At 42.9% G+C, this 72,089-nt stretch overlaps 1 protein-coding gene and 3 pseudogenes across 1 annotated transcript; 2 read left to right on the top strand and 2 right to left on the bottom strand.

Annotated features, from left to right (window-relative positions):
- Window positions 1-6,952: 6,952 nt before the first annotated feature.
- LOC147005050 (chromatin remodeling regulator CECR2-like) lies at window positions 6,953-14,695 on the bottom strand (annotated as a pseudogene).
- A 3,094-nt stretch (window positions 14,696-17,789) lies between these two features.
- Window positions 17,790-45,684, top strand: LOC147005049 (disks large homolog 5-like; annotated as a pseudogene).
- Window positions 45,685-56,409: 10,725 nt separating this feature from the next.
- Window positions 56,410-60,778, bottom strand: LOC147005048 (chromatin remodeling regulator CECR2-like; annotated as a pseudogene).
- Window positions 60,779-63,822: 3,044 nt separating this feature from the next.
- LOC147005047 (disks large homolog 5-like) lies at window positions 63,823-67,987 on the top strand. The gene is made up of 5 exons (XM_085836184.1): window positions 63,823-63,986; window positions 64,976-65,135; window positions 66,354-66,497; window positions 67,130-67,313; window positions 67,811-67,987. Exons 1-5 carry the CDS (start codon window positions 63,848-63,850, stop codon window positions 67,985-67,987), a joined length of 804 nt encoding a protein of 267 aa, XP_085692310.1. The 5' UTR covers window positions 63,823-63,847.
- Window positions 67,988-72,089: the final 4,102 nt, after the last annotated feature.

Genomic DNA, 72,089 nt, shown 5'->3' with positions numbered 1-72,089 from the left:
GAGACCTCTGCAAACAGAAACCTCAGCACAAAAGCGAGCAGTGGGTGAATGAATGGTCCAGGGTGACTGAGGCCTGCACCTACCTCAACACCCACATGTCTGCCCTAACACCTTCAACTGTGTTTCTAGCAAGGCTCTCCCATAAGAATGGCAGCCAACAATACCATGGTTTGGGGCTAGAGAGATGCCCAGTGTTTCAGAGTACATACCAGTCTTACAGAGGATTTGAATTTGTCTCTCAGCACCCATCTCAGGTGGCACAGAACTGCCTATAAATCCAGTTCCAAGGGACTTGATATCCTCTTCTGACAAAGAAAGGAGTTTGAAGGGATCAAGAACAGGCATGCTGCTAATGATGTCCAGGTGACAATCACCTCCCATAGCAATGCTCAGAGTAAGCATCCCTTCCCAGGAAGTGGGTGATGGTCTACAAGAAGACACTAAAACCATTACAACACCTCATACACAGAACTGGGCTGCTTTCAAAGCTGAGGAACACAAGCCTTGAGAACCCAAGGGAGAGCTTTACTTACATGACGGGATAATGAACTGTGGTTCAGTGTTGTCTGCTGTCTTGATCCCTTCAAACTCCTTTCTTTGTCATTGGCTTTCTAGTTTCACATCTGGAGGCTACCAGGGGGCTTTTCATTATTTTCTAAGTGTTCTAACTGCCTGGATCTGTCTCTCTAGTTCCTTAAGGCTGATCTGTAAACTTAAGGAAACACAGTTTCATGGCCTGGCTGAGTGTCAATCCCATGGCATCAGTCACTGTTGAAACATTTTTTGTTTATTTGTTTGTTTGATTGATTGTTTGTGGCAATGAAAGAGGCCTATGATTACCCTTTCCATACCATTTAGCCAAGCTTGGTGTACCTAAAAGCACAAAGTCATCAACACAGGTTTAGAAGGCAACGCTCCAAACCACACCCCACTCATGCTGTCATTATAAGCTCACCAAGTCTAGAATATTCCCTTGAAGTTAAACACACACACACACACACACACACACACACACACACACACAGAGAGAGAGAGAGAGAGAGAGAGAGAGAGAGAGAGAGAGAGAGAGAGAGAGAGAGAGAGACTGTGCTACCTGAGAATTATTTGAAAGTAGTTGCAAAGTTTACAGTATTAGCTTGTTGGTCCAGAATAGAAGCATAAATAATATTCCTGTCTTTAGCTCCGACCCTTGACTCTCAGCAAGCTTTCATATTTTTCTGACCTTCACAAGAACACAAAGAAGATACAGTTGTCCCAGTTTTGCAGACCAAAGAACTGGGGCACTGAAAAGCTAAGCTACCCAAACTAAAGAGCTGGTGAAATGCAGAAAAGAACCTATGCCTGAGCTGCAGCTACCTCAGCACGGGCTCTGTGCCAAGGCCTTACTTCCTCACTCCCTAAATTTTGGACTGACTACGGAATCTTCTTAAACTGCCATGGCATATGTGTAGACACAGCCCCTGCCATCTCCTGAGGATGCGACAGGAGCATCTCTTTCCCATCTCCATTCAGGAGAAAGAAGCCCACTTTCTGTCAAGATACTCTGATAGATTCCAAAAGCCTGTACGAAAACAACTGCCAAAATACTACTTTCTGTTCCAAAAGCATTCGATAATCTCCTAACTATAAAGGGGAGGAGGGTAAAACATCACTCGGACCAACTGCTGGAAGGGTACACAGAAAAGCAGTCTCAGGAGCTTGAGGAGTCTGAGGGCCCCAACTCAGCTGATCCCAGCTGATCCCAGCTCTCATTGCAGACAGCCTTTGCTTAGAGTGGACAAAACCCTCCCTGGGACTACAAAGAAATAATGAATTTGTTCTCATTTACAGATTATTTCAAGATGTTTGATATTAAATGCTTCCACTTGACATTTCTAAATCTTCTTAATTTTATGATTTTTTTAAAAAATATACTTTTCCCTATGCTGACTTTGGTATTTTAAAAAAACATATCAAGTAATACACACAAGCTGGCTACCCTTGTACCATACCTATTGTCCATCCTCCATGGAGTGTGAGTGCTTCAGACTACAGGAGAGGGAAAGGCCAGACCCCTACCACACTAGACCACAAACCCAGGAGTGTATAACCAGGGATCTATAACTGCAGATACATTGTAGCAGAGAATGGCCTAGCTGAAAGCAATGGGAGGAGAGGCCCTTGGTCCTGTGGATGTTTGATGATCCAGTGTAGTGTGTTTCTCAATCAGTAGGGCAAGAAAGGGAGGGGGTGTGAAGGAGAATCCTCATCCAGGCAGAGTGGAGGCTGAGAGTGCAGATTGTAGTTTGAGGGGTTAGTGGAGAGTAACCAGGAAGTGGCATATTATGTGAGATATAATCCAATGGAATAATTAATAAATACATTTTTAAAACACACACATATTCCAGGCATTTAATTTTTACCAGTGAAGACTCAGTACCCAGCTCATAGTGTCAGGGAAAGCACCTAGCTGACCCTCCTACCCTGATGAACTCCCAGTAGGAAAGCATTCTTTATCCCTGTCCACACTGTCTTAAATATCCTTCAACTTAAAGTACTTCTTTCTGAGGCCAGACAGTAGTGGTACATGCCTTTAATCCCAGCACATGGGAGGCAGATTTCAGAGTTTGAGGCCAGCCTGGCCTACAGAACAAGTTCCAGGACAGCTAGGGCTATACAGAGAAACCCTGTCTCAACCCCCCTGCACGCCACCCCCAAAAAAGGCCATTCTTCTGTTTAGTTATATTCATTCCCTATCAACTGGTAGGTTGCTCTACTTCTGGAAGTGGTGTTGACTTTATTTTGCTTTGCAATAAATGTGTGAGATAGGGATGAGCCATAGGACAAAAATGTACACTGAACAGAAAGCTCTTGGATTACAGGTCTGTGCTAAGGCTGAGCTACACCATAAAAAGTTTTTTATTCTTTTTTTCTTTCAGAAATTAACACAATCTTGGGGTTTACAATGTGACCAAATATCCTGCAGTATAAATTAACCATATTCCCTCCCTTATAGAAATCAAGCTCTCTGACAAGTATCCTGGTAGTTTCCAGGCATGTCTGAGTGCATCATCATGGGAACACATGATTCCAAGGACATTAGAAATGGGTTCTTGAAGCTGTTTCACATGGCAAATAGAAACCTAAAAAACACCAAGCCATCCCTGATCCTTATCATAAGGGATAAATTCCCCTTCCCCCTTGTCACATAATTCATGGCAAGATATCACCATTCTTGACCTTGGCTCAGTGTACTATGTGCTGCTGAATGGAAGTGTTTCTGTCCAAGGGTCAACAAACAAACCACAGAAACACTGAATTCAGTTAAACAGGGAAGGTTTATTGAATGCACACCCCATGACAGAACAACCAGGGCAACAGCTGAAAACTGTATGCTAGATATTTCTTAGGGCCAGCTCCTTGAAAAAAAACCACAAAGAGCTCATGAACAGGGGCTAGAAATGCTGCCCTTACTCAAGCCTATTTAAACATAACAGTTCATATTGATCTTGAATTTGAAAGGTCTTATATGAAACATATAGATGTGGAAATTTATAAGGTTAACAACCGTCATAACATACAGAACATAACAGAGTACATGGCCGGCATAACCCTGCTCTGAGTTAAGATTTTGTTTCATTTTGTTTTACATAAATGACTGGTTTCTTAGTTAGGGTTTTACTGTTGTGAACAGACACCATGACCAAGGCAAGTCTTATAAAAACAACATTTCAATGGCGCTGGATTATAGGGTTAGAGGTTCAGTCCATTATCATCAAGGTGGGAGCATGGCACAAGCAGAGCTGAGAGTTCTACATCTTCATCCAAAGGCTGCAGGTGGAAGACTGACTTCCAGGCACCTAAGGTGAGAGAATTAAGCCCACATCCACAGTGACACACTTACTGAACCAGGTCACACCTATTCCAACAAGGCCACACCTCTAAATGGTGCCACTCCCTGGTGCAAGAATATACAAACCATTGATTTCCACTCCCTGTCCCCCATAGATTTGTTCAAACACATGAGTCTATGGGGGCCATACTTAAACATTACATAATGTAAAATGCATATAGTCCAACTTTTAAAACCCTCATAGTCTATAGCTGTCTCAACAATAGTAAAAGTCCAAAGTTCAAGGTCTCTTCTGAGATTCATCCAATCACTTCACTGTAATCCCCATGAAAGACATGAAACCAGCTGGGTAAACTCCAAACACTGCATCTCCAAGATGTCAAAGTGGTCTTCAGATCTCCACTACTTTTTCATCTTTGTTGACTGCAACAAACTGCTATATTCTCAGCTGGTTCAACTCCCTGTTTGCAGCTTTCCTTAGCATGTATCCCATGGCTCTGGCATCTTTAACATCTTTGAGTCTCCAAGGTAATTTCAATGATACAGCTTCTTTTTTTTTTTTTTTTTTTTAGATTTATTTATTTTATTTTATGTGAGTACACTGTAGCTGTCTTCAGACACTCCAGAAGAGGGCATCAGATCTTGTTAAGAATGGTTGTGAGCCACCATGTGGTTGCTGGGATTTGAACTCCTGACCTTCAGAAGAGCAGTCGGTGATCTTAACCACTGAGCCATCTCACCAGCCCGTGATACAGCTTCTTGTTTCAGCGTCTCAGATTCCACTTGATCTTTTTGGCTCCTCAGTTCTCCACCTCTGCCCTCTGTAGAACTCTAAGCTCAGGTTGATCCACTCCACTACAGCTGCTATTCTTGGTGATCATCCCATAGTACTGACAAATCCAATACACAAGGGTGTTCCACTCCAAATATGCTTCACCAATAGCCTCTCATAGGCTCTCTTCATGGTGCCAAGCCTTAAATTCTTTTCATGATACCCTCAGTCCTGGGCCTTCAACTACAGCAGAGGCTACACCTTCTCCAGTGGCCTTCCATGATCTCTCACAATGCCAAGCCTCAGCTGTTCTTCATGATACCTCATGCTTTCAAAGCCAGTACCACCTGGGTGACTCTTCCACATTACCAAGTCCAGAAGCTGCATGAAGTACAACCTTGGCTGTCTCTGGAACACAGCTTCTTTGTGCTCCCAGAAAACAATTCCCAGATTTCACCTCAGTGATGCTGGACTCTTCTTAATCATTGCTAATTTCTTAGCTCCAAATAACCAACATCAACTGTCCCAGTAGTTCCTTCCATTCCTAACTGTAGAGCCAGAGTCACATGGCTGAAGGTGCGGAGTTCTGCTGCTTACAGGAACTAGAACATGACTCCCTTTTTCTATCACATTATCACTAGCTTTATTTTCCAAATCCTTCCCTGCCTAAACTTGGCTAACAGGCCTGTCTGTCTCCTGGGATTTAAGGTGTGCACCACCATGCCTGTATCTAAATTTAGCTGGGTAGAGTCTTACCCGAAGATCCCACTCCCTTAATCTGTTGCCTCCTAGAACAGAGGATTTTGCTCCATTTCACTTCCTGTTAACCCTTTAATACTCAAACCATGTATTTTATATTTTTCCTTTCTAAGCTTGCTATGCTTGTTCAAACTTGTCTTCCTAAGACTTAAGCAGAGGACAAAGGCTCTGCTGGGCTTTTTTGAAACTTCCCTTGTCAATGCAATTAATCTGAGGCTCTTCCCCTTAGTCTCAGGCAGACTTTTCAGTCTAAGGCAAAAAGTAGCCACATTCTTCACCAAAATACCACAAAAACAGCCTTTCTGTCGCAGTCTGAAATCCTTCTCCTTTGAAATTCTTGGGTCAGGTCAACACAGTTCAAATTACTCCCAGCAACAAAGTCTTCCATATTCCAACTAGGATGACCCATTAAGCCAATTTTAAAGCATTCCACTGTGTTCCAAATCCAAAGTCTCAAAATCCACATTCTTTCAAATGAAAGCATGGTCAGGCCTATCCCAGCAATGCCCCATTCCCTGGTACCAACTTTTGTCTTTATTTTTCCAAACCTGTGCAATTCATTTCTTGAGACTAACATACATAACAAACCTGAGTAGTCACTTTCACAAAATGTGATTTGTGCTAGAAAGGGTTGTATGATGCCTTCTAGATCACAGGCCTGACAGGCCCATGAAAAAGCCACTTCATCTTCTAATAAGTAAAACACTCTAGATTCCAAATTCCTGTCTTACAACTCTCTGGTAGAGCTGGTGGAAAATCAGAAAGGAAAATGCTTTCCCAAGTCCAGAACTTAGCGCAACAGAGTGAGAACAGCCTGTCCTATGGCTGCAACACTCAGGAAAGCCCTATGACAGCACAGTCCAACCAACTGTGAAATGAATGCTGAGGAGGACATGTTGTCTCTGAGGTCTGCTGGAGAGGAAACAAGTTAAGTGTCATATATAAGCTGCAGTCTTCTGGTTCTCTTCTCCAAGTTCCTCAGGCATTCAGTGTGACCTGACTGTACAAAGACAGAGACTCTTCCAGTACAGTATTCTGGCCATATCGAGGAAGGACTCCCAACTCCTCCATGTGCCCATTGACTGTCCCACTATATATACAATACATTAACCCCCCAAAAAAATAATTTACAAAAGGCAACATGAAACTTCTATAAACTGGACCCAGCTCCAAAAACATTAATAGTACACATAGTCCCTTCCCCAAATATATACCAGAGATTAGCTGCTCATGAAAGTTTAAAAGCACCACTCCAGCTTTACATGTACCCTCCACCCAAGTTTAAAGTGATTTTTCCCGGAACAAGAGTCTTGGAATTTGGAGAAGCCAGCAAGAACTCCAGGTACATTGCTCAGGCTAAGTTTGTCAGCTGTGCAGATGATCCCAGCTACAGGCCAGCCTGTCATCTAAATAGTGTGCACCTAAGGTCTATGCTGTTCAGCTCTGAGGAAGGCTTGATTCACAGTGAAGAGGTGGAACAGGACAACAAAACAGACATGTACAGCATTCATTCCTCCAAATCGGCCAGGCCTGCCTTCCAGTCTCCACATTCAGCCGTCCACCTCATTGGGGCTTAGTTGCTCCCTGGACTAGCTCTGATCCAGAGGAAGTGTTGGGGTCTTATGCAGCTACAACTGTTCTGGTGAGGCCTCAGGCGCCCGGGTCTTTGGGAATAAGGACTGTGAATGGACTGGATGCATTTGCAATCCTGGTATTTTGTGTACTTCTTGAAATTAGCCTCTTAATCTGCTTCCAGTGACAGTCTGCTCCATCACTGAAGCCTGAAAGTGACCTAGGCCCTCTTCCTGACAGCAGTAGAGGGAACCCTCTAGGAGAGGCCATTGGGTTGGGTGGTTACAGGGTGGGGATGTGGATGGGCAGGCACAGAGGATGGGTATGCCCTGGGGTGAAAATGACTGGCTGATCGCTGAGGAGTGTATGGAGACCTTGTGTGCAGCATCACACTGTGGGGTGGGAAAGCAGATGAACCAAAAGTCATTCCTGAACTCAGGGATGGTGGTGGAGTTCCATAAAGATAGTCAGTGGTTGACAGTGAGTTCTGCTGCTTGGTAGATGCATTATGGTTGTTAGATCTAGATTTTCTTTGGGACTCTCTGGCCTCTCCACAGATTCATCCATCTTTTCTTCTTCTGGACCAGAATTGTGTCCATCAGGAGGAACAACTTTAGCAGTCACTGCATCCATTTGAGTTGGAGGAGTTAAGGCAGAATTTAGTGTCTCACAACCTTGCAGACTAGACAGGACATTCTTCTCTGGGTAGAGGGAGCATGGAAGGTGACTCTCTGGAGGTCCTCTTGGACTTCTAAGAGAAGAGAGAGATCTCTGCCAATCAGAAGAGCCCTGTGGACATGTATAATGAGGAGCCACTGATAGGGGTGGTAGGAAGGCTGAGAAGAAAGAAGGCTGGTAGGTATATCTCATTCCTTGCTGAGGATGGTACCTAGGAAAGAGTCCAGGTTGGGGACCATTATCCTGGAACCCCCTGGGAGGAAAGGACTGAGGCTGTGATCCTGAGGACTTTCCTCCCATCATAGAGCCCAAGCCTTGCAAACTTGGACTCATAGAGTACTGTGTAGCTGAGTTAGAGTATTCTATGCCAGGATGTATAAGGGAGAAAACTGGTTCACAGTGCCTACCATCAAACTGGGATCTGTGCAAGGAGGTGTAGTTGCATTCGGTCCTGTACATGGCACAGCTTTTTGTAATGTTTTATCCCTGGGGCAGAGTGGCTTTTCTGAACCACTACCATCAAGGCCTTTCCCTCTGACTTACTGGGAGATGCTTCACCAACGGCCCCATGTTCAGGTAGATTCCCCATCTCTGCCACTATGGAAAGGTCTCACAAACAGCCTTGCACAGCTGGGCTGCTGTAGCTATTGTCCAAAGGCCAGGTGTTCTTGTTCTTTGATGTGTTATAAGTGTCTGCAGAGTCTGAAGCATCACTTTTGAGTCGGGAGTCCTCTGTTTCCCTTTCTTGTGGTAAGCTTTGTCTGGTACAGCTGGCTTGCAAGGGAGGTGCTGGGTGAGGTAGTTGTTTGAGGTATACCCCCTCTGAAGAACAAATGCTTGCTGCTTTCTCTTCATGTCCAGGCAAAGGCTCTGGGTCTTCCTCAGGCTCTTGTGTTTCAGTCATCTCCTGTGTACTCCCAGGGTTGTCCAATGCAGGCTTGGGTGGTGAAACACATACTGATGATGAATAAGCTACCTGTGGAAAGGGACCAGGTAACTGGGGAAGAGTGGGCTGGAGGTGGTGGTAAGGCACACCTGGGGGACAGACTCGGGAGGAGAGCTTCTGCATGGCAATCGTTTCAGGGATGTCCATCATGGATTCCCCTTCTTGTGTCCCCCGGAGGACCAGGGAGGGTCCTCTGATTCGAGGACTTGGTGCTGGAGTTGGAGGTGTCTGCAAACCATGTCCGTCAGACTTACAGGGTGGCTGCATATACCCCGAGGAAGGAATTCCATGAGGTAGAAACCTTGATGTTTCGTCCACTGGTTGGGTGGGATAGGTTGTCTCATCACTCGGCCACCTATCAAATGATCAAGGGTATTAGGGTGGTGAGAGAATTCTGGCCCAAATTTGGGTTTTTCATCTGGACCCAAGCGTCTAGGGTTGGTAGTACCATGGTTCAGATTCCAAAATGCAGGGTGTACTCGATTTAGATCCTTGTATGAATGATAAATATGACCGGGAGGAATTGATCTTGTGGCCACTGCTTGGGTAGCTGGCAGGGGCAGCGCATTCGCCCTGTCCCTCTGTGGCAGTCCCAACCTCTGTCTTAGTTAGGGTGTTACTGCTGGGAAAAGACACTATGACCATGGCAAGTCTTATAAAAACAACATTTCATTGGGGCTGGTTTACAGGTTCAGAGGTTCAGTCCATTATCATCAAGCATGGCAGCATCCAGACAGGCATGGGACAAGCAGAGCTGAGAGTTTCACATCTTCATCCAAAGGCTGCTAGTGGAATACCCATTTCCGGGCACCTAGGGTGAGAGTATTAAGCGCACACCCACAGTGACACACATACTCCAACCAGGTCACACCTATTCCAACAATGCTACCCCTCCAAATGGTGCCACTCCCTGGTACAAGAGTATACAAACCATCACAACTTGGAAGCATATTACAGCAACAGCATGAAATAGACTGACCGCTGCCTTGTAACAAATTTCCTACAGGTATGGTAAGGGGGCAAGCCTCATCTGAGAGAACTTTGTATCATTAGGAAAGATGTCTGCATGATGTTAGCATGTTTATACAAGGTCCATGGCCTCAACAGGAGCTCTTTGGAGGGAGGACAGAGAATGTGTTTTTTACTTTAAATAAAGGGCCTCAGCACTGTTGCTCAGACTGGTAAGTGCCCATTTCATCTCACTCTATCGATGCAGAGGAACCCAAGTTGTCCTCCCACATTCCCTTTGAGTCAGGTATAGGCACAAAAAGACCAGGACGCAGAGCTGGTGTCCAAGTCCTCAGATATGCTCAATTATCAAGTAATGTTTAAACAAATACAGTGTGGTCACTTATTATTGATAGTCTTCACATCTTACTGAGGGCACCAACTGCTTGACAACAACCAACTCTCTAAACAGTCTGCGCCCTGGGACATATATCAAGATCAATCTGGCATGGAGGTGCATGCACACTTTCCTGTACTGAACATAGAAAGGTGGAGGTAGAAGTTTGATGTATGCTGAATTGGCCACCAAGTTCACATTGTGTTCCTGGATTTCATCTCAGGACAAGGATGTGGAGAGTCTCTGATGGCTTCTGTCTAGCCCCTTGAAAGGTTCTCTGAGCTTGGCTGCAGCTCTTAATACTTCCTGCTGGGTCAGCAACACTAAAGGAAGCTAAGATTTTCATTGGCACAGTATCATGCTAGCAGCAATGGATATTATCAGTTGTTCAGATGATGATACTCACTTTCATTTGTTCTTAATGTGAGCTTAGGGAAACAGAGAACATGGTCCTTAGAATGGAAAGATCATTTTTACTTCTCCATCTTCCCAGAAAGAAAGACTGGAAGGGATAAAATGGTAAGTGCTTTATAGTAGACAAGACTTGGTAAGTGAGGCCTTGGATGTAGCATGTGTTTCAGTGTTATTTTCTGAAACAAGGTCTCAAATACCCCATGTGGACCAGGTTAACCTTGAGTTCACACAATTGTGCTTCCAATTTCCTATATTTGGGCTTCCAAGTGTGGCCTCCACGTACTGTGAAAACAGAACTAGTCATTGTGAGAGATCTGGATAATCTAATGCTAAGGCATGTACATCACAGTATAGCAAAAGCCATTGTGTTCTGTCTGCCCCCTATTTTAGATCGTTGCTGTCATATGACAGCCAATCATCAACACAGAAAAACAAATTGACTCAGAGCAAAGTAATGGTGTCCAAATCCTGTTGTGTTCTGTATGAGGTTTGTTAATCTTATAATGGTCCATAAACCATTCCATGGGACCCCCCAAATTAAGGGTCAATATGCAGTTATATCTACAATGGCCTGATCTGAACACACCACTGGATACTTCACTAACTTTAAATGAACTAATTTCTTTTTTTCATTTGTTTTTGTTTGTTTGTTTATTTTGGTTTTGGGGTTTAGGGTTTTGTTTTCTTGTCTTTATAATTTAACTAAGATAGATTTTTGAGTCTATAGCTCAACCCCAAAACTTGAGCTATGGTTCTGATCAATCAACTTTAGGGTCTGCATTTAATGAATCATTCATGTTTGACTGAGATACAGGAGGTCAGGAAATCTAAAAAAATAAAAGGGGGGTGGAAGGATGAGGAACAGGGAATAGACCTTTGAGGCTCTCAGACATAAGGGAGATAGAACTTGTAGAGACCACCTCCAGTAGATAGGTATGTCTCCCCCACATCCCCCAAACCCCAACAAGACCACTGGCAATGCTCTCTGTCAAGGAATGTTGCCATCCACCCATCTCAAGGATTTTAACCAAGAAATGTTCCTGAGAAAAGGACTAACAGGGACAAGAAATGGAGCAGAGACTGAAGGAAGGGCCATCCAGGAACTTCCCTACCTGGGGATCCATCCTGTCTTCAGACACCAAACCAGACACTGTTCCTGTGGTCAAGAGGTGCTTGCAGACAAAAACCTGGAGTGAAGGTTCTTTGGGAGGTGTGGCCAGCAACTGACCATTGGAGCCAACTATTAGACTGAGCATTTCAGGAGCATGCAGAGAAGCTGGAGGTGAAGAGGGGAATGGAATCCTATTGAAAAACAACTTCTGCTGGCAGGACCACCCAGTGCTCCTAGACACTAGACCACAACCCAGGAGTGTATAAGCAGGGATCTATAACTCCAGATACATTGTAGCAGAGAATGGCCTAGCTGAAAGCAATGGGAGGGGAGGCCCTTGGTCCTGTGGAGGTTTGATGCTCCAGTGTAGTGGGTTTCTCAATCAGTAGGGCAAGAGAAGGAGGGTGGGTGAAGGAGAATCCTAATTCAGACAGAGTGGAGGCTGAGAGTGCAGATGTAGTTTGAGGGGTTAGTGGAGGGTAACCAAAAGTGGCATATCATGTGAGATATAATCCAATGGAATGATTAATAAATACATTTTTAAAACACACACATAAGCCAGGCATTTAATTTTACCAGTGAAGACTCAGTAACCAGCTCAGAGAGGCAAGGAAAGCACCTAGCTAACCTTCCTACCCTGATGACCTGCCAGTAGGAAAGAATTCTTTATCCCTCTCCACACTATCTTAAATATCCTTCAACTTAAAGTCCTTCTTTCTGAGGCCAGACACCGGTGGTACATGCCTTTAATTCCTGCACTAGGGAAGCAGAGGCAGGCAGATTTCAGAGTTTGAGGCCATGAGGTAGAAAGCTTGACTGTTTAGTCCACTGGTTTGGTGGGATAGGTTGTCTCATCACTCGGGCATCCATCACATGACCAATGGTATGAGGGTGGTGAGAAAGTCCTGTCCCCAGGTGGGGCTTCTCTACTGGCCCCAAACATCCAGAGTTTATAGTACCATGGTTCCCATTCCAAACAGCAGGGTGTCCTCGATTTAGATACTTGTATGAATGATAAATATGACCGGAAGGAATTTCAGAGCTTTCAGGAAAGTCTGGAGGTCGGGCTGGAGTCCCACCATGCCTTGAAGGAATAAATCCTGCCTAGAATGGAGCTGGTGGATCCATGTTTCCAACTTGACTGGGACAATTCATCTGCCCAAGCTGTAAGGATGGGACGTGTGACCCCATATTGGAAAGGTCTGGAGCACTGAGCAGGGATCCACAATGGTTACTAATTCCAACTGGAGCCTGTATAGCAAAGGTTGTGTGTTGCAAGGGCTCCCCTGGGGGGCCCCTCTGGAATTCGAGAGGTGCCAAGTACATTGACGGGATCTGATCCTTGAAGAGAGCCAAACGTTCCTGGTGCTGCTGGCTTCATCTGGTTTAAAGGGGATGCTTGGCTAGGCACCCTACCACAATGCAGGGGGCAAGAAAAGCCTTGACCATTTGATGTGCGGACCTCTGGAGGGAGTTTATGGAACTGCTGCTCTGATTGTCCCCTGAGGAGGCAGCTCATTGTGTCAGGGGCAATGATTTTCCCCCATTCTTTACTGGTGGCTGTTTCCTGCAGTAAACATCTGTGTTCCTTGAGTGAGTCCAATCGTGGCTTCCACTATTTCTACCAGACCGACTCCTTCTTTTTTCCTGTTTTTCAACCTCTTTGATCCAAAATTCTTCATCTGTGTCTCCATCTTCACCAGGAAAATGTTTTGTCATGGCCCGATGGAAACACTGCTCTAAATTGTCAGACATCTTGGTATATTCATTACTGTCACCATTGTATTTTCGGCAATTTTTGAACATGGTCTTCGTGACATTTACAAATTCCTCCTTGGTACAATATGAACCTCCATTTAATTTCTACTCCATGTTTGAAATATCTATGGGGGTCTTAATAATCTGGTAATAGTTGGGGGCGTAAGATTCATCAACAGGTTCCACGAAGGGCCAGGAATCCTTGTGAGCCTTCACCACATCTAGAACTTTTACATGGCTGTGAAATCGTCATCCAATTCAAAGAGGTCCTTGGCCTTCTTCCATTCCCTCATAGGAGAATTCAGATCCAAATGGGAAAGTTCTGGGGGTAGCCAATAGCCATGCTCATTCTTCCCTGAGCTTTCTCCTCTTAGCCCGGACTTCCACTGCCTTGATCTTTTTCCTTCTTTTCCTGCCTTCTCTCTTCCTTTAACATGTGCTCTTACTCCTTCTGCACTGCAAGAAGGATCTGTCATTCCTCCTCCTCCCCCCTGTGCTTCTGTTTTTCTATCTTGGTGAGCATGGGAGTTTCCTCTAGCTTGATGAATTGGATGGGCAGGTGGACAGATATAAACCTGTGTTGCAGCTCTGGCTTTGTGCCCTGTGGAGTTTTCCATTCTGAGCAATCATGTTGCAGATTTCAGGCAGGAAGTCCTGCTAAGGAGCTTGTAGAGTTGCTGCTCTTGGAGAGAGGTTGGCTCACAGGATGCTCTCAGTAACCTGTCTCCATTTTTCTGTTAGACACAGGAGCCACCATGTACCTTGGCCTGGCCCTCCGGATCCATTTCTTGTGTGTAGGTCAGATGTCAAGGAGTTTTCTTCCTGCTTTTCACTGGATATAATCTCCTCCTGTAGTTTTTTTTTTTTTCGTTTTGCAGGCCTTCCTCTTCTTTTTTCTGTTTTTCCAGGAACATTTGAAACATTTTTTTTTTTTTTTTTTTTTTTTTTTTGCCTTTCACTTTCCCTGCTCAAGGAGAGTTCTCCATTGGACCTTCCGTGTACTGGGACTTCTTTGTACATTCGTGTGCCATAGAAGTACCAGTACAGTGCACCTGAATTGTCTTCACCTAGAGGTTCAACTCGGAGACTGTCTGCATCCAGACCCTTGAGAAGATCAAAGACATCATCCCCTACAGGCCGGTAATCACAGAGGAGATGCAGGCTCTCTACTCGATTATGCAGAGGAAGGTTTGGAAAATGGCTTCTCTCAGAGGATTGGGCTTTCCTTCTTCAAGTTCACAACCGTAGTTAATGATATCTTCCAAGTAGCTGAGGAATGTCTGAGACATGATATCTCTTTGCTAATAGCAGCCTTGAAGCAGGCAGGCAATCAGATCACTGATAAATTCCAAGTCATCTCTGTGAAGAGCTGCCTCTAACTCCTCGATCTCGAAGTTGAGCAGGCATAAGGCCTTGTGAAAGAACAAGCAGAATTGCGCGATGGCTGGGACTTCCCACCAGGAGCAGAGCATGCCCAGCATGGCCATGCAGCCTTCCTCTGGGCACATCTCCCTGCTGGGATCGCTCACTCACTCTTGCTTGCTTCACTCTTGCTTTCTCGCTCCAACTCTGGCCATGGAGCAGTGCCTCTCACTCAGAAAATGGCAGCTTCCTCAGCTTCACAAAAGCTCAAGCAGAGGCCGGCCAGGGGGGGGGGAGGGGAGCAGCTGGCAAACTCGCTCAAGCAGCTGCGTGCTTGCCCCCTCCCTCAATGGCTGTCCCAACTTCTGTCTTAGTTATGGTTTTACTGCTGTGAACAGACACTATGACTAGGGCAAGTCTTATAAAAACATTTCATTGGGGTGGGCTTACAGGTTCAGAGGTTCAGTCAATTAACATCAAGCGTGGCAGCATCCACACAGGCATGGCACGAGCACAGCTGAGAGTTCCACATCTTTATCCAAAGGCTGCTAGTAAAAGACCTATTTCCAGGCACCTAGGGTGAGAGTATTAACCCCACACCCACAGTGACATGAGTACTCCAAACAGGTCACACCTATTCCAACAATGCTACCCCATCAAATGGTGCCACTCTCTGGTACAAGAGTATACAAACAATCACAATTTGGAAGCTTATTACAGCAACAGCATGAAATAGACTGACTGCTTCCATGAAACAAATTTCCTACAGATATGGTAAGGGGGCAAGCCTTACCAGAGAGAACTTTGTATCATTAGGAAAGGTGTCTGCATGATGTTAGCATGTTTATACAAGGTCCATGGCCTCAACAGGAGCACTTTCAAGGAGGACAGAGAGTGTGATTTTACTTGAAATAAGGGGCCTCAGCACAGTTGCTCAGACTGGTCGGTGCCGATTTCAACTCACTCTATCCATGCAGAGGAACCCAAGTTGTCCTCCCACCTTCCTTTTGAGCCAGGTATAGGCACAAAAAGACCAGGACGCAGAGCTGGTGTCCAATTCCTCAGTTATGCTCAATTTTCAACTAATGTTTAAACAAATACAGTGTGGTCACTTATTATTGATAGTCTTCACATCTTACTGAGGGCACCAACTGCTTGACTACAACCAACTCTCTAAAAAGTCTGCGCCCTGGGACATATATCAAGATCAATCTGGCATGGAGGTGCATGCACACTTTCCTGTACTGAACATAGAAAGGTAGAGGTAGAAGTATGATGTATGGTGAATTAGCAACCAAGTTCACATTGTGTTCCTGGATTTCATCTCAGGACAAGGATGTGGAGAGTCTCTGATGGCTTCTGTCTAGCCCCTTGAAAGGTTCTCTGAGCTTTGGCCTCAGCACTTAATACTTCCTGCTGGGTCAGCAACACTAAAGGAAGCTAAGATTGTCATCAGCACAGTATCACGCTAGCAGCAGTGAATATTACTCAGTTGTTTAGATGATGATACTCACTTTCATTTTTTCTTAATGTGGGTTAAGGGAAACAGAGAACATGGTCCTTAGAATGGAAAGATCATTCTCACTTCTCCATCTTCCCAGAAAGAAAGACTGGAAGGGAGAGAATGGTAAGTTCTTTATAATAGACAAGACTTGGTAAGTGAGGCCTTGGATGTAGCCTGTGATTCAGTGTTGTTTTCTGAAACAGGATCACAAATATCCCATGTGGACTAAGTTACTTTGAGCTCAGACAATTCTGCTTCCACTTTCCTATATTTGAGCTTCCAAGTGGGGCCTCCAAGTACTGTGAAAACATAACTAGTCATTGTGAGAGACCTGGATAATCTAATGCTAAGGCATGTACAGCACAGTATAGCAAAGGCATTGATTTCTATGTCTGCCCCCTATTTCAGATAGTTGCTGTCATATGACAGCCAATCATCAATAGAGAAAACAATTTGACTCAGAGCAAATTCATGGTGTCCACATTCCCTTGTGTTCTGTAAGAGGTTTGTTAATCTTACAATGGTCCATAAACCATTCCATGGGACCCCTCAAATTAAGGGTCAATATGCAGTTATATCTAAAACGGCCTGATCCGAACAGAGCACTGGATACTTCCCTAATTTAAATGAACTAATTTTGTTTTTCATTTGTTTTTGTTTGGTTGGTTGGTTTGGTTTGGGGGTTTTTGTTTTCTGTCTTTATAATTAACAAAGATAGAATTTTGAGGCTATGGCTCAGGCAAAAAACCTGAGCTATGGTTCTGATCAATCAACTTTATGGTCTGCATTTAATGAATCATTCATGTTTGACTGAGATTGGGTTTTGTGTGGTTTGTGGGGCCAAACATGAACCCAAATACAAGATGCTAGGCCCTTGCCCAGTCAGCTAACCTATGTCTATAGTATTACCCTATACTTTCTGCGTGCACATCTGAATCTCTGTTGAATATATTATTTATTTCATACAGAAACTGATGGTCTAGAACACAGAGGGCTATAAGCAATACTGATCGGTGAGATTGGTGCAGTGAGAAAAGCCCCCACACAATCTGAGGACCACTCATTGTTGGCTCCAATATTTCAGTTTCCTCTGCCAAAAGATCTCTAGACTGTTGTCAGAAGCATGATGACTGCATGACTCCCTCCTAAGGGATCGTGGGGCAAATTTCAAATTCTAAACTCAAGGCTTCATGAGTGTGGTCCCTAAAACACACCCACACTGCAACCGGCCCTGAAGGCTCAGCCTGGATGAGATTTCATGCACCTGTACATGATGAGACAGGAGTAGATTTTGGCTGCATGTTCAAATGCATAATGCATAATATGCATAATCATATTGGTATGATTTCTCAGTAGGTTTTAATGGCTCCTATTGTTGATTGAGGAAAATTTAAGGTAGGATGGGATATTTTTGAGAAGGGTTTGGAAAGGAAACACAGAGTTAGATACATAGGAATTACTTAGGTGTGGCCAATCAAGCCTAGAGCAAACCCTCGCTTTGGAAGGAGGATGTGCTCAATGGCTATGCCCCAGGAAAGGGCAGCTCAGCTTCCTGTCAGTACAGGGAGAACATTAGCAGGGAACCAAAGGCTTTATGTAGTCCATGACATCAACAGTCCCTTCTTGGACATTCTATCGACTCCTGGAGAGTTCTTAGCAACCTCTGTGATGTCACCAGTGTTGTAGTTACAACAAGCAGACTGAGATTTCTCAATCAGAGATTGCACATTGCAGTGATGGCCTTGCTTGCCCGACTTGGTAGACTTTTTCAGAGAACCAATGTGGATGGGAGAGAGACCAGAGAGGGGAGGAAGGATGCTGGACTACCATCTGAGAGTAATGAAGGACGAAGGAGGTGGACTTGGCGAATGTGGAGTAAGTCCTGGGAAGTGGATGTTGAGCTTCCTGGTAGGGGTGGCCTGAGCTGGCCTTTCTAGTAATGTGGAACTGGAGACTCTGGGTAGCAAAAAAACTTCCATGGTTATCACAATTCTTGAATCATCAAGGATTTTTAGAACAGTACTTTTCCATCCCCTAAGGCAGGAGTTGGCAAGGTCAAAGATGTTAGGCTATGAACTTCAAGTCTTGACTTGCACTGGGTATTGTGGGTGTTACTTGGGGACAGAATGAGACCATCAGGAGTGACAGCGGGTCTAAGCTATGCCAGTTTGAGGGAGGGAATACCTGCACTTCAGTCCATGGCTTCTTTTAGCTCCTGTAGTTATCTGACAGTCACAGGGAAAAAAATGTTGCTCCAGACCATGATGTCATGTTCTCAAAACTACTCTGACCTCCTGTTTGTGACAGTGCCTTCCTTACCTTTCTTTATCACCAATTGTGGGTAGCAGCCATTTCTATACTGTAAACAAAGAACAAGCAGTTGATAGATCCAGAGGGGGATTCTATTTTTATTTCTGGTATGTTTTGTGTTTCAGGGGAGAAGTTGATCATTGTGATGAACATATTCTCCCCCTGCCTGACTTATTAAGCCAATTCCTTGGCTTAGAGTAACAGGTTGGATATCTGAGCATCTCCAAGATCTCAAATACTTGTGATAGTGAATTTGTAGTCTGACTTGTGAAACCACAGGGCTCAGGGCTCTGAAGTCAAGTTGTACCCTGAAGAAGACATCTCTCTGGTCCTCATATGCATGTTTAAGGGGGAATGAGGAAACATCTGGCTACTGGTGGTGTCACTAGTTTACAGGCATTTTTCCTTCTCTTTGGTAAGTCCACACTCTTTGCATTCTCACATCAAATATTCTCATATTCATCTACCTACAGTGGCTTACAGACAGACATCATCCCCTATACCTGTCATGAGCAAGGAGCAGTTTGAGAAGGAAGAGAACAAGCTGATCAAAGAGATCCAGCTCACTACACAGGAGACAAATGAGCTGAGAGATCGCCTGATCTATGTGACCGAGGGATCCATGAACAAGAGGTATACCTTGGTCCAAAACCTGCAGTGTTAGTCCGGGGTCTGCAATGCCTCCCTCATCTTATGCTTTAAAAGGGGTGGGTTCTAGGAAGCTATACCACCAGAACATAGTTGGGTCTCACTTCATGCCCCTAAATACTTATTAGAGGAGAGGCCACAACTGAAGTTTTGTCAGGAGCGAGAAGGGAAATAGACTCTTTTGATCCCTCCACTTGAAAAGAGGAACTTGGAGTCTGAGTGAAGAACTCAGGGAAAGAGGCAGTGATGATTTCCTAGGGTTCATTTGGAAAGCCTTTGACAGGAGGTTTCTAGGTGATGTGTGTTTGCAGTTGTGTTTTTACTTGTCTCCCAGGTGATTGAGTGCTGGCACCTCCAGGTAGCAGCTGGAGGGGCCTGGTCCCACATGGTTCTTCTCAGTGCTTGATTAGAATGCCTGAAGTTCATGCCTGTTCCTGTTTGTCTGTGTGCCTTACACTCTGAGGCAGTAATGTTGCATGCATTACTCTACCTCTCATTGTGTTCCCTTTGTCTCTGTCTCTCTTTCTCTTTCATTCTCTCACTCTTTGTTTCTCCATCTTGTGTATAGGTCTAAGTCTGTGAGTCTGTGCATGCACAGATACAGACCTGTGAATATGTTTTGTATGTTTTTATTTCTCTCCACAATTTGGAATCTAGGGTAGGTGTTTTGGCCTGAGGATTTACCTGCCTAAAAGTTTCCAGGTGAGGTGAGTCCTTAGGACTGGTAGTCCCCACTTTAAATTGCATTGCATTTTGACTATGTGGTCACAAGTGTTCATACATTTGTATCCCTTGGGCAGTTTATAATCTGTGGTGATGTCTGGCACCATCTCCAGAATTATGTCTAATAACTGTCTCTACAATATTAGGTATCCAGTATTTAGAATCCCTTTTATGGAAACAGGGGAAACACCATCACAGCTGTTTGGTGGGTAAAGACAGGTAGCCTAGGCTCCTGAGAAAATAACTGCTTAGTCTGCCCTTCAGGCCTACTGAGTAATGCAGGGAGCCAGGGCATCCTCCATCTGGATACCTAGCTTCTGGTGTCCAGGGGCCAGGATAGCCAGTTTCCCAAGGTGAAGAAAATCCCAGCATTTAGAATGCAGTGTGTGGTTTCCATGGCTGCAGTAGTCCAGGACCCAGCCTGAGTTCATGTGTTACTAAAAGCCTAAGTTTATGGAGTTCTGTCTTCCTGGGGCCAGGCCCTACCACAGGCCAAATGGACACTATAAAGAACTGAAATTAAAGGAGAAGGAGATCATGACATTCCTACACGAATTAGAGAACAAGAACATGGAGGCCCAAGAGAACAAGCAGGAGCTCAAGAAGGAGATAAATTTCTATCGGTAAGTTCTTGTCTGGGAGGCCATCACTTGTGAAATGGCCATTTCTACCTTCCTTTGTTTCTGGTCGGGAGACTGCAGGTCTGGTTCTATACTTTATGCTTTTTAGGCATCAGTGTCCCTTGGATTTTTGGACTCAGTTTTCCTAGGTCTCTAGGAGACTGTTACCACTGCCAGTGTTCTCCAGGCATCCTCAGGAGCCTCTAGACAGACAAGTGATTCAGATCATCAGAAGGTTATTATGCTGTACTGGGCCTCTGTGGCTCAGGCCGGGTTTTACAGAGCTAAGTGAGGTGTAACACAAGGATAGAGTGCCCTCCCTTTGGTTCTAATGACTACCCTGATTGTAGTAGCACCCTACTAATTGGTATTGTCCCAATGCATGGGCTGTCATGAGTAGATGGAGATCCCTCTTTCTTTTGGGAAAACATGGACCCTTTTGGGTGTTTGGACTGCAGCACAAATTTCTTCTTCCATGAAATGGCTATTTGGTGTTTGTACAGCTGTCATGGATGTATTCTGGTGGATTGTATTAGGTCTTCATGGGAATCAGGGTACAGGTCAGGTTAATGGGACCTGTAAGTATAAATGGGTGGAGGAGGCTGCAGGAACTTACCATGCAGACTGTTTTTCCAGTAACCTGCACAGCCGGATCCTGCTGGAGAAGAATCATATAAAGAAGAAGTTGGCGATATTGCAGCAGGAGAAGAAGGAAGTACTGGCTGATTGGGCCATCATTCGTCAATGTTTGATGGAGTTGAACCTGAGTGGTACAGAAGAACAGGAGAAGACCAACAACCTGGAGACTCAAGAACATCAGGTAGGGACAAACAATTCGGCCAGGCTTTGACTCTCTGATAATTGGCACAATAGAATCTATCTTTGCTTCCTCCCACCAACTTTCTAATCCATCCTTCCAAGCAGCCGCCATCCTCATGGAATGTAGCTGTTCTTTGCTCTTTTTTCACACAAGTTAGCCTCTTGTGAGACTCTGAATTAGCCTCTTTTGAGGCACTATTACCACTGGCAAGTGTACCTTTCACCTCTGCTTTAGTCTGCAGTCCACTCAGGCTGACAAGTGAATAACATGTCACATTCTTGCATGCATGTCTTCAGATAGGTGGAATGCTATGTGGAGGTTTGAGTGAATTCTAGGTCCCATCTGCAGATTTCACATCAGTAATTTCAGTTAGAATATTAATGTTGACTGTCAAGTAAAGATGAGGTAGTGTGAGATAAAGGTCTGACAGCTGCCATGCCTTTCCCCACCATTCCTGTGTCTTAATAACTGCCTTCCTCTCCCAGGTCTCAGAAACTGCTAGAGATCTGGGATTGGCCACACCTAAAGAAGAGACCATCTTGCAAAATGAGTTGTCATGCCAGGAGGCCCCTGCTGACCCTGATCTCCAGCATCCAGAATTTTCCTCAGATGAATCTTCCTCATATGAATCTCTTTATATCACATGTCCTGAATGGGAATAGGCCCTAACTAGGAAGCCATGGCTGATTCAGGGTGTTATTGCCTTTTCTCTTCAGACAATTCCTCTTGGCAGAGAACGGAGGTGACTGCACTGCTAACAAATGTCCAAGAGGAGTAACAGACTATAGGTCTGTGCTGCTAATAGTGAAGAAAAAAGATGAACAATAATTTGTTTATAGTTTTGTTTGAAGTTTTCATTTTTTGTTCTTTGAGTTGTTGCTATTTTATTTAGAAGTTATATGTTCTTATTCTTTTATTTCATTGTTTATTTTTGCCTTTATCTCTATATTAATTGAAATTGTAAAACCTATTTTTAAAAAATTCTATTTCTTATGCAAAAAATGGATTTGCAAGTCGTGACTTTTGAGACCATCTTCTTTATTCAGGTGTTCTATCCCCTGCTGTAGACCTAGAACTCACATCCAGAGATGGATCTTTGTAAGTTCCATGCAGCCAGGGCTATATAGTAAAGTCATAGCCACCTAGGGGTATACAAGGTGATGAACTTTTGTGTATCAATAATTTTATTTACCCCATGGAAACACACTTGGTGATGTAATCACTGCCATATTGCTTCCATGGTGACATGAATTCTCATACTCCTAACTTATAGCACTGTGTAACACACATTCATTCATGATCCTGTGAACCAGATACTGAGGAATATACAATCATTGTTCTAGAGCTGCTGAGAATATAAACACATTCAGAAAGGAATACAAAATAAATCAGGAAGGCCAGAGCCATATGCCTCAGTTTACTTGCAACAGAGCATCAGTGATTGAGGCGAACAATAGCTTCCCTTTGGTTCTGGCCTGAAAGGGTCAGAGCCATTAACTGGGAGAAAGTTCAGGGGTCGTCCCTCCTGAAAGGGAGGGATGTCTAAACATGGATTTCTGTGAGCCAGAGTTTTTCCTTGTTTCTAGTCAAGAGTTAATATTTACCCTGAGAGGAAAATGTCCTTGGGTCTGCAGATAACAGTTTCTTCTTGTGAAGTTTGTTCTCTTTCTGAGGAAATGACTCCAAAAATGATAATATTGTCTGCCCGGTGCAACTATGTAAAAATGTTATTGTTTGGGCAAAATTTGCAAAGTCATAACCCATGTTTTTAACCTGTAGAAATCAGTAAAGCTTTGCTACTTGGCATCAGGTCAGTAGTCTGTCTGTTTATTTAAGGCATTCGCGAAGCTCATCTTCATCAAGTGATAACCACACAGCAGATATAATGACCTTCCATTTCTTGCTGGAAAATAGCTTTTAATAGATGCTGTTGTCCTTGACCATAAACTTGCTTTGTTTTGCTGTTGCTGATTAGACTTATGTTGATCATTTATGTGAATGGGTGTTTTTCCTGCTGAATGTAATACTGTATGTGGCTCCTCCTGAGGGACAATTCCCTAAGATCACAGATGGAATCACAACCATTCCTGGAGATGATTGTTAGGTACCATGTGGGTCTTCTAGTGAGTAGCAGAGGCTCTAACCTGTGAGGCATCCCCACACTTCCTGCAGTTGGCTTTTGTCCTTCCAGTGAATATGCTGTATTAGATGAACAGGATCAAATCCACTTTAGTGGAGAATCTCAGGAGACCTATAGTTACAGTGCCTGACCTGCACATACTCATTGTCCCAGGCTGCCAGGAATTTATACACGGCTCTGATATTACCACTGCTATTTCTGTGTTTAGAGCCTTTAATTGAACAAAAAGAGGTGGAAGGAATATTGTGGGTTGCTGTTTGTGTGCTCTGCTCCCTCAAGAGTCCCTAAAAACAGGTGTAGTCAGGTGAAATTTTAATTTATCAGATAAGGCTAGAGGCTCTTATTGGGCAGGGGGAAGAAAGGCAGAGCTGAGATTTTTAGAGAGGGGAAGTGAGATGGAGAAGAGAGAGGGTATGAAGGACAAAATATGGAGGAATAGGAAGATGGTGATGGACTACGGGGCTCTAGGGGCCATAAGTAACTGAGGATTTCATAAATGGGAAATAGAGTAATGTAGGTACATTTTCCTGATCTAAGTGTGCAGGTTGTATTTATATGTGTTGAGTTTTGCATTGTTTGCATGGGCATTTTGTGGTTGTAGATTTCCCCTAATAAATTTGTCTGGCATATTACAAGGGTTTTGTGTTATTATTTTAAGAGGTAAAGGGGAAGTGTGAGTGGCAGCCAGCTCACTGGAGGCTAGCCACAGGTGGTGGATGGCATTGGAAGTATGAACAGCCTGGCAGCAGCTAAACATGGGAAACAGGGCAATAGTGCTACATGGGGCTGGCCACTCAAGGTTAATGAGATCGTCTTTCCTGTCCCTAACCACTTTAGCATGGATTGGGTTTTGTTTTTATGTTTTGCTGTTTTTCTTTTTTGTTTTTTTGTTTTTTATTTTTTTGCTATAAGCTACAATAATGTATTTCTTTTTGTTCTAAGCATAGTAGCAAACTGTTGAATTGAAAAAAAAAAAAAAAGATCCCCCATGACCTGTTTTTTTTTTTTTGCCTGTGATCCAAGCCCTCCCCAAACTGTGTAAAATCCCTGTGTGATAAGTTTGTTGCAAAGTTGCAGTCTTAACACAAGAACAGTGTAGGTGGTGAAGTGAAGGGTGTAATGTGTAGGCAGCTGCATGCCCAAAAGATGGCCTGGACCTCCAGTACACCAGCGCCTTAAACAAAGCCATTGCACAGGTGCCAGCCCGAATCTGGCACCAAACCTTCAGAGAGGGTGTTACACATCAAAGGGCCCGACATACTGACGAATCCCAGGAGGACACATAGCTCTCCACAGTACTGGGGTGGATATAGGCGGTCCTCCAGGGGTTTCCCTGAGTTCCCCAGTAGCATGGAGGTGTTCCTGAAATAAAGAAAGCTGTTGAGAAGAATCTGACCTTGTTGCATCTTTTCTTGCTGGACAAGGTGAGCACAACAGTAATGGGGAAATCTGGAAGAATATTGGGTGGCCTAGGGCAAGCCAGCTTCTGTAAGCACTCAGCATACATACCTATTATCCCTGGCTGTGTCTACTCTTATCCATATTTGTACATGTAAGAGACTTTTCTGTCAGCTTCTGTAATTTGTGAATAGTTATTTAATTTGGGTTATAGAAAAGTTTACTGTAAGAATGGCATATTGAAACATGATTCCCTCCACCCAAATTCAGAATAGCTACAGTCACAGTCCTGTAGAATACATACTCCTCTTGCAAACAAAACAGGCTCAGAAACCAAAAAAAATAAACAATAAATAACAACAAAAAAAACCCATCCACACAGATCAATTTTAAGAGTTCAGATGTCATAGGATCTATTTTCTTCTTTACATGGAATTTTAACTCCAGAAAGGAAGGCAACATAAAGTGAATTACCATGCTGTGTGGCCTACTGTGGAAGGAGAAGTGACTTGGGCATTTCCAGTACTGTATATAAAGAAGGTATTCATGACAAAGTTGCCTCCACAGTTGGGATTTGCTGCACAACTCATAAAAGTCTCTTCTTGGTCAAATCCCCCTAAGTTCTCCCTGATTTAATCCTAAGAAAAGCCTTGAGCTGCAGTGCAAGGAACAAAGATTCAACCCAAGACAGCCACCACCTTGTAAGTGACTAGTAGAGGCTATCCTACCTATGCATGTCTTGAACCTAAGTAGCCAAAAGTGGCTTTCCCTGTTTCTCCACAAGAACCAGCTAAGGAACTGTGAATCTGAACCAGCTACAACAGTCTCCAGGCCCAGTCCCCTGCACTCCTAAACTTAGACCTGACTGAAAGAAAAGATGGGAAAAATCTAACAATAATTCCTCTGATTACTACTATTGCTGCTAACATAATCGTTATTGTTGTTATTCCCAGGGAAGGCCCTGGGTCTACACTGTAATAAGCAATACTATTGATCTCTGTTCAATAGCTAGGCAGCTGTCAAAGCATCTCACTTAAACAACATCAATGTGAGGTCTGGATTTTTATCATCAATGACAGATAAGGAAGCCAAAGCTCAGTATGATGGACCCACTTGCCCAAGACTGTACTTAGCATGGCGCTGAGAAAATGTCAGTCTGATTATGGTCACCCACGCTTCCTTCTCTGATACCACACCCAGCTGGCAGGGTAACAGACCATCTGCCCATATACACCTTTGAATTAGTCCTGACCCCCTCATCACTGCTCCCCCTAGTGGTCAAAGTGATCAATACTCTACTCCCTACAAGCAAGAGTGAGCAAGTCCTCATCTTGTGAGGTGAGTGAGGACTGAATGAGGCACAGGGGAGCCTGGTACTCTCAAGGGTCCAGTCATGAGGCTGTGGCTCTCCAGCTGGCTCCACAGCCCACTCCCTCACCCTGTCCTTGATTTGGTGATGTGCTGAACCCATGCTGGTATAATAGCCATGTTTGCTTTCAACTTTCTAGCTCCTATTAATTCTGTCTATCCAGAAAGGTGACAAACTTACTCTGCTTAAAAAGAAAAGCAAGTCTGAAACACAAGAAAAATAACACTAATTTTGTTATATTTTGGTTTTTTGAGACAGGGTTTCTCTGTGTAGCTCTGGCTGTCCTGGAACTCAATTTGTAGACCAGGCTGGCCTGGAACTCAGAAATCCACCTGCCTCGGCCTCTCCAGTGCTGGGATTAAAGGCGTGCGCCTTTACTCCCGGCAAAAAATAAAACTTTTATGCTTTTATTTTACTTATGATTTTTCTTTTAAAGTCCAGATCTACCCTCTGTCTCTTCCACATCCCATACCTCCTCCCCTGTCCCTCCTCTGTCCACGAGGTTCCCCAAACCCACCCCACCAGACCTCTAAACTTGCAGAGACCTCAGTCTCTTTAAGGTCAGTTGCATCTTCTCTGACTAAACCCAAACCCAGCTATCCTTTCCTGTATATGTGTGAAGTCATAGCCACCTAGGGATACACAAGGTGATGGTCTCTTGTGTGTGGATCATGTGGCTTACCCCATGTACACACACTTTAAGATGTATTCACCTCCATACTGTATCCATGCTGTCATGAATTCTCCTACTCCTAACATAAAGTACTCTGTAACACACATCCATCCATGGCTCTGTAGCCAAACATTGAGTAATATACAGTCATTGCAGTGCAGCTGCTGAGGAAATAAAAACAATCACAAAAGAATATAAAATAAATCAGGAAGGCCAGAGTCATGTGCCTCAGTTTTGCTTTTAATACAGCATCAGTGATAACCACACACCAGATATAATAACCTTCCAAGTCACTCTGGGAAATAGCTTTTGATAGATGCGGTTGTCCTTGACTACACACTTGCTGTGTTTTGTTGGTGCTAATTAGGAAGGACAATTGAAGCTCCCCTTTTGCCATAGAAGATCTAAGAATATATTGTGGAAGTACTTGTTCCAGGTGACTGTGTAAGTATTTACTGAATAGAACTGACTCAGCCTGGAGATGAATCGGACAGTTAATGTGTGAAAGAATTAATCCCCTCTCATTGATGTCAGATAAGGGCATCCTTTGGTACATATGCAGCTGGAACCATGGGTCCTCTTTGGTTAGTGTTTTGTCCCTGGGAGCTCTGGGGAATCTGGTTGGTTGATTTTGTTGTTCTTTCCAAGGGGTTGCAAGCCCTTTCAGCTCCTCCAGTCCTTCCCCGACCTTTAATATTCTTGAATTCAGAGTAACTTAATATTTATAAAATAACTGAAGGGATTTTCTTTTTCCTGTTTTTCTATTTTCTTATTCCCGTAAACTTTCTCCTTCAATTATATCAGGACTTTGTGTGTGTGTGAGTATATGTGTGTGTGTGAGTGTTTGTGTGTTTGTGCATGTGTATTTGTGTGTGTGTGAGTAATTTATGTGTTACACTTTGTTGATGTTTATTTAACTTCTCTAAAGGTTCTCAGGAAGAAGGCTTCTGGAACACACCCATCTCACTTCCACTAAGTCCTGTTCTCAAACTGTGTAGTGTGCTCACCAATAGGGATTTACCTTCAAGTTTTAGGAGACAAAACAGGGAGAAAGCAGTTGATTACTTGTATTGTCCCTCGGGCTCCCTTAACCATCAACCCAAAGGAGGTTTTCTATGCCTTGTAATATGTCTTTTGTTATGTAGTCTATGGGTCCTGAGGGAAGCATTATCACACCAAGTAATTATATATATGTGTGTGTGTGTGTGTGTGTGTGTGTGTGTGCGCGTGCGTGCAATTTTAGATAAATATAACATGGTATACTTTTTATATTTTCTCAATTATTTTATGTTATGTTATTTTTTTTCTTTTTTTATTAGATATTTTATTTACATTTCAAATTTTACCCCTTTCCTAGTTTCCCCTCCAAAACCCCCCTAATCCTTCCCTGCTGCCCCTGCTCCCCAACCCACCCACTCCCATTTCTGGTCCTGGTATTCCCCTATACTTGGGCATAGAGCCTTCACAGGACCAAGAGCCTCTCCTCCCATTGATGTTCCCTCTCTTCTTCTGCAATGTTCTTTCTCCTCCTTCAACAACTACACTTCTCTTTTTCCATTCTTTACTTCATATCACGTGTACCAGGCTATAGCTCTCTCTAGAGCTTCTTCTTTTCATATATGGTCTTCCTTTTCTTTCATGTCTTCTATGGTTACTCCAAGTTATGTACTTACATCTAAAGATTGGGAGATAGGAAACACAAATGATCAACATCATGTGGAGTTTGTTCTTCTTGTGTATGGTTTATATCACTCAGTATATTTTGTAGGTTCATGCATATAGCTGAAACTTTCTTGATTTCACTTTTCCTCACAATTGAACAATGCATTGTGTGTTTATGCCCTGTTTTCCTTATCTTTTCATCAGTTCAAGGATATTTAGATGGTTTAAATTCCCTACCTATTGTGACTACAGTGCCAATGAACATAGATGAGCAGATTTCTGTGGAGTTGGATGTCATTCCATTGGACCATAGGTAAAAGAGTGGAATGTTGAGTCATATGGTAGATTTACTTTTAGCTCTTTGAGATTTCTCCATATTAATTTGGAGAGCAGATGTATCAATATGTAAACTCAGGAGTTAGGGTTTTCCTTTCCCCACATCATTTTTTGTATTTATCATCATTTCCTTTTAAATTTTTCCTTTTTTCATGTTTATTGAAAATATTTTTTCTTTTCTTATTAGATATTTTCTTCATTTACATTTCAAATGCTTTCCCAAACATGCCCTATAGCCTCCCCCAGCCCTGCTCCCCTAACCACTCACTCTCACTTCATAGCCCTGGCTTTCCCCTGTACTGAGTCATAGAAAGTTTGCTAGACCAAGGGGCCTCTCTTCCCAATGACGGCCAACTTGGCCATCTTCTGCTACATATGCAGCTAGAGACATACTTTCTGGGGGTACTGAAAGTTCATATTGTTATTCCACCTACAGGGTTCCAAATCCCACCAGATCTTGGGTAATCTCTCTAGCTCCTACATTGGGGGCCCTATATTCCATACCATAGATGACTGTGAGCATCCATTTCTGTATTTGCCAGGCACTGGCATAACCTCACATAAGACAGCTATATCAGGGTCCTTTTAGCTCATTCTTGCTAGCATATGCAATAGTGTCTGAGTTTGTTGGCTAATTATGGGATGAACCCCCAGGTCTGCAATCTCTGGATGGTCCATCCTATTCTCTTATATCCAAACTTTGTCTCTGCAACTCCTTCCATGTATATTTTATTCCCTATTCTAGGAAGGAATGACATATCCACGCAGTTGGTCTTCCTTCTTCATTTTCTTGTGTTTTGGAAGTTGTATCTTGGGAATTCTAGGTTTCTGAGCTAATATCCACTTATCAGTGAGTGTATATCAAATGACTTCTTTTGTGATTGGGTTACCTCACTCAGGATGATATCCTCCAGATACATCCATTTGCCCAAGAATTTCATAAATTCATTGTTTTTAGTAGCTGAGTAGTACTACATTGTGTAAATGTACCAAAATTTCTATATCCATTTTTCTGTTGAGGGACATCTGAGTTCTTTCCAACTTCTGACTATTATAAATAAGGCTTCTGTGAACATAGTGCAGCATGTGTCCTTACTACCAGTTGGAACATTTTCTGGGTATATGCCCAGAAGAGCTATTGCTGGATCTAGTGGTAGAACTAGGCCCAGTTTTCTGAGGAACCTCCAGACTGATTGCTAGAGTGGTTGAACTAGCTTGCATTCCCACCAGCAATGGAGTAGTGCTCCTCTTTCTCCACATCCTTGCCAGCATCTGCTGTCACCTGAATTTTTATCTTAGCCATTCTGATGAGTGTGAGGTGGACTCTCAGGATTGTTTTGATTTGCATTTCCCTGATCAGTAAGGATGTTGAACATTTTTTCATGTATTTCTCAGCCATTCAGTATTCCTCAGTTGAGAATTCTTTGTTTAGCTCTATACCCCATTTTTAGTGGGGTTATTTGAATTTCTGGAGTTCAGCTTCTTGAGCTCTTTGAATATATTAGACATTAGTCCCCTATCAGATTTAGGATTGGTAAAAATTCTTTCCCAATCTGTTGGTGGTCTTAACAAAATCAGAAATGGAACAGGAGGCCTAGCAGTGGACACTGAGGAGATTGAAAGAATCATCAAGTTTTACTGCAGAAGCTTGTACTGCAGAAAATTGGAAAATCTAAATGGTATGGGTTATTTCTAAACAGTTATCAACTATCAAAACTAAATCAAAATCTGGTCTAGTAACTAACAGTTACATGAGCCCTAAGGAAATAGAAACAGTCATTAAAAGTCTTCCATTCCAAAAAGCCCAGGGCCAGAAGGTTTTAGTGTAGGATTCTACGTGACATTCAACAAAGAGCTAATACTCCTCAAATTATTCACAAAATAGAAACAGAAGAAACATTGCTAACTCATTCTGTGAGGTCATAGTCACTCTGATACCCAAACCACACAAAGTCTCAACATGGAAAGAGATATTCAGTCCAATTTCTCATTTTTAACCTTTCCTAGCAAATTTTCTTATCTTGCTAATAGGGAAGAACATGTCTTCCTTGTGTATTTACAGTTGTGAAATTAGGCACTGCTATAGGACAGAAGGTGATTGTGTTGTAAGAAGTGATGTAAATTGCCAGTGCCTGGCAAAACAGAAGTGGATGCTCACAGTTATCCACTGGACAGAGCAAAGGGTCCCCAATGGTGGAGCCAGAGAATGGACCCAAGGAGCTGAAGGGGTTTGCATCCCCATAGGAGGAGCATCAATATGAACTAACCAGTACCCCTAGAGCTCCTTGTGACTAAATCACCAAAGAATACACATGGTGGGACTGGTGTCTCTAGGTGCACATGTAGCAGAGGATGGCATAGTTGGTCATCAATGGAGGAGAGGCCCTAGGTCCTGTGAAGCTTCTATTATCCAGTAGAGTGGAATTCCAGGGACAGGAATGGGAGTGAGTAGTTTGGGGAGCAGGGAGTAGGATGAGCAGTTAGGGGATTTACAGAGGGGAATCTAAGAAAGGAGTTAACATTTGAAATGGAAATAAAGAAAAATATCTAATTAAAAAAAAAAAGAAGTGATGTAGAATAGAGAGAAACATGCTCATAGGGAAGCTAAAATTAGACCAGAAAACTTCTAGAAACAATGAACAAATTCAGCAGTGTAGCAGTATGTAGAATAGACTGATGTTAATCTTTCTGATAGTGTTTGGGTAAGATATTGTACTCTTAAAAAAGGGAAACTCCATTTACATTTTTATATGTAGATATGTATGCTTGTACTTTGGGAAGGTTGTATAGTAGTAGAATTCCATACTTTTGAGTAGTCTTATTTTGAAAAATAATTATAATTGTTTTCTAATCTAGTCATGTGTATGTGTGCAAGTGAATGAGAACATTCACATGTAACCCACTTGCCAGAGAATATGTGTGGAGATCAGAAGGCAACATAAATAAGAGTCAGTGTCCTCTTTCCACTCTGTGTGATCAGGTTTTCAGTGTTGGCAGCAAGGGACTTTACCCACTGAGTCATCTTGACAGCACTTTAAACTTCATGTAATTTCAATTGTGCACTCTGGGATATCACCTAAGTGACTTTCATGGGAGGCCACCAAGGGGGATTAGTAATTAGTAATTTTTGCACGGTTTATATTGCCTTAGACTTTCATGCTCCTTACATTAGTGCATTAGACATTAGGGGCTATTTCACTTTTCAAGTTTTTAACAGGTGTATTCATTTAATTAATATCTTCACATTGTTCTGGTGAAGCTGAGTTGTAGTAGAGTTACGTGAGTAGTTTACCGGTTATATCCTCACTTCAGGGTCAGAGAGGGCACAATGTATCCTCTATATTATGCCCAGAGGAGAATGCTCACTGGGGGGTATACCCTCAGTGCTTAGTACACCCAGTATGCAAATGTCATACTAACCAATTAACAGCAATCATCCTTGACTTCTATCACTTTGGGAATCTTATTTGGCACACCTAACACTAAGTGGTTGTTTCTGACCTAGGTTTTCTCTTAGCATGGCTTGGCTTGGCCCAGCTTGATACTGTGTTTAAGTTGGCACCCATGGCTTCAGAAGTAGTGTCAGTGTTCTAAGATCCCATTTGTGGGGGAGGGGAGGTTGCAAGTCACTGCCTGGTGGGTCCCACTGACCCTGCTCAGCACACCCCTTCAGCTTGCCCACTGCCTTAGCTTCACATCTGACATTGCTGTCATGTGTGAGAAGTATTTCATGCCAGTTTCCACTGTACCTTGATGTGCCTGGGTCCACTTGCTTTCTTAAGAGATAACTTGCCAGGTTTAATCAGCTCATTTATAGATCTTTCAAAGAAAGTACATATTATTTTGATTTTTTTTATTTATAGTATTCATTGGTGAGGTTTCTCATCTCTCATCTTACCCATGGTCATGTTTTTAAGTCTTTCTAAATTGAGTAACATAAATCAGACACATATAAACAATTTCTGTGGACTATAAATGATATATGAATATTTATGTATTATGAATGTATTCATATAGTCACATTTGAGATTATTTTGTATAATATTGATAATATTGCAATCTTTTTTAACTAAAACAGTTTGAAATAATTGTAGATTCGCACATCCAATCAATCTTTAGACAAGGAATATAACACAGTCTTTCAGTGTCCTAGTTCTTCAGATACAACCCTCTAGAAAACTGCACTAGGAATCCTCCAACAGGGCCTTGGTGTTGACACAATCAAGATGCCACATCCTCTCTTTACTACAAGGATCACTTCTGCTATTTAGTAACCACACCCATGGTTTTACCTATTTCTTCAGATCCTGGATTTTACTGGTGTCTTATTTACTTTTCTATTGCTGTGCAGATACACCATGACCAAATAACTTACAAAACAAAGTAATTAATTGGGGGCTTGCTGGGCATAAATCCATGGTAAAAAGAATGGCAGTAGGCTAGGAGACAGGCATGGTGCTGTAGAAGTAGCTGAGAACTTATTTCTGATTCACAAGTTGGAGGTAGAGAGAAAAAGAGACAATGCCTGGCGTGGGCTTTTGAAATCTTGAGGCCTACCCACAGGGACTTGATTCATCCAACAAGGCCATATTTCCTAATCCTTATTGAAAACGTTCAACCAACTGGGGACCAAGATTTCAAATATATGAGTCGATGTGGACCATTGTTAATCAAACCACTATATCTGGCAATCACTCCATATCTTTTCAGAATATTATATGAATGCAATCCCTCAGTGTGTTACCTTCTTGTTTCATTTGTTATGTGTCTACTTCTATAAATATAGAATCAACTTGTTGTATGTCAATGAATTATCTCACTTTATTGCTATGTAACATTTCAAAGTACAAATGCTTATGGGTGGCTTAACAATCACATTTTGGAAGGACATCTTTTGAGTTGTTTGGGGTTGGTAGTATTATAAATAAAGTGGATTCAGTTTGTGAAGAACGACCTAGATTCTTGCCAGTAGAATAGGTTGTATGGGGATCCCCAGGGAATCCCTTTGGTCAACAACTCAACTAAATGTAACCTAATTCCAGAACTGGAAACTTCAATTGACTGACTACACATAGGAGCCAGTGGCTTAAACAAGAAGTTAATGAGGCTCCAATAAGTACATACCAGATGCTCTTTTCTCAATTCACCAAAGTAATCTCCAATCCATAAAAACTGCATTCTCTCAGAGGACTCCATTTAGGCTAGCTAGTATGATGTCTATGTAGGCGTCAGCCCCATGGACTGACAGTTATAAACAGCCAGTGCTAATTAGTTTCCCAACAAGATAGACCAGACTCTGAAGAAACGTCTGACTCCAAATCTCAAGCACATTAAAAGTGACTAACATGGCTGTGTTTGAGTGGGTCACTAGGCCATCAAGCCCACCATCATAGTCTAGAAGATGGAGGTAGTATTGATAATTGTCTACATAATGAAGAAGTTCATATGAGTCTGTTTAAAGGGACCCAAGGGACTCTAGACATGTTTCTACAGCTGGATCTAATCTGTCGTTGAATGCTGGTATAAGGCACTTGCTTGTCCAAGTAAGTCACCTTGGCACCTAGTCACCTTGGCACCTCCTAGCAAGTTCAGCTCAATGATCTACTTGAATTGTTGGCCTCTGTTGGCTGCCTGGAATCCTCTGCTGTCATGACAGCAGAAGCTTTCTTCCACAGCAATGGATCTCCAGGAACTACACACTCCTCTTGCTAATGTTCTTTATTTTATTTCATCTTATTCAGCTTTTGAAACTCATTGTTTATTCAGGGGTACATTTGTATAGTACTGGCATATTGTAATTTTAGTGGAAGTTCTGAGTTCTTTTCTACAGTGGCTAAACCCACCACAAAATGTTGTTAGTTGTCCATTGTAGCCTACCAGAGTTTGGTATGCCACTGTGTGTTATGTGTGCCCTTTGGAAGGATTGCAGTGATATCTCATTGAGGCCTTAGTCAGTGTTTCTCTAAAAACTAATGATGTTGAACATCTTTATTTGCTGAGTATAATCCCTATTTAGTGACATGTTTGTTACTGATCCTGTTATATTTCCAATTGAGTGTTTTATAATGAAATTTTATTTATGAATTTTATATTTGAGATAGTAGTCCTTGTTGAAATTGGTGCCTTTCAAGTATTTACTTCTAGCTGTATCACATAACTTTGCTGGCTTCCATCACAGACTGAAAACTTTTGGTTTAAGGGAATAAAATGCAGGCTCAAAGTAGAATGCATACTTTATATGTGCAAGGTGCTGTATTCAAAACTGAGTTCAAAGAATTTGTTTTAACATTTTTGATAAAGCTCAATTTGTAATTTTTAAATGGGTTTTGCTTTTGACACGAAGCCCAAGAACAATTTCTTTGGCCCTGGATGCTAAATGTTATCCTCTGATCTTACCTAAAGGATTCTACTTGGACAAAATTATACAAGCTTTGAGACAGGTCCTGTCTAAAAGAACTGCAGGTACAAAGATGGAGCCCAAATTAAAGTAATAACTGACCAGAAACCAGCCCACCTTGAGATCCATCCCATGGGCAGGCACCAGTCTCTGACACTATTACTGATGCTAAGTTGTGCTTTCAGACAGAAGCCTAACATAGATGCTCTCTGAAATGCTCTACCCAGCAGCTGACTGAGACAGATACAGATACCCTTACCCAAACACTGGACAGAGGTTGGGGACCTCTTGCTGCAGGCAGGAGAAGGATTGGAGTCCCTGAAGGAGATGGCAACCCCACAGTAAGATTGACAGTGTCAATTAGCCTATAACCCTGGAACACCCAGAGACTGTGCCATCAACCAAAGAAGATACATGGGCTTCTCTGATGCCACTGGCACATAGGTAACAAGGCACATATTCCTTGTCTGGCCTCAGTAGGGGAGGATGCACCTAATTCCGCAGAGACCTGATGCTACAGGGTAGGGGTCGACCTAGTGGGAGCTGCCCTCTCAGAGGGGAAGAAAAAAGGAGGTAGGGGAAGAGTGGCTGCATTTGGGATGTAAATAAATACAAAATTATAAAACCTTAAAACTCTATGGTATAGGACAGTAGAACAGGATAATAGAATATAGGATAGGATAACCCTATAGTATAATAGCAGTCAGTTTGGAATTAATTTTTGAAGTTTGAAGATAGGTGGATTTCACCATATTTGTGGAGGTGCACGAGTCACTCCAGTATCAATTGCTTAAAGGGCTGTCCTCCCCCAACCATCAAAGTGCTTTAGATAACTGGTTTTTTGTTTTTTTTGATTTTTGTTTTTTGTTTTGGATGGGTTGGTGTTTATGTTTCTCTTTTGGTAGCCTGCCAAGTATCATCCTGTATGGAAACATTGGAACATAGCGGTGAAGGCTTCATGTAGACACCACCTCAATTTCTCCACATTAAATGAGTTGTGTGGGTGTCGTCTGTCCTCAGCAATGAGGCCCTCTGTCAAATTGTAGAGAGCAACCCATTGTCTTAGCCCGAGGTGTTTGGAGATTTCTATGGCCAACAACTCAATTGAATACAACCCAATCCCAGTACTTGAAGCCTTATTTTGTAGAAAGAGATGGCCAGTTGGGATTTGTATACCCTGCTTTTAGGAGACTTCATCAGAATCAGCTGCATACATTTTAGGATATATGCACAGCACCATGTTTCCATATAATCCCTCAAAGGCATGTCAATTCTCTCCCTCATTCTCTCCCTCTCTTCACCTTCTTTCCTCCTGTTTCTATCTTCTTTTGCCCCCAGTCCACCTATGAAATCTACTAAGTTTCCCTTTTCCACGGAGATCAACGAGCCTTCCCCCCAGGTCCTTCCTCTATATCTAACCTTTGAGATCTACAGATTGTAGGTTGCTTTGCATTTATTTAATGGCTGATAGCCATATATAAGGAAATGCATACCATATTTATATTTCAGGTCCGGATTACTAACTCAGTATGAATTACTTTTTGTAATTGCATCTGTTTACATGCAAACTTTATGATGTCATTTTTTAAGATCTAATAAACTATTTTTTAAAAATGGCCATATTTCCATTTTTTCATTTTATTTCTAGGAAATTAAAACATTTTAATTATTATCTACCATCTAAAAAAGGTTATTGAATACTCCACACTAGATTAAGTCTAGAAGTTATGGTACATGCATACACTTTCAGGCTCTTTATGCCCACTGTCACCAGTACACATAAATGAATGGGCAGGGGGACACCATGAAGCTGAATACAGCTGTATATGTACTGCTTAATGCAGGAAGATGCTGTCATTTTCAGCCGTTTTGTCTAAACTGTTTAAGTAAAAACCTATGAACAGAGTTCAAATACAGGTTTTGAAGAGACTTTCTACAGAATACTTTAAAACATAGGAGCTTTTCCCTTACACAAACTGAGATACAAGAATACTTTGTCTCACCGTGTATCCCTTCCTAGGAAGAAGTCTCAGTAAAGCACTCAATTTTTCTAGGGAAGATTTTTGATGCTGCTCAGGAAAAGGAAGGAAATAATCGTCTTAATTCTTCTTAAAGGATACAAGAAACATCACTAGATATAACTTAAAGTTGGTGGGTTTTACTTCCCTAGAAGGAACATCCATACTGTTACATGCATACAGTTATAGCAAGTCTAGGTGTGTTAACAAACCAAGGCATATTCAAGTATAATAAGATTTGCTTGAAAGTAAAAAAAAAGTACATGAGATTTCAGCATTAAAATCATATTCTCAATCTGAATACATGTTATAAAATCAATGCAGAAGTGGTTGCCATATTTTTACCATATTACAAAAAGCAATTGGTACCCAAGTCCATAAAGGCAGCAACAAAGCAGCTTGTCGACTGAAGATTATTGCTGCAAATCAGACTGCATTCATTGCTCATTGTAAAAACACTGGTGTTTTCAGAAGTTGGGAATCTCCACAAAATTGTGGCTTGTTTCTACACTTCTGTCCCTTCAAAACTTTTTAAGTAGTAATGCTAAAATCCCGAGGTCTGAGATCCTGAGTCAATATCTTGCCACTTCCTTTCTGGTAGCTTGAGATTCATAGTGACAACTGACCTTGTGTATCCATTTTTCTCAGTAGAGTCTCATTCTGTAGCATGGGCAAGGATTTTATCTTCCCAAAGATGTATTACTTATATTTGTATAGCAGGACTTTTTCTTTAGGGAAGGAATTCAATTGTGCTTCAATATATTAGATGCTACAGGTGGAGCAGAGTCATATAATGTTATCTGTATCCTGCGTAGGCTCACCAGCTAATGTACAAGGATTGGACAGTGTTCCAGGGCAACAGTCACAGAAAAACCTATCAGGTCTAATGAATTCTACACATGATGTCATTTTTTAACAGCTGAGTAATACTCCGTTGTGTAAATGTTCCACAGGTTCTTTATTCCTTCTTCTGTTGAAGGACACATAGGCTATTTTCAGTTTCTGGTTAATATAAGTAGAGCAAACATAAACATAGTTGAGCAAGTCCTTATGGTAAAATTAAGCATCCTTAGGGAATAGACCCAAGTTAGATCTGGAGGTAGATTGATTCTCAACTTTCTGAGAAACTGCCATATTGATTCTAATAATGGCTGTGCAAGTTTGCACTCCCACCAGCAACGGAAGAGTGTTCCTGTACAAAACCTCACTGTGTTACTGATTACTGATAGGCCTGTCTTTTTGTGTTACTCCACCATGTTCCCTTGTAGTTTCTAATATTCTTTTATACTTTTGTGTACTTAGTGTTTTGATTGTTATATGTCCAGGAGACTCTATTTTCTGTTTTAATAACCTGGTCTTCAGACTGATTCTTCTAATTTTGCAACTATTACTTTCTCTAGAATAGGAAAATTTTCTTCTATGGTTTAGGTAAAAATATAGCTGAAATGCCCAACAAAGGGGAGGTAGAACCTGTAGAGACCATATCCAGAAGTTAGGCATGGCCTCCCCTTGCAGGATAGGGACACCCACCGATCTCAAAGTTTCTAATCCAGAAATATTCCTGCCAAAAGGAAGAACAAGGACGACAAATGGAGCAGAGATTGAAGGGATGGCCATCCAGGGACTGCCCTACCTGGAAATCCACAATGTCTGCAGACACTAAACCAAACACTCTTGCTATGGTCAAGAGTCACTTGCTGACAGGAATCTCCTGTGATGGTTCTTTGTGAGGTGTGGCCAGCAACTGACCTTTGGAGCCAGCCATTACACTGAGCTCAGAGAATCTGGTAGGGAAGCTTGGAGGAGCAGAGGAGGATTGCAACTCCATTGAAAGAACAACATCTGCTGCCCCCTCCACCTAGGATACCCCAAGTCTAGCCCACAAACCAAGAAGTGTACTGGGAAGAAACTATAGCTTCAGATACATTGTAGCAGAGAATGGCCTTGCTTGACAGCAAAGGGTGGGTGGCTCTTCCTCCTATAGAGGTTTGATGTCCCAGTGTAGTAGAATGCTGAAACAGTAGGGCAGGAGAGGGTCGAAGTTGGGGGTGTACACTCATACAGGCAATGTGCAAGGGAACAGGGCAGATGGAATTTTTTTAAGGGTTAGTGGAAGGGTAGCCAGAATGTGGTATTTCATTTGAGATATAATTTAATGGAATGATTAATACATAAAATTTAAAAATACATATATGCAAGCCATTTAATTTAAATAATAAAGCTCAAACAGAGATACTGGGGTGAAAACATGCCAGTTCAGAGAGTCGGGGAAAGCACTCAGCTCACCTTCCTACTCTGCTAATCTCTAAGAAGGAAAGCATTCTTTCTCCCTCTCCACACTGTCTTAAATATCCTTCAACATAAGAACCTTCCTTTGGTTTAGTTATATTCATTCCCTTTCAACTGGTTAATCATTCTGCCACTTGACCTTGAGTTGACTTTCTTTTGCTTTGCAGTAAAGGTGTGTGCAAGGGCTGAGCCACAGACAAGAAAGTGCAATAAAATAAAAGCTCTTGGGTTGAAGGTCTGTGCCAGGGCTGACCTCACAATAAAAAGTTTTGGTTCTTTGAGTTTTTGTTCTTGTCTTTTTTAGCAAATAGCACAATCTTGAGGTTTGCAATGTGATCAAAAAAGCCTGCAACAGATGTCAGCAATGTTCCCTCACTTATAGAAATCAAGCCCCCTGACAAGTGCTCTGGAAGTTTCCAGGTATGTCTGAGTGCATCATCATGGGACCACGAGGATTCCAAGGGCATCAGAACTGGGCTCTTGAACCTGTTGCACATGGCATTAAGAAACCTAAAATGCACCAAGGAGACCCCTGATCCTCACCATAAAAGATAAGTTCCTCAACCCTCTTGTCACAAAATTTACTGCAATATGTCACCATTTCCTGACCTTTGCTCATTGTCCTGTGTGCTTCTGAATGGAAGTGTTGGTGTCCAGGGGTCACCTGCCACTATAGCTACAAACATTTTGTTTTATGTCCAGCCCCTATTTCAGATTGTTGTGGTAATATGCCTGCCAATCACTGACACAGAAAAATAACTTGACTCAGAGCAGGGTCATGGTGATCACATGCTGTTATGTTCTGAATGACATTTGTTAATCTTAGAGTGTGCCACAAAGATTATTAGGACCCATTACTTTCAGAGTCACTATGCACTCTTATACCTACAATGGCCTGATCAGAACTGGGCAGTTCATATCTGCTCCCTATGGCTTTTTTTCGTTTTTTTTTTCTTATAATTTAACAAAGATAGATGGTTGGAGCCATGGCTCAACACCGAAACCCTGAGTTATGGTTCTCATCGATCAGCTTTAGGGTCTACATTCAATAAACTATCCCTGTTTAACTGAAATAGGTGTTTGTGTGATTTGTGGGACCAATCATGAAACCATACACAAGTTCCTAGGCCTTTGCTCTGTCAACTGATGTATGTCAATTGTATTTTCTTATACTTTCTGCCTGCATGCCCCAACTCTGATATTTTTTTAAAGATTTATTTATTTATTATATGTAAGTACACTCTAGCTGTCTTCAGACACTCCAGAAGAGGGCGCCAGATCCTGCCGCAGATGGTTGTGAGCCACCATGTGGTTGCTGGGATTTGAATTTACCTTCTGAAGAGCAGTCGGGTGCTCTTACCCACTGAGCCATCTCACCAGCCCGATATTTTTTTTTTTTCAGACAGAATCTCATGGTATAGCTCACAGAGGGCTGTAAGCAATCCTGATTGGTGACTTTGGTGCAGAGTGGAGAGGCCACACTCAGACTGAGGGCCATTTCTTTGGTAGATCTAATATTTCAGTTTCCTCTGCTAACAGATGTCCAGATTGTTGCCAGCACCATGATGGCTGCACATTGATCTCCTAAGGCATCTTAGGGCAACTATCAAATGCTAAGCATAAGGCTTCATGGGTGTAAACCCTAACACACACCCACAGTGCAACCTGCCTTGAAGTCTCTGCCTGGATGTGGTTTCATGCACCAGTACAGGATGAAACGGAGAAGTTTTTGAATGCATAGTCAAACTGGCGTGAAGTCTGAGTAGATTTAATGTCTCAATTCAGGAGTTGACTAGGCCAAAGCTGTTATCATGAGAATAACTCCAAGTCTTTACTTTCACTGATCATCAGGAGTCATAGAGGGTCTAACATGCACCATTTTAGGGAAGGGAATCACTGCACATCTCTCCCATAGTTCTTTTAGCTTCAGTGGCTATCTGACAGTAGTACCAGGGAGAGAACTGTGTTTCAGGACATGACCTTATGATCTCTGACTTCCTCTCATCTCCTGTCACTGACAGTTCACAACAGTTTATCACCAGTTGTGGGTGGCAAGCATCTCTGTGCCGTAACCAAAGACCTCTCAGAGTGGATATACCCAGTCAGAGATGGGATCCTATTGTTACTGCTTTGGTGTTTGGTGTTTCAATAGGGGGAATTGATAGTGTGATGACAATATTCTTCACTTGTGTCACTATTTAAGTCAAAGCCCTGGGCCTAGAGTAACAGGGTAGGAGATCTCAGCATCTCCAAGCACTCAAGTACTTGTGAATAGTGAATATATCATTTGAGTTGTGAAAGCTCGGAAGTCAGGGCTCTGAAGCCAAGTCACACCCAGTACAGTTGATACTAATCCTGGAGAAGCCATTTCTGTGGGCATGATGAGCATGATTTGGCATACAAAGGAATCTCTTGGCTGCTTACAACTGCTGGTCTTTCTAGAGTGATGGTAGAACTGAGACCCACTGTGGAGACATCTCAAGTCTGGACTAAACTCTTTCTGGTGCCACTAGTTTCCAGGCATGTTCTATTTCAGGGTGGTCTGTCTACACTCTTTGCATTCTCACATGAAAGTATTCTTGTGTTCTTTTACCTACAGGGGCTTGAAAACAGACATCATACACTGCCCATGTCCTAAGCAAGAAAGAGTTCAAAAAGGAAGAGGAGAGGTGGACCACAGAGCTGCAGCTCATTACCCAGAAGAGAAATGAGCAGAGATAGGTTGATCTCCCTCACAGAGGGATCTATGAAGAAGAGGTGTGCATTGCTCCAAACCCTGTGTTATCAGTCTGGGGTCTGCAATGTCAGCCTCATCTTATCCTTTGAAGGAGGTGGGTTCTATGAAGCTGTACCATCAGATCGTCCCTATGCCTAACCTCCTATCCATGAATGCTTCATAATGGAGACGCAGAACTTGAAGCTTGATCAGGAGGGAGATGAGAAATGGACTCTTCTGCTTCCTCCAGTAGAGAAGAAGACTTGTATTCTGAATGAAGAATTCAGGGATAGAGGCAGTGGAGAGTGAGTTCCCAGCATGCATTTGGAAAGCACTTGACAGGATGTGGCTTTGTGAGGTTCTAGGTGATGTGAGTTTATGGTGAGTGTTTGTACTTGCCTGGCAGGTGACTGAGTGCTGGAAGCTCCTTGTAGTATCTAGAGGGACCTGGTTGACCTTTTACTTCTCAGTGCATATCTAGAAGGCCTGAGGCTCATTCCTGTTCCTCTTTGTTCGTGTGCCTTATACTCTGAGACACTAACGTTGCATACATTTCTTTTGCATCTCATTGTGCTCTCTGTTTCTGTCTCTGTCTCTTATTCTCTGACTGTTTCCTTTTCTCCTCCTTGTGTGTGTGTTTGTTCAAGTCTGTGATTCTGTGTGTGCATATGTACCTCCATGTGCATGAGTTTTGTATGTTTAATTTTTCCTCCACACTTGTGAACCTAGGAGACTGTGTTTTGGTTTGAGGAGTTATCTTCATAACAATTTCAAGGTGAATTCAGTGCTGAATTCTGGGAGCCCCCATTTTATTCAAAACTGTTCTTTGCCTATGTGGTCACAGTTGTCCACACACTTGTATCCCTTGAGCAGATTAAAAGCTGTGGTGATGTCTGATCACATCTCCAGGATTATGTGTAAGGTCTGTCTCTATGGTATAAGCTATTCAGGATTTACAACCCCAGTTGTGAAAACAGGAAAAAATATAATCACAGGTTTCTGGTGGGCAAAGACCTGTGGCCTAGGCTCTAGAGAATATAAATGATTAGACTGCACCCTCCAGCCCAACTAAGTGAACACAGAGAGCCATGGAACACTCCATCTTGATGCTTAGCTTCTGCTGTCCTGGACTAGGATATCATATTTCAAAGCTGAAGATCATCCAAGTATATAGAATACAGAATGTGCTTTCCATGGCTGGGGTAGTCCATGACTCAGCCTGAATAATGTGTTCCTACAAGCCCATGTTCATGGAGTTCTGTCTTCCTATGACTAGGCCCTTCCAGAGGCTAAAACCCTTCTATGAACAACTGACATTAAAGAAGAACCAGGTTATGTTCTCTGTGAACAACTTAGAGTTGGAGAATATTGAGGCCTGAGAGAACATCCAGGAGCCCAAGAAGGAGATAAACTTCTATAAGTAAGTACCAGTTAGCAAGACAATCAAGAGTGGAATGGCATTTTCGACCTTCCTTGGTTTCTGGACTGGAGAGTCTGCAGTTCTGGTTCTACCCCTTCTACTTTCAGCCATCAGTGTGCCTTGGAATGATAGACTCAGTTTTCATAAATCTGTAAGAGACTGTTACCCCTCCCAGCATTGTCCAGGCATCCTTAGAAGCCTCTCAACAGAAGAGTGATTGTGCATGGTTATCATGCAGTACTGAGAGCATGGTTCTCAGGCAGTGGTTTAGAGAGCTGAGTGTGATATAACACAAGGATAGAATGCCCTCACTTTGGGTCTACTGATTGACCCTGATGGTATTTGCACCCTACTAATTGATGTTGCCCTAGTGCATTGGGAAGTCATGGATAGATGGAAATTCCTCTTTCTTTTGGAGAGACAATGAGACCTTTTTGGTGTTTGGGCTGCAGCAAAAATTTCTTCTTCTTTGAAATGGCTGTTTGCTGTTTGTGCAGTTGTGATGGATTTATTGAGATGGACTGTATTAGGTCTTCATGGGAGCCAGGGTCCTGGTGGGGTTAATGGGCCTGTACATAGGAATGAGAAGATGGAGCTGCAGTATCTTACTATGCAGAGGGTGTTTCCAGAAACCTACATAGCCGGCTCATGTTGGAGAAGAATCTTATTAAGATGTCCTTCACACTGGTTGGGAGAGGAAGGAAAGAGAGATTGATTGGGCTCTCATTCAGAAATATTTGGTTGACTTGGACCTGAATGGTAAAGACGAACAGGAGCACATCAGCGACCTTGAGACCCAACAACTTCAGGTAGGGACAAGCAGCTCAGTCAGGCTAATACTGTCTGTCAACATTTGCCCCATTGGAATCACTTTGCTTTCCCCTACCATCTTTCTAATCCACACTCTCAACCAGCCGCCCACCTCATGGAATGCAGATGTTCATTTCTCTTTTTATACTCACATATTCAGAGAAGTTAGCCTCTTCTGAGAAACGAAATCATTGGCAAGTGGACCTTGCTGCTTTGCTTTAATCTGAAGTCTAGGAAGGGTGACAGATGAATAACATGCCACATTCATGCAAGTGTACATGATACATGGGATGTTATGCAGACCTCTGAGCTGCTTTTAGGTCCTGGGACAGAGGTCATGCGAGGGTCATGTGACTTGAGGTGGGAAGAACCTTGTAGGGTTAAAGTCAAAATGAAAATACCAATGAGTGCTTCTCATTGTCATTAATCTGGTGGGCATGTGGGCTTCTCCTTTCTTCTTGTAATGCCATGAGGTCTCTTCCCATTGCCCAATTCTTGGTTTCCACAGATAGAAGTCAGAGTGGCAGCTTGTCAGCCCATGTGTTTTTGAGTGAGTGTTGTATGACATTTTGCCCTGCTTGTATATAACAGCAATGGTTTCAGTTAATAGATCAGAGTTAACTGTCCTGTTGAGGTGGTGGGAGACCGCAAAATGATAGCTGAAGTTGAGGTCTCCACCAAGCATGTTTTTTTAATTCTAATAAGATGTTTTCTTATATACATTTCAAATGCTATCCCAAAAGTCCATATACCCTCCCTCTTCCCTGCTCCTCTACCCACCCACTCCCGGTTCTTGGCCTTGGCATTCCTCTGTACTGGGGCATATAAAGTTTGCAATACCAAGGGGCCTCACTTCCCAGTGATGGCTGACTAGGTCATCTTCTGCTACATATGCAGCTAGAGATATGATCTCTGGGGGTACTGGTTAGTTCATATTGTTGTTCCACCTAGAGTTGAAGACCCCTTCAACTCCTTGCGATCTTTCTCTAGCTTCTCCATTGGAGGTCCTGTGTTTCATCTTATAGATGACTGTGAGCATCCACTTCTATATTTGCCATGCACTGGCTTAACCTCATAGGAGACACAAACCTGGGTCTTAATAACTGCCTTCCTCTCCTAGGTCTCAGAGACTCGAGCAAGAGCTGAAATTTCCACAGCCCAGGAAGAGAGCTTCTTGCAGAATGAGTTTCCACATCAGGAGCCCCCTGCTGAACTCCATCCCCAATATCCACAATCTTCCTTGGATGAATCTTATTCCACGCAGTTCATTTCTTCAGTGTGAATTGGAGGAAGCCAGTGAGCCAGATGATTCAGGGTGTTATTGCCTTTCTTGTTCTGTCAACACCCCTTGAGAGAGGACTGAGCTGACTGCCCTGCCAACAGCAGTCCAAGGGGAGATTCAGGCTGTAGGACTGTACTACTTAATATGCAGTGAGAGGATGCTGATTTACAATAATTTTCTGTTAGAGATTTGGTTGAAGTTTTGGGTTTTATTGTTTTATTCTTTTATAGGTTTGGGGGAAGTTATATGTTCTTTTTATTGGTTTTCATGTTTGTATTTTGCTTTTATCGTTTTATATTAACTGTACTTTTAAAGCCTGTTTTTTAAACATTGTATTTCTTATAAATAAAAATTGATTTACAACTCTTGACTCTTAAGATCATCTTCCTGATTCAGATTTTCTGCCCCCTCTTGTAAACCTAGAACCCACAGCCAGAAATGGATCTCTGTAAGTGCCCAATAGCCTGGGCTGTAGAGTAAAGTCAGTGTCACCAATGGGTATACTAGAAGATGTTCTCTTGTGCATAATTTGGCTTGTTCCCTGAAGACCATGAGCACTAGTGATCCACTTGAAATACTCATCAAAAATAGCCAGCCTATCAGGCTCTTCCTCCTGCTATCTCCGAGGAACCATCTATTACCTGATCAAAAGATGACTCTGAAAACAGCTCTTCCCAAGTGCCACAGATGTTACAAGACACAGACAAGCCCAAGTCAAATGCTGAGCAAAACAGTGTGCCTCCCTCACAGACCAAGTTTGAAACCAACTGAGAATCTCCAAAACAAATAAAAAAGAAGAAAAGGGCCAGACAGGAAACGTGAATTTTTTTCATAAACTGGACATGTGTTTGCAAACACTGTCTTGAAAGATTATGCTGTTTACGCAATAATTTGTGAACATGTACAAAGTTTAATGTAAATTTAAAGCAATTTTTAAAACAAAACTGAACACAACCACCATAAAACGGAATTAAGGGAAAGTTAAGTTATGAAATAAAGAGGTCAACAGAATACGTACTACAAAGTGCTGGAAGACACTTGGGAGAGTCTTTTCAATTGAACAAGAATGATCATAATTTAAGACTATTATCCTGGTTTTACAACAGTTAACGTTTTACAACAGACTGTGCCCTGTCTCCTCTGCAGCTGAGGAATAATGAATGGATTCTCTTTAGAGCAAAGGCTGCCTTGAGGCCATAGGCAAGTCCTTGGATTTTATGCACAACCTTAGACCATTTGAATCTGATTTATGCTTAAACCAAACTGCTTTGAACAAATGCATAATCTGCCATATCTTAACATATTTGTTGTAGCAGTTTGTATTAAAAGAATCACAATTTGAAAAAAAAAAGTTAAAATCTTCCAAGATGAACTCTCAATTCTGAATATTTATGCTCCAAATCCAAGTCAGCCACATTTATTAAGGAAACTCTAGTAAAGCTCAAAGCACACATTGCACCTCACACAATAATAGTGAGAGACTTCAACACCCCACTCTCATCAATGGACAGATCCTGGAAACAGAATCTCAACAGATACACATAGACACTAAGAGAAGTTATGAAAGAAATGGATTTAACTGATATCTCAGAATATTTTATCCTAAAACAAAAGGATATACCTTCTTCTGGGCACTTCATTGTAACTTCTCCAAAATTGACCATATAATTGGTCACAAAACAGGCATCAACAGCTACTAAAATATTGAAATTTTTCTATGCATTAATTCAGATAGCCACGGATTAAGGCTGTTCTTCAATAACAGCATAAATAATAGAAAGCCAAGATTCACATAGAAACTGAAAAATACTCTATTGAATTATATCTTGGTCAAGGAAGAAATAAAGAAAGAATTAAAGACTTTATAGTTTAATGAAAATACTGAAACAAACTACTGAAACATATGGGACACAATGAAGGCATTCCTCAGAAGAAAACTCAAAGCCCTGAGTCCCTCCAAAAAGAAACCAGAGAGAGCATACACTAGCAGCCTGACAGCACAACTAGAAGCTCTAGAACTAAAGGAAGCAAAGTCACCCAAGAGGAGTGGACAGCAGAAAATAATCAAATGCAGGGCTGAAATAAAACAAGTGGAAAAAAAAGAACTATTCAAGGAATCAACCAAACCTGGAGCTGGTTATTTGAGAAAATCAACAAGATAGATAAACCATTAGCCAGATTAACTAGAGGGCACAGGGAAAATAGCCTAATTAACAGAATCAGAAATGAAAAAGGAGACATAACAACAGATCCTGAGCAAATCCAAAACATCATCAGATCCTAGAAAAGGTTATACTCAACAAAACAGGCAAACCTGGATGAAATGGACAAATTCTTAGACAGATATCAGGTACCAAAGTTAGATCAGGATCAGATTAATGAACTAAACAGTCCGATATCCCCTAAAGAAATAGAAGCAGTCATTAAGAGTCTCCCAACCAAAAAGAGCCCAGGACCAGATGGGTTTAATGCAAAGTTCCATCAGAACTTCAAAGAAGACCTAATTCCAACTCTCCTCAAATTATTCCACAAAATAGAAACAGAAGGTACTCTACCCAATTCATTCTATGAAGCCACAGTTACTCTGATATCTAAACCACACAAAAATCAAACAAAGAAACAGAACTTCAGATCAATATCTCTTATGAATATTGATGTAAAATTACTGAATAAAATCCTCCTAAACCATATCCAAGAACACATCAAAACAATCATCCAACATGACCAACTAGGCTTCATCCCAGGGATGCAGAGATGGTTTTATATATGGAAATCCATCAAAGTAATCCACTATATAAACAAACTCAAAGACAAAATCCACATGATCATTTTGTTAGATGCTGAGAAACCATTTAACATAATCCAACACCCCTTCATGCTAAAGGTCTTGGAAAGATGAGGAACCCAAGGCCCATACGTAAACATAACATAAGCAATCTACAGCAAACCATTAGCCAATATCAAACTAAATGGAGAGAAACTGGAAGCAATCCCACTAAAATCAGAGACTAGACTAGGCTGCCCACTTTCTCACTACCTATTCAATATAGTACATGAAGTCCTCGGCAAAGCAATTCCACAACTAAAGGAGATCAAGGGAATGCAAATTGGAAAAGGAGAAGTCAAAATATCACTATTTGCAGATGATATGTTAGTATATATAAGTAACCTTAAAAATTCCACCAGAAGATTCCTAAACCTGATAAACAGCTTCAGTGCAGTACCTGGATATAAAATTAACTCAAACAAATCAATGACCTTTCTCTACAAAAAGGATGAATGGGCTGAGAAAGAAATTAGGGAAACAATACCCTTCACAATAGTCACAAATAATATGAAATACCTCGGTGTGACTCTAAGGAAGTGAAAGATCTGTATGACAAGAACTTCAAGTCTCTGAAGAAAGAAACTGAAGAAGATCTCAGATGATGGAAAGATCTCACATGTTCGTGGATTGGCAGGATTAATATAGCCAAAATGGCTATCTAGCCAAAACCAATCTACAGATTCAATGAAATCCCCATCAAAATTTCTTCACTGACTTAGAAAGGGCAATGTACAAATTCATTTGGAAAAACAAAAAACCTAGCATAACAAACACTATTCTCAAAAATAAAAGAACCTCTGGGGGAATCACTGTGCCTGACCTCAGGCTGTACTACAGAGCAATTGTGATTAAAAAAAAAACTGCATGGTATTGGTACAGCCACAGACAAGTAGATCAATGGAATAAAATTGAAGACCCAGAAATGAACCCATACACCTATGGTCACTTGATCTTTGACAAGGGATCTAAAACCATCCAGTGGAAAAAAGACAGCATTTTCAACAAATAGTGCTGTCACAACTGGTGGTTATCATGTAGATAATGTGAATTGATGCATTCTTATCTACTTGTACAAAGTTCAAGTGTACGTGGATCAAAGAACTCCACATAAAAACAGAGACACTGAAATTTATAGAAGAGAAAGTGGGGAAAACCTAGAAGATATGGGCAAAAGGGAAAAAATCCTGAATAGGACAGCAATGGCTTGTGCTGTAAGATCGAGAATTGACAAATGGGACCTTGTAAAACTGCAAAGCTTCTGTAAGGCAAAAGACACTGTCAATAACACAAAAAGACCACCAACAAATTGGGAAAGGATTTTTACCAATCCTAAATCTAATATGGGACTAATATCCAATATATACAAAGAGTTCAAGATGTTGGACTTCAGAAATTCAAATAACTCAATTAAAATAAGGGGTACAGAGCTAAACAAAGAATTCTGAACTGAGGAAGTATATGAGGCTGAGAGGCTGAGAAGTACATGAAAAAATGTTCAACATCCTTACTGATCAGGGAAATGCAAATCAAAACACCCTTGAGATTCCACCTCACACCAGTCAGAATGGCTAAGATCAAAAATTCAGGTGACAGCAGATGCTGGCAAGGATGTGGACAAAGAGAAACACTCCTCCATTGCTGGTGGGATTGGGAGCTGGTACAACCACTCTGGAAATCAGTCTGGCAGTTCCTCAGAAAACTGGACATAGTACTAGTGGAGGATCCAGCAATACCTCTCCTGGGCATATACCAAGAAGATATTGTAAGTGGTAATAAGGACATATGCTCCACTATGTTCACAGCAGCCTTATTTATAATAGCCAAATGCTGTAAAGAACCCAGATGTCCTTCAACAGAGGAATGGATATAGAAAATGTGGTACATTTACACAATGGATTACTACTCAGCTATTAAAAACAATGAATTTATGAAATTCTTGGTCAAATGGATGTATCTGGGAGATATCATCCTGAGTGAGGTAACCCAATTACAAAAGAAATCACTTGATATGCCCTCACTGATAAGTGGATATTAGTCCAGAAACTTCGAATACCTAAGATACAATTTGCCAAACACAAGAAAATCAAGAAGGGAGACAAACATGTTGATACTTCATTCCTCTTTAGAATAGGGAACAAAATACAAATGGAAGGAATTACAAAGAAAAAGTTTGGAGCTAAGACAAAAGGATCGACTATCCCGAGACTACCCAGCCGGGACCCATCCCATAATCAGCCACCAAACCCGGACACTATTGCATAAGCCAGCAAGATTTTGCTAAAAGGACCCTGATATAGCTGACTTATGTGAGGTTATGCCAGTGCCTGGCAAATACAGAAGTGGATGCTCACAGTCATCTATTGGATGAAACACAGGGCCCCCATTGGAGGAGCTAGAGAAAGTACTCAAGAGCTGAAGGGGTCTCCAACCTGATAGGTGGAACAAGAATATGAACTTACCAGTACCCCTGAGCTCATGTTGCTAGCTGTATAGGTTGCAAAAGATGGCCTGGTTGGCCATCATTGGGAGTAGAGGATCCTTGGTCTTGCAAAGTATGCCCCAGTACAGGGGAACACCAGGGCCAAGAAATGGGAGTAGGTGGGTAGGGGAGCATGGGGGAGTGAGGGTACTGGGAACTTTCGGGATAGCATTTCAAATGTAAACAAAGAAAATATCTAATAAAAATTTAATAATTAAAAAATAAATGAAAAAAGAAAAATAATATTCAAAAAAAGAAAAAACTATACCATTGACTTTTGTCATTTTTCATTTCTCTGTGTGTGTGTGCTTTAATTGGGGGGTGGGACAGGAAGAATCTGGGAGATAGAGAGGGACCTTGGAGTGAGAGGTGAAGGGGAGGAAATAAGGGAGGCAGTATCAGGTACTGGAAGGGATTGGAGAGAGGAACAGGAGGTCATGAAATCAAAAAAAATTACATGGGGAGTGGAAGGATGAGGAACAAGGAATAGACCCTTGAGGCTCTAAGACATAAGGGAGATAGAACCTGTAGAGACCACCTCCAATAGATAGGTATGCCTCCCCCACGTCCCCCAAGCCGCAATGCCACCCCTGCCAATGCTCTCTGTCAAGGAATGGTGCCATCCACCCATGTCAAAGTTTTTTTTTTTTTTTTTTTTTTGGTTTTTCGAGACAGGGTTTCTCTGTATAGCCCTGGCTGTCCTGGAACTCACTTTGTAGACCAGGCTGGCCTCGAACTCAGAAATCCGCCTGTCTCTGCCTCCCGAGTGCTGGGATTAAAGGCATGCGCCACCACGCCCAGCTAATGTCAAAGATTTTAACCAAGAAATGTTCCTGAGAAAAGGAAGAACAGGGACAAGAAATGGAACAGAGACTGAATGAAGGGCTGTCCAAGGACTTCCCAACCTGAGGATCCATCCTGTCTTCAGACACCAACCCAGACACTGTTCCTGTGGTCAAGAGGTGTTTGCAGACAAAAACCTGGAGTGAATGTTCTTTGGGAGGTGTGGCCAGCACCTGACCATTGGAGCCTACTATTACACTGAGCTCAGGGAACTCATTGCAGGAGCTTGCAGAAAAGCTGGAGGTGGGGCTGGTGAGATGGCTCAGTGGGTAAGAGCACCCGATTGCTCTTCCGAAGGTCCAGAGTTCAAATCCCAGCAACCACATAGTGGCTCACAACCATCCGTAACGAGATCTAGCGCCCTCTTCTGGAGTGTCTGAAGACAGCTACAGTGTACTTACATATAATAAATAAATAAATCTTTAAAAAAAAAAAAGAAAAGCTGGAGGTGAAGAGGGGAATGGAATCCTATTGAAAAACAACATCTGCTGGCAGGACCACCCAGTACTCCTAGACACTAGACCACCAACCCAGGAGTGTATAAGCAGGGATCTATAACTCCAGATACATTGTAGCAGAGAATGGCCTAACTGAAAGCAACGGGAGGCAAGGCCCTTGGTCCTATGGAGGTTTGATGCTCCAGTGTAGTGGGTTTCTCAATCAGTAGGGCAAGAAAGGGAGGGTGGGTGAAGGAGATCCTCATCCAGGCACAGTGGGGGCTGAGAGTGCAGATGTATATTGAGGGGTGAGTGGAGGATAACCAGGAAGTGGCATATCATGTGAGATGTAACCCATGGAATGATTAATAAATACATTTTTAAAGCACACATGTAAGCCAGGTATTTAATTTTACCAGTGAAGACTCAGTAACCAGCTAAGAGAGTCAGGGAAAGCACCTAGCTGACCTTCCTACCCTGATGAACTCCCAGTAGGAAAACATTCTTTATCCCTCCCCATACTGTCTTAAATATCCTTCAACTTACACTCCTTCTTTCTAAGGCCAGACAGTGGTGGTGCATGTCTTTAATCCCTGCACTTGGGAGGCAGAGGCAGGCAGATTTCAGAGTTCGAGGCCAGCCTGGTCTACAGAATGAGTTCCAGGACAGCCAGTGCTATACAGAGACATCCTGTCTCAACCCCCCTCCCCCCAAAAGGCCATCCTTTTGTTTAATTATATTCATTCCCTTTCAACTGGTTAATTGCTCTACTTCTGGACATGGTGTTGACTTTAATTTGCTTTGCAATATATGTGAGTGATAGGGATGAACCACAGGACAAAAATGTACACTGAACAGAAAGCTCTTGGATTACAGGTCTGTGCTAGGGCTGAGCTACACCATAAAAAGGTGTTTTTCTTTTTTCGTTTTCTTTTTCAGGAATTAACACTATCTTGAGGTTTACAATGTGACCAAATAACCTGCAGCATAGATTAACCATAATCCCTTTCTTTTAGAAATCAAGCTCTCTGACAAGTGTCCTGGTAGTTTCCAGGCATGTCTGAGTGCATCATCATGGGAACACGATGATTCCTAGGACATCAGAAATGGGGTCTTGAAGCAGTTTAAAAGGCAAAAGAAACCTAAAAAGCACCAAGCCACCCCTGATCCTTATCATAAGGGATAAATTCCCCTTCCCCCTTCTCACATAATTTATGGCAAGATATCACCATTCTTTACCTTGGCTCAGTGTCCTATGTGCTGCTGAATGGAAGTGTTTATGTCCAAGGGTCAACAAACAATCCAAAGAAACACTGAATTCAGTTAAACAAGGAAGGTTTATTAAATGCACACCCCATGGCAGAACAACCAGGACAACAGCTGAAAACTGTATGCTAGACATTTCTTAGGGCCAGCTCCATGAAAAAAAACCACAAAGAGCTCATGCACAAGGACTGGAAATGCTGCCCTTACTCAAGCCGATTTAAACATAATAGTTCATATTGACCTTGAATTTGAAAGGTCTTATGTGAAACATATAGATGTGGAAATTTATAAGGTTAACAGACCTCAGATCTCCACTCCTTTTTCATCTTTGTTGACTGCAACAAACTGCATTATCCTCGGCTGGTTCAACTCCCTCTTAGGAGCTTTCCTTATCATGTATACCATGGCTCTGGCATTTTTAACGTCTTTGAGTCTCCAAGGTAATTTCAATGATACAGCTTCTTGTTTCAGTGTCTGGGATTCCACTTGATCTTTTGGGCTCCTCCTAAGGGCTGGCATCACTTATCCACCTCTGACCTCTGTAGCACTCTAAGTTCAGGTTGATCCACTCCACTACAGCTGCTGTTCTTGGTGATCATCCCATGGTACTGACAAATCCAATACACAAGGGTGTTCCACTCAAACTAGGCTTCACCAATAGCCTCTCATAGGCTCTCTTCATGATGCCAAGCCTCAAATCCTTTTCATGACACCCTCAGTCCTGGGCCATCAACTACAGCTGAGGCTACACCTTCTCCAATGGTCTTCCATGATCTCTCACAATGCCAAGCCTCAGCTGTTCTTCATGACACCTCATGCCTTCCAAACCAGTGCCACCTGGGTGACTCTTCCACATTACCAAGTCCAGAAGTTGCATGAAGAACCTTGCCTGTCTCTGAAACACAGCTTCTTTGTGCTCTAAGAAAACAATTCCCATATTTCAATTCAGTGATGCTGGTCTCTTCTTAATCATTGCTAATATCTTAGCTCCGGCTAACCCGAATCAAATGTCCCAGTAGTTCCTTCCATTCCTAAGTCTAGAGCCAGAACCACATGGCTGAAGGTGCCGAGTTCGGCTGCTTACAGGAACTAGAACGTGACCCCCTTGTACTATTACATTATCACTGGTTTTGTTTTCCAAATCCTTCACTGCCTAAGCCTGGCTATCCTGGTTCTTGCCCTGTAGATTGACCTTGAAAGGCATAGATCAACATGCCTGTCTCCTGGGATTAAAGGTGTGCATCACCATGCCTGAATCTAAATTTAGATGGGTAGAGTCTGACCCCAAGGTCCCACTTCCTTAATCTGTTATCTCCTAGCATAGGATTTTGCTCCATTTCACATCCTGGTGCCCCTTTTATACTCAAACCATGTATTTTATATTTTTCCTTTCAAAGCTTGCTATGCTTGTTAAAACTTATCTTTCTAAGACTTAACCAGAGAACAAAGGCTCTGCTGGGCTTTTCTGAAACTTCCCTTGTCAATGCAATTAATCTGAGGCTCTTCACCTTAGTCTCAGGCAGACTTTTCAGTCTAGGGCAAAAAGTAGGCACATTCTTCACCAAAATACCACAAAACAGTCTTTCTGCCACATTCTGAAATTCTTCTCCTTTGAAATCTCTTGGGCCAGGTCAACAAAGTTCAAATTACTCCCATCAACAAAGTCTTCCATATTCCTACTAGGATGACCCATTAAGCCACTTTTAAAGCATTCCTCTGTGTTCCAAATCCAAAGTCGCCAAATCCACATTCTTTCAAATGAAAGCATGATCAGGCCTATCCCAGCAATGCCCCATTCCCTGGTACCAACTTCTGTCTTTTTTTTTTCAAACCTGTGCAATTTTTTTCTTTAGACTAACATACATAACAAACCTGAGTAGTCACTTTCACAAAATGTGATTTGTGCTAGAAAGCGTTGTTTGATGCCTTCTAGATCACAGGCCTGCCAGGCCCATGAAGAAGCCACTTTATCTTCTAATAAGTAAAACACTCTAGAGTCCAAATTCCTGGCTTACAACTATCTGGTAGAGCTGGTGGAAAAGCAGGAAGGGACATGCTTTCCCAAGTCCAGAACTTAGGCCACCAGAGTGAGAGCAGCCTGTCCTATGGCTACAACACCCAGTAAAGCCCCATGACAGCACCGTCCAATCAACTGTGAAATGAATGCTGAGAAGGACATGTTGTCTCCAAGGCCAGCTGCAGAGGAAACAAGTTAAGTGTCATATATAAGCTGCAGTCTTCAGGGTCTCTTCTCCAAGTTCCTCAGGCATTCAGTGAGAACTGACTGTACAAAGACAGAGACTCTTCCAGTACACTATGCTGGCCGTATCTGGGAAGGACTCCCAACTCCTCCATGTACCCACCTGACTGTCCCACTATATATACAATACAGTCACCACAAAAAAAATAATAATTTTAATTTGGCAACATGAAATTTCTGAAAACTGGACCAGCTCCAAAAATATTAATACTAAAGTAGTCCCTTCACCAAATATATACCTGAGATTAGCTGCTCATGAAAGTTTAAAGGCACCACTCCAGCATTACATGTACACTCCACCCAAGTTTAAATTGATTTTCCCTGGACAAGAGTCTTGGGATTTGGAGAAGCCAACAAGAACTCCAGGTATATTGCTGTGGGTAAGTTTGTCAGCTGTGCAGATGATCCCAGCTACAGGCCAGCCAGTTATCTAAAGAGTATGCACCTAAGGCTTTTACTGTTCAGCTCTGAGGAAGGCTTGATTCACAGTGAAGAGGTGGAACCGGAAGACAGGACAGAGATGTACAGCATTCATTCCTCCAAATCCGCCAGGCCTGACTTATGGTCTCCACAAGCAGCAGTCCACTTCCTTAGGGCTTAGGTCCTCCCTAGACTAGCTCTGATCCAGAGGAAGTATTGGGATTTTACGAGTCAGCAACTGTTCTGGTGACTCCACAGGCGCCCAGGTCTTTTGGAATAAGGACTGTGACTGGACTGGATGCATTTGCAATCCCGTTGGTCTGTGTACTTCTTGAAATGTGCCTCTTAATCTGCTTCAAGTGCCAGTCTGCTCCATCATCGAAGCCTGAAAGTGACCTAGGCCCTCTTTGTGACAGAAGTTGAGGGAATGCTCTGGAGAGAGTCCATTGGGTTGGGTGGCTACTGGGTGGGGATGTGGATGGGCAGGCACAGAGGATGGGTATGCCCTGGGGTGAAAATGACTGGCTGATCACTGAGGAGTGTATGGAGACCCTGTCTGCAGCATCACACTGTGGGGTGGGAAAGCAGATGAACCAAAAGTCATTCCTGAACTCAGAGATGGTGGTGGAGTTCCATAAAGATAGACACTGGTTGACAGTGAGTTCTGCCACTTGGGAGCTGCATCATGGTTGTCGAGATCTAGAATTTTGGGGGACTCTCTGGCCTCTCCACAGATTCATCCATCTTTTCTTCTTCTGGACCAGAATTGTGTCCATCAGGAGGAACAACCTTAGCAGTCACTGCATCCATTTGAGTTGGAGGAGTTAAGGCAGAATTTAGTGTCTCACAACCTTGCAGACTAGACAGGACATTCTTCTCTGGGAAGAGGGAGCATGGAGGGTGACTCCCTGGGGGTCCACTTGGGCTTCTCTGGGAAGGGAGAGATCTCTGCCAATCAGAAAAGCCCTGTGGACATGTATAATGAGGAGTCCTCTGATAGGGGTGGTAGGAAGGCAGAGAAGAAGGCTGGTAGGTATATCTCATTCCTTGCTGAGGATGGTACCTAGGAAAGAGTCCAGGTTGGGGACCATTATCCTGGAACCCCCTGGGAGGAAAGGACTGAGGCTGTGATCCTGAGGACTTTCCTCCCATCATAGAGCCCAAGCCTTGCAAACTTGGACTCATAGAGTACTGTGTAGCTGAGTTAGAGTATTCTATGCCAGGCATGTATAAGGGAGAAAACTGGTTCACCTTGCCAGCCATCCAACTGGGATCTGTGCAAAGAGATGTAGTAGCATTCAGTCCTATGCATAGCATGGCTTCTTGCAATGTTTTACCCCTGGGGCAGATTGGCTTTTCTGGACCACTACCATCAAGGCCCTTCCCCTCTGACCTACAGGGAGATGCTTCACCAAGGACCTCATTTTCAGGTAGATTCCCCATCTCTGCCACTATGGAGAAGTCTCTCTCAAACAGCCTTGCACAGCTGGGCTGCTGTAGCTATTGTCCAAAGGCCAGGTGTTCTTGTTCTTTGATGTGTTAGAAGTGTCTGCAGAGTCTGAAGCATCACTATTGAGTCGGAAGTCCTCTGTTTCCCTTTCTTGTGGTGAGCTTTGCCTGGTACCGCAGGCTTGCAAGGGAGGTGCAGGGTGAAGTAGTTGTTTGAGGTATACCCCCTCTGAAGAACAAATGCTTGCTGCTTTCTCTTCATGTCCAGGCAAAGGCTCTGGGTCTTCCTCAGGCTCTTGTGTTTCAGACATCTCCTGTGTACTCCCAGGGTTGTCCAATGCAGTCTCGGGCTCTAACACACGTACTGATGACGAATGAGCTACCTTTAGAGAGGGACCAGTTATTGGGGAGGAGTGCGCTGGAGGGGGGTGGTAAGGCATACCTGGGGGAAAGACTCCAGAGGGGAGCTGCTTCATGGCAATCATTTCAGGGCTGTCCATCATGGATTCCCCTACTTGTGCCCCCCTGGGCACCTGGGAGGGCCCTCTGAATCCAGGACTTGGTGCTGGAGTTGGAGGTGGCTGCAAACCATGTCCATCAGACTTACAGGGTGGCTGCATATACCCTGAGGAAGGAACACCATGAGGTAGAAAGCTTGACTGTTTAGTCCACTGGTTTGGTGGGATAGGTTGTCTAATCACTCGGCCATCTATCACATGACCAATGATATGAGGGTGGTGAGAGGGTCCTGGACCCAGGTGGGGCTTCTCAACTGGCCCCAAACATCCAGGGTTTACAATACCTTGGTTCCCATTCCAAACAGCAGGGTGTCCTCGATTTAGATACTTGTATGAATGATAAATATGACCAGGAGGAATTTCAGACCTTTCAGGAAAGTCTGGGGGTCGGGCTGGAGTCCCACCATGCCTAGAAGGAATAAATCCTGCCTGGAATGGAGCTGGTGGATACATGTTTCCAACTTGACTGGGACAATTCATCTGCCCAAGTTGTAAGGATGGGACATGTGACACCATATTGGAAAGGTCTGAAGCACTGAGCAGGGATAACCAATGGTTACTAATTCCAACTGGAGACTGTATAGCAAAGGTTGGGTGTTGCAAGGGCTCCTCTGGGGGCACCTCTGGAATTTGAGAGGAGCCATGTAAGTTGATGGGTTCTGATCCTTGAAGAGAGCCAAACGTTCCTGGTGCTGCTGGCTTCATCTGGTTTAAAAGGGATGGGTGACTAGGCACCCTACCACAATGCAGGGGGCAAGAAAAGCCTTGGCCATTTGATGTGCCGACCTCTGGAGAGAGTTGTATGGAACTGCTGCTCTGATTGTCCCCTGAGGACGCAGCTCAGTGTGCTGCGGGCAATGATTTTCCCCCATTCTTTACTGGTGGCTGTTTCCTGCTCTACACTTCTGTGTTTCTTGAGAGAGTCCAAACATGGCTTCCACTATTTCTACCAGACTGACTCCTTCTTTTTTAGCATTTTTCATCCTCTTTGATCCAAAATTCTTCATCTGTGTCTCCATCTTCACCAGGAAAGTGTTTTGTCATGGCCCGATGGAAACACTGCTCTAAATTGTCAGACATCTTGGTATATTCATTACTGTCACCATTGTATTTTCGGCAATTTTTGAACATGGTCTTCGTGACATTTACAAATTCCTCCCTGGTAAACTATGAACCTCCATTTAATTTCTTCTCCATGCTTGAAATATCCATGGGGGTCTTAATAATCTGGTAATAGTTGGGGACATAAGATTCATCCACAGTTTCCAAGAAGGGCCAGGAATTCTTGTGAGCCTTCGCCACATCTAGAACTTTTACATGGCTGTGAAATCGTCATCCAATTCAAAGAGGTCCTTGGTCTTCTTCCATTCCCTCATAGGAGAATTCAGATCCAAATGGGAAAGTTCTGGGGGTAGCTCCTTGCCTTTAGCCAATAGCCATGCTCATTCTTCCCTGAGCTTTCTCCTCTTAGCCCAGACTTCCACTGCCTTGACCTTTTTCCTCCTTTTCCTGCATTCTCTCCTCCTTTAACATCTGATCTTGCTCCTTCTTCTGCACTGCAAGAAAGATCAGTCGTTCCTCCTCCTCCCACCTGTGCTTCTGTTTTTCTATCTTGGTGAGCATGGGAGTTTCCTCTAGCTTGATGAATTGGATGGGCAGGTGGACAGATATAAACCTGTGTTGCAGCTCTGGCTTTGTGTCCTGTGGACGTTTTCCCTTCTGAGCAATCATGTTGCAGATTTCAGGCAGGAAGTCCTGCTAAGGAGCTTGTAGAGTTGCTGCTCTTGGAGAGAGGTCGGCTCTCAGGAAGCTCTCAGTAACCTGTCTCCATTCTTCTTTTAGACACAGGATCCACCAAGTACCTTGGCCTGCCCCTCCGGATCCATTTCTTTTGTGTAGGTCAGACGTCAAGGAGTTTTCTTCCTGCTTTTCACTAGATATAATCTCCTCCTGTAGTTTTTTTTTTTCGTTTTGCAGGTCTTCCTCTTCTTTTGTCTGTTTTTCCAGGAACATTTGAGACATTTTTTTTTTTTTTTTGCCTTTCACTTTCCCTGCTCAAGGAGAGTTCTCCATTGGACCTTCCGTGTACTAGGTCTTCTTTGTACATTTGTGTCCCATAGAAGTACCAGTACAGTGCACCTGAATTGTCTTCACCTAGAGGTTCAACTCGGAGACTGTCTGCATCCAGACCCTTGAGAAGATCAAAGACATCATCTGCAACAAGCGGGTAATCACAGAGAAGATGCAGGATCTCTACTCATGTACGCAGAGGAAGGTTTGAAAACTGGGATCTCTCAGAGGATTGGGCTTTCCTTCTTCAAGCTCACAACCTTAGTTAACAATAACTTCCAAGTAGCCTTGGAATGTCTGAGACGTGATACCTCTTCGCTAATAGCAGCCTTGAAGCAGGCAGGTAATCAGATCACTGATAAATACCAAGTCATCTCTGTGAAGAGCTGCCTCTAACTCCTCGATCTCGAAGTTGAGCAGGCATAACGCCTTGTGAAAGAATAAGCAGAATTGTGCGATGGCTGGGACTTCCCACCAGGAGCAGAGCATGCCCAGTATGGCCATGCAGCCTTCCTCTGGGCACATCTCCCTGCTGTGATTACTCACTCACTCTTGCTTGCTTCAATCTTGCTTGCTAGCTCCAACTCTGGCCATGGGGCAGCGCCTCTCACTCAGCAAATGGCAGCTCCCTCAGCTTAGCAAGAGCTCAAGCAGAGGCGGGCCAGGACAGGTGTAGTGCACTGGGGGAGTAGCTTGCAAACTCGCTCAAGCAGCCGCATGCTTGCCCCCTCCCTCAATGGCTGTCCCAACATCTGACTTAGTTATGGTTTTACTGCTGGGAACAGACACTATGACTAGGGCAAGACTTATAAAAACATTTCATTGGGGCGGGCTTACACGTTCAGAGGCTCAGTCACTTATCATCAAGCATGACAGCATTCACACAGGCATGGCAAGAGCAGAGCTGAGAGTTCCACATCTTCACCCAAAGGCTGCTAGTAAAAGACCCATTTCCAGGCATCTAGGATGAGAGTATTAAGCCCACGCCCACAGTGACATGCCTACTGCAAACAGGTCACACCTATTCCAACAATGCTACCCCTCCAAATGGTGCCACTCTCTGGTACAAGAGTATACAAACCATCACAACTTGGAAGCATATTATGGCAAAAGGATGAAATAGACTGACGGCTGCCATGTAACAAATTTCCTACAGATATGGTAAGGGGGCAAGCCTCATCAGAGAGAACTTTGTATCATTAGGAAAGATGTCTGCATGATGTTAGCATGTTTATACAAGGTCCATGGCCTCAACAGGAGCACTTTCAAGGAGGACAGAGAATGTGTGTTTTACTTGAAATAAAGGGCTTCAGCACTGTTGCTCAGACTGGTCAGTGCCGATTTCACCTCACTCTATCCATGCAGAGGAACCCAAGTTGTCCTCCCACCTTCCTTTTGAGCAAGGTATAGGCACAAAAAGACCAGGATGCAGAGCTGGTTTCCAATTCCTCAGTTATGCTCAATTTTTAACTAATGTTTAAACAAATACAGTGTGGTCACTTATTATTGATAGTCTTCACATCTTACTGAGGGCACCAATTGCTTGACTACAACCAACTCTCTAAAAAGTCTGCGCCCTGGGACATATATCAAGATCAATCTGGCATGGAGGTGCATGCACACTTTCCTGTACTGAACATAGAAAGGTGGAGGTAGAAGTTTGATGTATGGTAAATTGGCCACCAAGTTCACATTGTGTTCCTGGATTTCATCTCAGGACAAGGATGTGGAGAGTCTCTGATGGCTTCTGTCTAGCCCCTTGAAAGGTTCTCTGAGCTTTGGCCTCAGCACTTAATACTTCCTGCAGGGTCAGCAACACTAAAGGAAGCTAAGATTTTCATCGGCACGCTACCAGCAGTGGATATTAATCAGTTGTTCAGATGATGATACTCACTTTCATTTTTTCCTAATGTGGGCTAAGGGAAACAGAGAACATAGTCCTTAGAATGGAAAGATCATTCTCACTTCTCCATCTTCCCAGAAAGAAAGACTGGAAGGGAGAGAATGGTAAGTTCTTTATAATAGAAAAGACTTGGTAAGTGAGGCCTTTGATGTAGCGTGTGATTCAGTGTTGTTTTCTGAAACAGGGTCTCAAATACCCCATGTGGACCAAGTTAACCTTGAGCTCAGACAATTCTGCTTCCACTTTCCTATATTTGAGCTTCCAAGTGGGGCCTCCAAGTACTGTGGAAACATAACTAGTCATTGTGAGAGACCTGGATAATCTAATGCTAAGGCATGTACAGCACAGTATAGCAAAAGTCATTGATTTCTATGTCTGCCCCCTATTTCAGATAGTTGCTGTCATATGACAGCCAATCATCAACAGAGAAAACAACTTGACTCAGCAAAGTCATGGTGTCCACATTCTGTTGTGTTCTGTATGAGGTTTGTTAATCTTACAATGGTACATAAACCATTCCATGGGACCCCTCAAATTAAGGGTCAATATGCAGTTATATCTAAAATGGCCTGATCCGAACAGAACACTGGATATTTCCCTAACTTTAAATGAACTAATTTTGTTTTTTCATTTGTTTTTGTTTGTTTGGTTGGTTTGGTTTTTGGGTTTTTGTTTTCTGTCTTTATAAGTTAACAAAGATAGATTTTTTGAGCTATGGCTCAGGCACAAATCCTGAGCAATGGTTCTGATCAATCAACTTTAGGGTCTGCATTTAATGAATCATTCATGTTTGACGGAAATTGGGTTTTGTGTGGTTTGTGGGGCCAAACATGAACCCAAATACAAGATGCTAGGACCTTGCCCAGTCAACTAACCTATGTCTATAGTATTACCCTATACTTTCTGCCTGCACATCCGCACCTCTGTTGAATATATTATTTATTTCATACAGAAACTCATGGTCTAGCACACAGAGGGCTATAAGCAATACTGATCGGTGAGATTGGTGCAGTGAGAAAAGCCCCCACACAATCTGAGGGTCACACATTGGTGGCTCCATATTTCAGTTTCCTTTGCCAAAAGATCTCTAGAATGTTGTCAGAAGCATGATGACTGCATGTCTCCCTCCTAAGGGATCTTGGGGCAAATTACAAAAGCTCAACACAAGGCTTCATGAGTGTGGTCCCTAACACACACCCACACTGCAACCAGCCCTGAAGGCTGAGCATGGATGAGATTTCATGCACCTGTATATGATTAGACAGGAGTAGATTTTGGCAGCATATTCAAACTGGTATGATTTCTCACTAAGTTTTAATGGCTCCTATTGCTGATTGAGGAAAATTTAAGGTAGGATGAGATATTTCTGAGAAATATTTGGAAAGGAAACACAGAGTTAGATACATAGGAATTACTTAGGTGTGGCCAATCAAGCCTAGAGCAAACCCTGGCTTTGGAAGGAGGATGTGCTCAATGGCTATGCCCCAGGAAAGAGCAGCTCAGCTTCCTGTCAGTACAGGGAGAACATTAGCAGGGAACCAAATGCTTTATGTAGTCCATGACATCAGCAGTCCCTTCTTGGACATTCTATTGTCTCCTGGAGAGTTCTAAGCAACCTCTGTGATGTCACCAGTGTTGTAGTTACAACAAGCTGACTGAGATTTCTCAGTCAGAGACTGGACATTGCAGTGATGGCCCTGCTTGCCCGACTTGGTAGACTTTTTCAGAGAACCAATGTGGATGGGAGAGAGACCAGAGAGGGGAGGAAGGATGCTGGCCTTCCATCTGAGAGTAATGAAGGACGAAGGAGGTGGACTTGGCGAATGAGGAGTAAGTCCTGGGAAGTGGATGTTGAGCTTCCTGGTAGGGGTGGCCTGAGCTGGCCTTTCTAGTAATGTGGAACTGGAGACTCTGGGTAGCAAAAAAAACTTCCATGGTTATCACAATTCTTGAATCATCAAGGATTTCAGAACAGTACTTTTCCATCCCCTAAGGCAGGAGTTGGCAAGGTCAAAGCTGTTGGGCTATGAACTTCAAGTCTTGACTTGCACTGGGTATTGTGGGTGTTACTTGGGGACAGAATGAGACCATCAGGAGTGACAGCGGGTCTACGCTATGCCAGTTTGAGGGAGGGAAAACCTGCACTTCAGTCCATGGCTTCTTTTAGCTCCTGTAGTTATCTGACATTAGTCACAGGGAGAGAATGGTGCTCCAGACCATGACCTCATGCTCTCAGAACTACTCTGACCTCCTGTTTGTGACAGTTCCTACCTTACCTTTCTTTATCACCAATTGTGGGTGCCAGCCATTTCTATACTGTAAACAAAGAACAAGCAGTTGATAGACCCAGAGGGGGATTCTATTTTTATTTCTGGGATGTTTTGTGTTTCAGGGGGGAAGTTGATCATTGTGATGAACATATTCTCCCCCCTGCCTGACTTATTAAGCCAATTCCTTGGCTTAGAGTAACAGGTAGGATATCTGAGCATCTCCAAGATCTATAATACTTGTGATAGTGAATTTGTAGTCTGACTTGTGAAACCACAGGGCTCAGGGCTCTGAAGCCAAGTTGTACCCTGAAGAAGACATCTCTCTGGTCCTCATAAGCACGTTTAAGGGGGAATGAGGATACATCTGGCTACTTACATCACCTGATCTCTCTAGAGTGATGGTAGAACTGAGATCCACTCAGAAGAAATCTCATGCTGGGACCAATCTCTTGGTGGTGTCACTAGGTTACAGGCCTTTATCCTTCTCTTTGGTAAGTCCACACTCTTTGCATTCTCACATCAAATATTCTCGTATTCATCTACCTACAGTGGCTCACAGACAGACATCATCCCCTATACCTGTCATGAGCAAGGAGCAGTTTGAGAAGGAAGAGAACGAGCTGATCAAAGAGATCCAGCTCACTACCCAGGAGACAAATGAGCTGAGAGATCGCCTGATCTATGTGACCGAGGGATCCATGAACAAGAGGTATACCTTGCTCCATACCTGTGGTGTCATTCCGGGGTCTGCAATGCCTCCTTCATCTTATGCTTTTAAAGGGGTGGGTTCTAGGAAGCTATACCACCAGAACATAATTGGGCCTCACTTCATGCCCCTAAATACTTATTAGAGGAGTGGCCACACCAGAAGTTTTGTCAGGAGCGAGAAGGGAAATAGACTCTTCTGCTCCCTCCACTTGAAAAGAGGAACTTGGAGTCTGAGTGAAGAACTCAGGGATAGAGGCAGTGATGATTTCCTAGGGTTCATTTGGAAAGCCTTTGAGAGGAGGTTGCTAGGTGATGGGAGTTTGTAGTTGTGTTTTTACTTGTTTCGAAGGTGACTGAGTGTTGGAACCTCCAGGTAGCAGCTGGAGGGGCCTGGTCCCACATGGTTCTTCTCAGTGCTTGATTAGAATGCCTGAAGTTCATGCCTGTTCCTCTTTGTCTGTGTGCCTTATACTCTGAGGCAGTAATGTTGCATGCATTACTCTACCTCTCATTGTGTTCCCTTTGTCTCTGTCTCTCTTTCTCTTTCATTCTCTCACTCTTTGTTTCTCCATCCTGTGTATAGGTCTAAGTCTGTGAGTCTATGTGCATGCACAGGTACAGACCTGTGAATATGTTTTGTATGTTTATTTCTCTCCACAATTTGGAATCTAGGGGTAGGTGTTTTGGCCTGAGGATTTACTTACCTAAGAGTATCCAGGTGAGGTGGGTCCTGAGGCCTGGTAGTCCCCACTTTAAATAGCATTGCACTTTGACTATGTTGTCACATGTGTTAGTACTTTTGTATTTTGGGGGCAGATTATAAATCTGTGGTGATGTCTGGACTCATCTCCAGAATTATATATAATAACTGTCTCTACAGTATTAGGTATCCAGGATTTAGAATCCCTTTTATGGAAACAGGGGAAACACCATCACAGCTGTTTGGTGGGTAAACACCTGTAGCCTAGACCCCTGAGAACATAACTGCTTAGTCTGCCCTTCAGAACTACTGAGTAACGCAGGGAGCCAGGGCACCCTCAATCTAGATGCCTAGCTTCTGGTGTTCAGGGGCCAGGATAGCCAGTTTCCCAAGGTTAAGAAAATCCCAGCATTTAGAATGCAGTGTGTGGTTTCCATGGCTGCAGTAGTCCAGGACCCAGCCTGAGTTCATGTGTTACTAAAAGCCTAAGTTTATGGAGTTCTGTCTTCCTGGGGCCAGGCCCTACCACAGGCCAAATGGACACTATAAAGAACTGAAATTAAAGGAGAAGGAGATCATGACATTCCTACATGAATTAGAGAACAAGAACATGGAGGCCCGAGAGAACAAGCAGGAGCTCATGAAGGAGATAAATTTCTATCGGTAAGTACTTGTCTGGGAGGCCAACACTTGTGAAATGGCCATTTCTGCCTTCCTTTGTTTCTGGTCGGGAGACTGCAGGTCTGGTTCTATACTTTATGCTTTTTAGGCATCAGTGTCCCTTGGATTTTTGGACTCAGTTTTCCTAGGTCTCTAGGAGACTGTTACCACTGCCAGTGTTCTCCAGGCATCCTCAGGAGCCTCTAGACAGACAAGTGATTCAGATCATCAGAAGGTTATTATGTTGTACTGGGCCTCTGGGGCTCAGGCAGGGTTTTACAGAGCTAAGTGAGGTGTAACATGAGGATAGAGTGCCCTCCCTTTGGTTCTAATGACTACCCTGATTGTAGTTGCACCCTACTAATTGGTATTGTCCCAATGCATGGGCTGTCATGAGTAGATGGAGATCCCTGTTTCTTTTGGAAAAACATGGACCCTTTTGGTGTTTGGACTGCAGCACAAATTTCTTCTTCCATGAAATGGCTATTTGCTGTTTGTACAGCTGTCATGGATGTATTCTGGTGGATTGTATTAGGTCTTCACAGGAATCAGGGTACATGTCAGGTTAATGGGACCTGTAAGTAGAAATGGGAGGAGGAGGCTGCAGGAACTTACCATGCAGAGTGTGTTTCCAGTAACCTGCACAGCCGGCTCCTGCTGGAGAAGAATCTTATAAAAAAGAAGTTGGCAATATTGCAGCAGGAGAAGAAGGAAGTACTGGCTGATTGGGACGTCATTCGTCAATGTTTGATGGAGTTGAACCTGAGTGGTACAGAAGAACAGGAGAAGACCAACAACCTGGAGACTAAAGAACATCAGGTAGGGACAAACAATTCGGCCAGGCTATGACTATCTGATAATTGGCACAATAGAATCTATCTTTGCTTCCTCCCACCAACTTTCTAATCCATACTTCCAAGCAGCCGCCCTCCTCATGGAATGTAGCTGTTCTTTGCTCTTTTTTCACACAAGTATTCTGGGAAGTTAGCCTCTTGTGAGACTCTGAATTAGCCTCTTTGGAGGCACTATTATCACTGGCAAGTGAACCTTTCAACTCTGCTCTAGTCTTCTGTCCACTCAGGGTGACAGGTGAATAACATGTCACATTCTTGCATGCATGTCTTCAGATAGGTGGAATGCTATGTGGAGGTTTGAGTGAATTCTGGGTCCTATCTGCAGATTTCACATCAGTAATTTCAGTTAGCATATTAATGTTGACTGTCCAGTAAAGATGAGGTAGTGGGAGATAAAGGTCTGACAGCTGCCATGCCTTTCCCCACCATTCCTGTGTCTTAGTAACTGCCTTCCTTTCCCAGGTCTCAGAAACTGCTAGAGAGCTGGGATTGGCCACAGCTAAAGAAGAGACCATCTTGCAAAATGCGTTGTCATGCCAGGAGGCCCCTGCTGACCCTGATCTCCAGCATCCAGAATCTTCCTCAGATGAATCTTCCTCATATGAATCTCTTTATATCACATGTCCTGAGTGGGAATAGGCCCTAACTAGGAAGCCATGGCTGATTCAGGGTGTTATTCCCTTTTCTCTTCAGATAATTCCTCTTGGCAGAGAACGGAGGTGACTGCACTGCTAACAAATGTCCAAGAGGAGTAACAGGCTATAGGTCTGTGCTGCTAAAAGTGCAGAAAAAAGATGAACAATAATTTTTTTATAGTTTTGTTTGAAGTTTTCATTTTTTGTTCTTAGAGTTGTTGCTATGTTATTTAGAAGTTATATGTTCTTATTCTTTTATTTCATTGTTTATTTTTGCCTTTATCTCTATATTAATTGAAATTGTAAAACCTATTTTTTAAAAATTCTATTTCTTATGCAAAAAAATGGATTTGCAAGTCGTGACTTTTGAGACCATCTTCCTTATTCAGGTTTTCTATCCCCTGCTGTAGACCTAGAACTCACATCCAGAGATGGATCTTTGTAAGTTCCAGACAGCCAGGGCTATATAGTAAAGTCATAGCCACCTAGGGGTATACAAGGTGATGAACTTTTGTGTATCAATAATTTTATTTACCCCATGGACACACACTTGGTGATGTAATCACTGCCATACTGCATCCATGGTGTCATGAATTCTCATACTCCTAACATATAGCACTCTGTCACACACATTCATTCATGATCCTGTGAACCAGATACTGAGGAATATACAATCATTGTTCTAGAGCTGCTGAGGATATAAACACATTCAGAAAGGAATACAAAATAAATCAGGAAGGCCAGAGCCATATGTCTCAGTTTACTTGCAACAGAGCATCAGAGATTGAGGCGAACAATAGCTTCCCTTTGGTTCTGGCCTGAAAAGGTCAGAGCCATTAACTGGGAGAAAGTTCAGGGGTCATCCCTCCTGAAAGGGAGGGATGTCTAAACATGGCTTTCTGTGAGCCAGAGTTTTTCCTTGTTTCTAGTCAAGAGTTAATATTTACCCTGAGAGGAAAATGTCCTTGGGTCTGCAGATAACAGTTTCTTCTTGTGAAGTTTGTTCTCTTTCTGAGGAAATGACTCCAAAAATGATAATATTGTCTGCCCGGTGCAACTATGTAAAAATATTATTGTTTGGGCAAAATTGGCAAAGTCATAACCCGTGTTTTTAAGCTGTAGAAATCAGTAAAGCTTTGCTTCTTGCCACCAGAGCAGTAGTCTGTCTGTTTCTTTAAGGCATTCGCGAAGCTCATCTTCGTCAAGTGATAACCACACAGCAGACATAATGACCTTCCATTTCCTACTGGGAAATAGCTTTTAATAGATGCTCTTGTCCTTGACCATAAACTTGCTTTGTTTTGCTGTTGCTGATTAGACTTATGTTGAACATTTATGTGAATGGGTGTTTTTCCTACTGAATATAATACTGTATGTGGCTCCTCCTGAGGGACATTTCCCTCAGAGCACAGATGGAATCACAACCATTCCTGGAGATGATTGTTAGGTACCATGTGGGTCTTCTAGTGAGTAGCAGATGCTCTAACCTGTGAGGCATCCCCACACTTCCTGCCGTTGGCTTTTGCCCTTCCAGTGAATATGCTGTATTAGATGAAGAGGATCAAATCCACTTGAGTGGAGAATCTCAGAAGATCTGTAAGTACAGTGCCTGACCTGCCCACACTCAGTGTCCTAGGCTGCCAGGCATGTATACACGGCTCTGATATTACCACTGCTATTTCTGTGTTCAGAGCCTTTTAAGTGAACAAAAAGGGGTGGAAGGAATATTGCTGTTTGTGTGCTCTGCCCCCTCAAGAGTCCCTAAAAACAGGTGCAGTCAGGTGAAATCTTAATTGATCAGATAAGGCTAGAGGCTCTTACTGGGCAGGGGGAAGAAAGGCAGAGCTGAGATTTTTAGAGAGGGGAAGTGAGATGGAGAAGAGAGAGGGAATGAAGGACAAAATAAGGAGGAATAGGAAGATGGTGCTGGACTACGGGGCTCTAGGGGCCATAAGTAACTGGGGATTTCATAAATGGGAAATAGAGTAATGTAGGTACATTTTCCTGATCTAAGTGTGCAGGTTGTATTTGTATGTGTTGAGTTTTGCATTGTTTACATGGGCATTTTGTGGTTGTAGATTTCCCCTAATAAATTTGTCTGGCATATTACAAGGGTTTTGTGTTATTATTTTAAGAGGTAAAGGGGAAGTGTGAGTGGCAGCCAGCTCACTGGAGGCTAGCCACAGGTGGTGGATGGCATTGGAAGTATGAACAGCCTGGCAGCAGCTAAACATGGGAAACAGGGCAATAGTGCTACATGGGGCTGGCCACTCAAGGTTAATGAGATCGTCTTTCCTGTCCCTGACCACTTTAGCATGGATTGGGTTTTGTTTTTATGTTTTGCTGTTTTTCTTTTTTGTTTTTTTGTTTATTTTTTTTGCTATAAGCTACAATAATGTATTTCTTTTTGTTCTAAGCATAGTAGCAAACTGTTCTACTTGAAAAAAAAAAAAAAAAGATCCCTCATGACCTGTTTTTTTGCCTGTGATCCAAGCCCTCCCCAAACTGTGTAAAATCCCTGTGTGATAAGTTTGTTGCAAAGTGGGAGTCTTAACACAAGAACAGGGTAGGTGGTGAAGTGAAGGGTGTAATGTGTAGGCAGCCGCATGCCCAAAAGATGCCCTGGACCTCCAGTACACCAGCGCCTTAAACAAAGCCATTGCACAGGTTCCAGCCCGAATCTGGCGCCAAACCCTCTGAGAGGGTGTTACACATCAAAGGGGCCGACATACTGACGAATCCCAGGAGGACACATAGCTCTCCACAGTGCTGGGGTGGATATAGGCGGTCCTCCAGGGGTTTCCCTGAGTTCCCCAGTAGCATGGAGGTGTTCCTGAAATAAAGAAAGCTGTTGAGAAGAATCTGACCTTGTTGCATCTTTTCTTGCTGGACAAGGTGAGCACAACAGTAATGGGGAAATCTGGAAGAGTATTGGGTGGCCTAGGGCAAGCCAGCTGCTGTAAGCACTCAGCATACACACCTATTATCCCCTGCTGTGTCTACTCTTATCCATATTTGTACATGTAAGAGACTTTTCTGTCAGCTTCTGTAATTTGTGAATAGTTATTTAATTTGGGTTATAAAAAAGTTTACTGTAAGAATGGCATATTGAAACATGCTTCCCTGCACCCAAATTCAGAATAGCTACAGTCACAGTACTGTAGAATACATACTCCTCTTGCAAACAAAACAGGTTCAGAAACCAAAAATATTAACAATAAATAACAAAAAAAAACCCATCCACACAGATCAATTTTAAGAGTTCAGATGTCATAGGATCTATTTTCTTCTTTACATGGAATTTTAACTCCAGAAAGGAAGGCAACATAAAGTGAATTACCATGCTGTGTGGCCTACTGTGCAAGGAGAAGTGACTTGGGCATTTCCAGTACTGTATATAAAGAAGGTATTCATAACAAACCTGCCTGTCACAGTTGGGATTTGCTACACATCTCATAAAAGTCTCTTCTTGGTCAAATCCCCCTAAGTTCTCCCTGATTTAATCCTAAGAAAAGGCTTGAGCTGCAGTGCAATGGACAAAGATTCAACCCAAGACAGCCACCACCATGCAAGTGACTAGTAGAGGCTATCCTACCGATGCATGCTTTGGACCTAAGTAGCCAAAAGTGGCTTTCCCTGTTTCTCCACAGGAGCTAGCTAAGCAACTGTGAATCTCAACCAGCTACAGCAGTCTCCAGGCCCAGTCCCCTGCACTCCTAAACTTGGACCTGACTGAAAGAAAAGATGGGAAAAAATCTAATAATAATTCCTTCGTTTACTTCTATTGCTGCTAACATAATCGTTATTGTTGTTATTCCCAGGGAAGGCCCTGGGTCTACACTGTAATAAGCAATAATATTGATCTCTTTTCAATAGCTAGGCAGCTGTCAAAGCATCTCACTTAAACAACATCAATGTGAGGTCTGGATTCTTATCATCAATGACAGATAAGGAAGCCAAAGCTCAGTATGATGGACCCACTTGCCCAAGGCTGTACTTAGAGCATGGCGCTGAGAAAATGTCAGTCTGATTATGGTCACCCACTCTTCCTTCTCTGATACCACACCCAGCTGGCAGGGTAACAGACCATCTGCCCATATACACCT

Source organism: Mus caroli, unplaced genomic scaffold, assembly GCF_978045245.1.
Source record: "Mus caroli unplaced genomic scaffold, Mus_caroli_1 scaffold_4, whole genome shotgun sequence".
Lineage (NCBI taxonomy): Eukaryota > Metazoa > Chordata > Mammalia > Rodentia > Muridae > Mus > Mus caroli.
Note: the sequence above shows the minus strand (reverse complement) of the source record. Positions and strands in the feature narration are given on the sequence as shown.

What these genes read in the sequence shown, in the direction of transcription:
- LOC147005047 (XM_085836184.1), top strand. Translation starts at nt 63,848, where the DNA reads ATGGCCCTGCTTGCCCGACTTGGTAGACTTTTTCAGAGAACCAATGTG. An exon ending in GTGGACTTGGCGAATGAGGA is followed by an intron (nt 63,987 to 64,975) that starts GTAAGTCCTGGG and finishes ATCTACCTACAG; the next exon opens with TGGCTCACAGACAGACATCA. An exon ending in AAGGAGATAAATTTCTATCG is followed by an intron (nt 66,498 to 67,129) that starts GTAAGTACTTGT and finishes GTGTGTTTCCAG; the next exon opens with TAACCTGCACAGCCGGCTCC.